General features: G+C 44.9%; 1 protein-coding gene across 1 annotated transcript; it reads left to right on the top strand.

Moving 5' to 3' along the window:
* Positions 1–12,231: 12,231 nt before the first annotated feature.
* LOC141089658 (uncharacterized) lies at positions 12,232–68,877 on the top strand. The gene is made up of 4 exons (XM_073576142.1): positions 12,232–13,947; positions 53,677–53,757; positions 67,291–67,447; positions 67,560–68,877. The coding sequence occupies exons 1-4, from the start codon at positions 12,270–12,272 to the stop codon at positions 68,875–68,877; spliced, it is 3,234 nt and encodes a 1,077-aa protein (XP_073432243.1). The 5' UTR covers positions 12,232–12,269.
* The last annotated feature ends 3,212 nt before the right edge of the window (positions 68,878–72,089 follow it).

Below are 72,089 nucleotides of genomic sequence, written 5' to 3'. Positions count from 1 at the left end.
TCTGAGGCTGAAGAGGCCTTCCAGTCGTTGAAACAAGCCTTCGCCGCTGCTCCGGCGCTTCACCGACCTGAGGTTAGTAGACCTTTCACTCTCGAGGTAGACGCATCCTCTACTGGGGCTGGCGCAGTCCTTCTGCAGAAATCCTCTTCTGGACGTTTTGTCACCTGTGGCTTCTTTTCTAAAGTATTTTCCTCCACTGAGCAGAACTACTCCATTGGCGACAAAGAGCTATTGGCCATTAAGTTGGCCTTGGAGGAGTGGAGGTACTTACTGGAGGGTGCCATACATCCATTCAAGATCTTCACAGACCATAAGAACCTGGCGTACATCCAGTCCGCACAGAGGCTCAATCCTCGGCAAGCCAGGTGGTCCCTATTCTTCGCCTGCTTTGACTTTGAGCTACATTTTCGGCCCGGCGATAAGAACGTTAGAGCGGATGCGTTGTCAAGATCATTCCTGTCGTCTGATGCAGAGGAAGAACCCTCTCATATCATTGATTTATCCAAAGTAATTACTGTGGCTCCTGTCAAGTTAACCACGTTACCTCCGGGAAGAACCTTTGTGGCTGAGAATAACCGAAAACGAGTGCTAAATTGGGGACATTCGTCCAAGATTGCCGGCCACGTTGGTGTCAAAAAGACTTTGGACTTAATCTCTCGCCATTATTGGTGGCCTTCACTCTCCCAGGATGTTAAAGACTTTGTAGCATCTTGCCCGTCCTGTGCCCAGAACAAGATACCCAGACAACCACCCTCCGGTCTTCTGTTCCCGCTTCCCATTCCGTCGGCTCCATGGCAGCACATAGCCATGGATTTCATTACTGATCTGCCTTGTTCTTCCGGTTGTACTGTGGTCTTGGTGGTTGTAGACCGATTTTCAAAGATGGCTCACTTCATTCCTCTTCCCGGACTACCCTCTGCTCCTGACTTGGCGAAGATCTTCATTTCCCATATCTTCAGGATTCACGGCTTCCCCCAGCACATCGTGTCGGATAGAGGGGTCCAATTCACCTCCCGGTTCTGGAGAGCTCTATGCGGACTCATGAAAGTGTCATTGGATTTCTCTTCCGCCTATCACCCCCAAACCAATGGGCAGGTGGAACGTACCAACCAGATCCTTACATCCTATCTCCGGCATTTTTCTAATGCTCATCAGAATGACTGGGTCGGTCTACTTCCTTGGGCTGAGTTCGCCTACAATAATCACTCCAGTGAATCGTCTACCAAGTCTCCTTTCTTCATCGTCTTTGGACAGCATCTCAATGTGCCTCTACCGGTACTTCCTGTCTCGGGGGTACCTGCTGCCGATTCTCAGTCTGTGGAGTTCTCCAGGGTATGGCAGGAGACCAAAACCGCTCTCGAGAAAGCACGGGACAGAATGAAATTACACGCTGACAAGAGGCGCCTGGACGTTCCTCCATTTCTCCCTGGTGACAAGGTGTGGCTCTCCACCAAATACGTCCGCCTTAAGGTACCATCTTACAAACTGGGTCCCCGTTACATTGGTCCTTTTGAGGTCCTCAGGTGGATTAATGATGTTGCTTACAAATTGAAGCTGCCTCCTTCACTCCGTATTCCCAATTCCTTCCATGTGTCTCTCCTAAAACCTGTGGTTCTTAACCGATTTCATCCTTCTCCAGGCCACACACCCCAGCCTGTTGGCTTGGGGGATGAGTTTGAGGTGAATGACATTTTGGCCATGAAGAAGGTAAGAGGGAGAACCATGTTCCTGGTCGATTGGAAGGGTTTTGGCCCCGAGGAGAGGTCATGGGAACCCAGGGAGAATATCCACGCACCCCAGATTTTGTCTAAGTTCCTCTCCAGTTTTAGAAAGAGGGGGCGTAAAGGGGGGGGTACTGTCACGCCGTGCTCACCTGGGGGCGGGACCTCAGTCCCGACGTCATCTCTTCCGGAGCTGCGGTCACTCCGGGGGTCCCGTAGGGTGCGCACGCGCAGCTCTCGTTCCCGGGCCTCCTCCTACATGTCACGTTTGCGATTGCGCGCGCCTGTCAGTGCTGTATAGGGCTCGGTCCTCTCTATGGTAATGGAGGACCTGACCCGGAACCTGTAGTGGTCATGTGCCTTCTGGCTAGGTCCTGACCCGGAACCAGTAGTAGTCATGTGCTATATCAGACGACCTCCCCCTAGGGGAGGTGCCTGATTATTGTTGTGCTTCCTGGCTTGGTCTGCCGTGTCCCTGCCTGGCTGTGCGCTGTACTCAGGTCCTCTGCCTTGCACTCTGTTGTGCCTCTTGGCACATGCTCTGAATCTGCACTCTGCTTTGTACTTGGTTGTGCCTCCTGGCACACGCTCTGACCCTGTGTTCTGTCTCATACTCGGTTGTGCCTCCTGGCACATGCTCTGACACTGTACTCTGTCTCATACTCGGTCGTGCCTCCTGGCACACACTCTGATTCCGTGCTCTGTCTTATACTCAGTTGTGCCTCCGGGCACACACTCTGATCCTGTACTCAGTCTCTTACTCTGTTACACCTCCTGGCACACCTGCTGCCTGACTCAGTGCTCTGACGTGCTCCTTGCACGTTTCCTGCTTCACTCACACCCGGACGAACGAAGTCTCTGTATACCACGTGTTCCCGTGTCCACACTTTACACGTTCCTGCAGACACTCTCACCCACTCGTGTCTCCTGTGAGCCGGCCGCCTGGTGCCAGCAGTCGTGGCGCCTCACCCCCTGGGGCTTGCCCCTGACACTCCCTGTATAGGGGGTGGTCTTCACTAGGTCAGCTCGCCCTGGGAGGGTTGGTGTCACGACCCAGAGGGTCCACTCCAGGAGTCGTCACAGGAGTCCAAGTGGATGTAATAGAAAATAGACTTTATTTCTACGCGTTTCATGGTGATCACACCACTTCCTCAGGACAGTCTATACACATACAGGGTCTGCTATTTTTAGCAAAGGAGGCAGATGGAGATGCCTTCTTTAAAAGGCCACACCCAATGGGCGGGGAATCAGACTTAAGCACATATATACATCTTAGACACAACAAACAATCATAAAACATAATGGAGTATATCACTTAAAACCATTGTTCATAAATTTCATACAACCGAGTCCAGACTCTTAATAGGAAAGAGATCTTCTGGATTCACAAGCTGAACACTATAAATCCCCATGGACTCAATGAAACAACTGATTTGTTCAACTAATTTATCTATGGAGTGTGCTCTGTTCCCCTCTACAACCCATCTCAATTTTCATTTGTATTTTGTGATACAGATTTGACAAACATCTGCTCCTTGTTATGAAGGGGTCCATCCCTTCATTGTTATTTTTTTTCCCTTCTTAGGCCGGTTTCACATTAGCGCTTTTTAAGCGCACGCACGGCCGGGGGTAGCTCCGCCCCCGAGCCGGCTCTCTGCCCGGCGTGCCCGCCCCTTGCTTGTAGCGCCGCCTACTAGCGGACAGCGGCGCCTGCGATCCGAAAAGTTTGATTTTGGCGCGCACGGCGCACCGTCAAAAGTACGCAGCGCAGGTCAAAGCGCAACTAGCGCACGGCCTGCGCACGATCTGCGCACCCTATGCTAAAGATAGGGTGCGCCGATCGCAGGCGCCGCTGTCCGCTAGTAGGCGGCGCTACAAGCAAGGGGCGGGCACGCCGGGCAGAGAGCCGGCTCGGGGGCGGAGCTACCCCCGGCCGTGCGTGCGCTTAAAAAGCGCTAATGTGAAACCGGCCTTACAGAGTTTTTTAATCCACTTTCATCTATTTTCCACCACCACCAAATAAAGAGATTCAATCAATTCCTTCCGTGGCTCAATGGTTTAAAGCACACTTAGCAGGGTCCTGCTAGAGAATGAATGGGCTAACACCATAGGTTCAAGCACTCCCCCAACTTGCAAAGTTTTATTTATTGAACTACTGTTTTATTGTGTTTCTCTGCATGTAGATTTTTAAATGTATGAACAATGGTTTTAAATGATATACTCCATTATATTTTATGATTGTTTGTTGTGTTTACGATGTATATATATGCTTAAGTCTGATTCCCCGCAAATTGGATGTGGCCTTTTTAAAAGAGGCGTCTCCATCTGCCTCCTTTGCTATAAATAGCAGACCCTATATGTGTATTGACTGTCCTGAGGAAGTGGTGTGATCACCACGAAATGCGTAGAAATAAAGTCTATTTTCTATTACATCCACTTGGACTCCTCTGGTCCATCATCCTGACCGGTGAGCAGCACAGTCTGATGCCCCATTCTCTCCACCTAGCAAAGGGTGATGGCAGACCGGGAGAAGTAGTGGTGGGTGGGGACCGAGTACCTTGTTGCGGTCACCGCCATCAGGTTGTGGAAAGCTTCTATCTCCCACGAGCCTAAAATGCAACATTTTGAGTGCAAGCAGATGAGAAATGTGGGAATTTAGTACTGTGGCATTGGCTGTGTATTTCCACTTGCATTCCAAGGACTGGGTATGTACAACTGAACGCTGCATTGGGACAAGGACGTGGACGTGCTTGTTAATGGTGCTAGTTGAGTTTGTGTGCAATGACAGATGCAGGGCAGGAGGCATCTTTGCATACACCATGGACAGGGGATTGGCTTGCATGCACAACAGTGGAAGCAGTGGTATCAACCGAAGACACTGTTCATGGAGCCTGGTGTTCAACCAACAAAGTCAAGTGCTTTGCTTCCATGTGTCTGATCATACTGGTGGTGGTAAGGCTGGTAGTTTTGCTACCCCTGCTGATGTGGGCATGGCCGGTGGGGCAAATGGCCTTCTTTTGGGGTTATCAGCAGAGTCTTTAAAAAACAACAAGACTGTTAGGGGGACATTCATTGTCTCCCTCTTCCACGCCACCTCCTCACCTCAACACCTGTCTTTCTGTGTTCCCCAAGGCTCAGTTCTAGGACCCCTACTCTTCTCCATCTACACCTTTGGCCTGGGACAGCTGATGCAATGTCACAGTTTGCAATATCATCACTACGCAGATGACATGCAGATGTGCCTATCTGTAACTGATATCACCTCCTTACTGACCAAAATCACACGTCTTCCTGCTATATCATCCTTCTTTTCTGCACGCTTTCAAAAAGTGGACATGAACAAATCCGAATACATTATCTTTCAATCATCTCATGCTCAGTAAACATGAGAGCTGTGTATGCATCATTCGGTACCACTTTAGTAAGAGGGAAACTTTACCCAAGAGAAAATGAATTTCCAGACATTCACGGGCTTTTCTGCACATTTTTTGCAGCTGTGATCTTCATCTTCTTGGTGTGGATGTGGTAAATTTCAAAGTCGTCATCAATACCATCATCATCCATATCTTGTAAAGAGGAAATCTGTTGTTTCCAAGGGTGGTGGTTATGTACGCTTAGTGGCATTCTTTTAACAGTGTTAGTTAAACTAGGACAAATAATTTTCAACTGGGACATTTGGATATTATTGGTAAAATGTATGGGTGAAGATGAAGAAGCTTCTGCCACGGGTGTGTTTACAGTTACGGACAGTGTACTCCTCTTACAACTTATAGTTGTGGCCAAAAGTATTGACACCCCTGCAATTTTGTCAGATAATACTCAGTTTCTTCCTGAAAATTATTGCAAACACAAATTCTTTGTTATTATTATCTTCATTTAATTTGTCTTACATGAAAAAAACACAAAAAGAATTGTCCTAAAGCCAAATTGGATATAATTCCACACCAAACATAAAAAAGAGGGTGGACAAAAGTATTGGCACTGTTTGAAAAATCATGTGATGCTTCTCTAATTTGTGTAATTAACAGCACCTGTAACTTACCTGTGGCACCTAACAGGTGTTGGCAACAACTAAATCACACTTGCAGCCAGTTGACATGAAATAAAGTTGACTCAACCTCTGTCCTGTGTCCTTGTGTGTACCACATTGAGCATGGAGAAAAGAAAGAAGACCAAAGGACTGTCTGAGGACTTGAGAAACCAAATTGTGAGGAAGCATGAGCAATCTCAAGGCTACAAGTCCATCTCCAAAGACCTGAATGTTCCTGTGTCTACCGTGCGCAGTGTCATCAAGAAGTTTAAAGCCCATGGCACTGTGGCTAACCTCCCTAGATGTGGACAGAAAAGAAAAATTGACAAGAGATTTCAACGCAAGATTGTGAGAATGTTGGATAAAGAACCTCGACTAACATCCAAACAAGTTCAAGCTGCCCTGCAGTCTGAGGGTGCAACAGTGTCAACCCGTACTATCCGTCGGTGTTTGAATGAAAAGGGACTGTATGGTAGGAGACCCAGGAAGATCCCACTTCTTACCCCGAGACATATAAAAAAAACAGTATGGGAGTAAGAAATGAAAAAACTGTGAAGTGGATTTTCATGTGCCCATCCAGTATCTGGGTTCAAAGGCTTATTGGGGTGCATAGGATTTGATAGCAGGCCAGGCCTTGCAGTCAATGCATAAGAGTATGGGAGTACAAAATAAATAATGTGAAGTGGATTTTCCTGTGCCAATCCAATACCTGGGTTCAAAGGCTTATTGGGGTGCATATGACTTGACAGCAGGCCAGGCCTTGCTGTCAATGTATAATAAAACAGTATGGGAGTACAAAATGAATAATGTGAAGTGGATTTTCCTGTGCCCCTACAGTACGTGGCTTCAAAAGCTTATTGGGGTGCATGTAACTTTGGGGCAGGCCAGACCTTGTATTCAATGCAACATTTTTCAGGAAGCCCACCTGTACCTCTCGTGAAAGGGGTATTGGGGTGTGTCGCAATTCTTAGCATCCCATCCACTCACTGCATAGGCAATAACAGTATAGGAGACCCACTGTTTAATAATGGCCCTTTAAGAATATTAATGCCGCTTGATGACCCTTTAAAAATAGGCTCTGTTACTTTAAGAGTCCCTCCTTCATAAACGAAGCAAGATGTGTCTGCTTATATGTCACACATCACATGGCCAGCTAGGGTTGTTAAATGTTACAATGAGATTTCCCAGTGAATGTATTTGTATTGGTTGAAAGCAATGCTAAAGTTGAAAAACGCATCAAAAACGCTGTGTATGAACATAGCCCAAGTGGTGGAGGAACATTGTTTTTATGTTTTTTGGTGTGCCTGTAAAAATGGCGTGAAACTCTGACAACATTGTTTACAGCTGTGACCTAGTAGTCAGAAATGCTTCTAGTGACATTTGCCATGATGTTCCCGTGTCATTTGAGCAGTGTTTCCATCATTTTCAGATGCTTTTAGACCTTAAAAGGACCTCCAGGGGGGATCGTGGTAAAAATCATCGGGTCTTCCATAGACTTACATTGGGCTCATTGTTCTGTCCGAGTACCCGAGTATTCCAATTTGCTGGACTCGAGCAATAAGCACCTGAGCATTTTAGTGCTCGCTCATCACTACTGTCCAATCAAACACAGTGATTCTGTTATTTGTAAACCAGGTAGTCGTACTTTTGGCAGTGTGGACAGGTGCCAAGTCATGCTGGAGAATGAAATTTCCATCTCCAAAAAGCTTGTCGGCAGAGGGAAGCATGAAGTGCTCTAAAATTTCTTGGTAGACGTCTGCGCTGACTTTGGTCTTGATAAAACACAGTGGACCTACATCAGCAGATGACATAGGTCCCCAAACCATCACTGTGGAAACTTCACACTAGTCCTCAAGAAGCTTGGATTGTCTGTCTCTCCATTCTTCCTCCAGACTTTGGGACCTTGATTTCCAAGGTCTAGTGTGAAGTTTCCACAATCAATCATGGTTTTGTGAGCCATGTCATCTGCTGGTGTAGGTCCACTGTGTTTTATCAAGACCAAAGTCAGCGCAGCCATCTACCAGGAAAGTTTAGAGCTCTGTATGCTTTCCTCTGTCGACAAGCTTTTTAGAGATTGAAATTTCATTCTCCAGCTGGACTTGGCACCTGTCCACACTGCCAAAAGTACCAATTCCTGGTTTAAAAACAATAGTATCATTGTGTTTGCTTGTCCAGCAAACTCATCTGACCTTAACCCCATAGAGACTCCATGGGGTTTTGTCAAGAGGAAGATGAGATATACCAGACCCAACAATGCAGATGAGCTGAAGCCTGCTATAAAAGCAAACTGGGCTTCTATAACACCTCAGCAGTGCCACAGGCAGATCACCTCCATGCCACACCGCATTGATGCAGTAATTGATGAAAAAAAATTGTGTAATCTGCTCCCATGTCTGTGATATTACCGTGCATACCAAAATGTTTTTCTAATCTGCAATCGTGTCTGTGGAAGTCAATTGCGTCAGAACAAAATTTTCTACTCTTACGCACCCATGTCTGTAATAGTACTGTGCGTAAAAACACATTTTTCTAATCTGCAACTGTATTTCTGTATTTTGCCTGAAAACCAATTAAAAAAATGAGAAGATCATCAAATAATTGACATGGATGTGGCCGCTGAGTTCTTGTTTATTGTCATCTTGTGTCTCTTGTATTTGGTACTCATTTATCAAGTTTCCTCTCCAGATTCCAACCCTGATTCACTGTACTCCAAAGAAACCAGTATGTAACAGAGACTGTACAGCAAAGGGGGGTGGTGTCGGAAGGAAGAGCTGCTCACTGTGTGGGCAGATACAGAAGCGGCATACATAGAGAAAACACCTCTTGCACAACAATGGTGAGGTGAATGTCATCTTGTGGACTCCACGCCGCCGTGCCTCATCAACCAACGCACCCAAGGCAATGAACATGCAAGGCAACGTACCCAAGGCAATGAACAGGGTCGCTCGGGAGAGGGGAGAGGGTGTAGGGGCCTATGTGGTTCCTTCATCAGGCTTTCCATGCATTATTTTAATAGCTAATAATTTTATGGCGATGTGTTGCCAGAAGTTCAAACAATATTTTTCAAATCGACTGATTTAATGACCATTCGCAGTTTCACTGTACCATGTGTGTTCGCAGAAGTCGTTGTGCAGTGCCTCATCTTCCAAAAATTTTAAAATCAAATCCACTTCACAATTTTTTCAAATTCAGCCACTAAATTTTCATAGGCCAAGTCAAAGTTTTTCTTGTTGTGTCATATCAGTATCATGTGCTGGAAATAAGTGTTCATTATGGTCACATACATCTCTTCCACAGTCCATATCTGGATAGCTTTCTTTGACAGATTCATGTTTTTTATGGTGATCCGTAGGGAGAAATTAATTGGAGCAGGGAATATTAACTCATGCAATTATCATTCACAGTTTTACTGTTTAAAATTTTTGTAAGATAAGGCCCTGTACGACAAGTACCAGATACACATGGCATCTTTCAAAATTTTTTAAATCAAATCCATTTCACAATTAGAGTATAGTAAATACGTCAGTGTTCGGTTTGAATTACAATTTGCTGAATTTGCAATATTCGCCTATTAATTTGACAAATATTCGCCAAACATAACCAAGCGCCAGTCATGTCAATGGGAGGCAAAAACAAACGCATGCAAAATACCTTATAACTGCCCCAAATGCTGCCAAAACACATCAAATGAGAGACAGACACCAGGAAAGTGGCCTTAATTCACCCACAGTACAAATTTTAGGTATCGGGGTCTGGAACAGTATTTATAGTACAGCTTTCAATTGAACGTCATGGTAAGACGAGGTGGGTGAGGGATCGGTGTAGGCCTCCTTTGCTGGGAGCCCTGATTCCACATGCAACACCTCTACCTTCTTTTATGCTGAGCCACACTCAGGTCACACAAATAACAGTTTTGTAGACTATGATTGTCAGAAAAATTTAAGGATAGTAACATGGGTAGTTGAGCCCAAGGAGGTGGAGGCCTGGTGGTCTCAGAGGCCTACTGCTACAGGCAACACGCATGAAGTAAACCCAACCAGGAGTGTTCATATTTCCAAAAATCATTTGCAGCCAATTCCAAAGTGGCATCAATTTTACCACAGTATAGATAGTATAATAGGGACCGACAGGTCTTCCACTACACCCAATCAAGCAGATGGACACTCAACCAGGTGTGTTCACATTTCCAAAAATTACTGGCAGACACTACAAAAATTGCATCAATTTTATTATAGTAGTAACAGTATATTAGGGACCAACAGGTCTTCCACTGCACCCATTCCAGCAGATGGACACCCAAACTGGAGTTTTCACATTTTAAAGAATGAGGGCCTGACACCTCTGAAGTGGATTAACTGTCACGAGAATAGAAATAGTATAATTGGGACCGACATGTCTGCCTCTAAAGCTAACCCAGCCGATGTAGACCAACCATGACTGTTCACATTTCCACAAATTTGTGCTAACACCAGCAGCAGCAGCTACAGCAGGCACAGAAGCCACACTAAAGATATCACAGAGTGCAGTTAAATGACATTAATGCATCACACTAAAAAATGCAATATCTCCTAGTCTGTACAGGCTGCAATTGGGGTGCAAAAGTTCTTGGAGATCCATGACTTGTTCATCTTGATGAAAGTTAGGCATTCTACACTTTCAGGGGGCAGCTGGCTGCGGTTATCCATCAGGACACCACCAGCATCGCTGAAGTCACATTCTGAGAGAACGCAGGTTGCTGGGTATCTTCAAGGCATGTGAGGCGAGCTCAGGCCACACATCCCTTTTGGAAGACCAAATTGTGAAAGGGTCCAAACCTCCCTGATGGTATTGATATTTTCTTCTAGATACTCCTGGACCATTCTATTCATGTGTAAGACTTGGAGTCTGTTGTGCTGGTGCACTAGCTGGTCTAAAAAAAAGTGTCAACTGACTCACAGAAAGTGTTTCTTCCACTTACACTGCTGCTGCTAATGTTTTGGTGTTGACTAATTGATGTGCCGGAGGTTGGAAGTCTAGAGCTGTGATACGAACTGTCTGTTTCATTGCTGTCTTGGGTAAAAGCTCTAAGGTTGCGTAAAAGCGTGCTTTGATTCTCCAGCATTTGTGGATCCCTTTCTAGGGTGGGAATCATCTAGCAAAATTTGGTGTTATGATGTGTATCTGTCACGTCGCAGCCAGACTCAGGGCCTGCTGTTCCGGCGTCGGCCACTAGGAGGCGCCGGACGTCACTGCCAGACTCAGGGCCTGCAGTTCCGGTCTCGGCCACTCGGGGGCGCCGGACCATCACGTCGCCGTCGGACTCAGGGACGGCTATTCCTGCCTCAGCCACTGGGAGGCGCCGTGGTTCGCTCCAGGGTGAGGGTGGTGGCAGAGAGGGGGCTCCTGCACAGGCATCTGGTGGGCGCAGGCTCCGCCCCTCTGTCAGTCATGTAGGGCTTACTGCATGTCCATCTGGCCTGGTCCGGGGGCGGTCCTGGTTACATCATCGGGCCGGGAACCTGTGAGGGAGGACCTGACCCCTCAAATACCTGGGGACTGTTCTTGCAAGCCGCCGGATATATTCTTGGTTCCCCTGCGTGTTACTGTGTGAATTGCTATAGTGTATACTCTGACCTCAGCCTGGATTCTTGACCATTCTATTGCCTGCCATTTTTGTACCTCCGCCTCTCTTCCGACTTTTTGACGCTGACCTTTGCTTGGATTCCTGACTCTCCTTCTGTCTGCTGATTCTGTACCTCGCTGCCCTCCTGGTTTTACTGACCCTGGCCTGGACTTTTGACTCTCCTTCTGTCTGCTGATTTCGTGCCCCTGCGGCGCCCTGGTCTCAGACTCCTGCATCCTGACCTTGATTACGGGTTTTAGTTTTGACCCCTTGGTGGCCATCCTGCTCTGGTCCACTGCTAATCTAGACAGCTACCTCCTGGGCCTTGCTACAATTCCAGATCCCTGTATAGAGGTTAAGGGTCTCGGGGTTACTCGGGGTGCTGTCCCCACTGCAGCCCAGATTCGCAGACGGCCGTCACATTATATCCGGCCCAAAAAAGAACTGCTTTTTGTGTATATTTCCATCATATATAAAAGCAGTCTCCTGATTTTTTTTTTTCCCTGAGCTGATTACCTGGCCTACACCTGCTCCAGTGCACAGTCTGAAGGAATACTCCCATCTTCCTATACCATCATGCTGCAGCCTGGAGGCTTCAAGGGAAATGCTGAGCGTCAGAAATCCACATTCCTGGGACGTCTGCCTCTGGGCAGCTCTGGTCGTGCTGTCCCAGAGGCTCAGGTATTGCCCGCAAATGCGGCTAAACTTTTGTTACCCGTTTCTCTCTTATTTTCAAAGAAATCTTTGTGTGAAGGCCTATGTGGATTGTGGTTCCGCAGGCAACTTCATAGATTTTTTGCATGCAAGGAAACTTGGTGTACCTCTTTTAAGGCTTAATTCCCCTATTCAAACCACGGCGATTAATGGTACATCCATTATCCAGGGTGGAGTGGAATTTGTTACTACAGAGATTGTTATGTCAGTGGGGGCATTACACACAGAACATATGTCATTTTTTGTTATTTCCAATTTATCACATGCAGTTGTGTTAGGTATGCCATGGTTGCGCCAGCATAATCCTATTATTGACTGGCACCAAGGGGATATCGTGCGCTGGAGTCCACAATGTCAGAATCACTGTATGTCGCTGTCAGTGAACCAAATTAAAATTAAAACACCCTTTATACCATACGCATTAAGGGACTATGAGGACGTCTTTTCCATAGTGGAGTCTGAGAAATTACCGCCTCATAGAGAGTATGACTGTCCTATAGACTTGGTTCCAAGTGCTCGTCTCCCTAAGGGGAGAATATTTAACCTCTCTGGTCCTGAGCGTGTAGCCATGAAGGACTACATAGCGGACAGCTTGCAAAAAGGTTTTATTAGACCCTCCACTTCACCTGTAGGGGCTGGGTTTTTCTTTGTAGAAAAAAAAGATGGTGGACTCAGACCGTGTATTGATTATCGGGAGCTGAACGCGATTACTGTGAAAAATCAGTATCCGCTTCCACTCATCCCTGATCTGCTTAATCAGCTACTAGGAGCCCGTTGGTTCACTAAGCTTGATCTCCGGGGGGCTTACAATCTGGTTCGCATAAGAAATGGGGATGAGTGGAAAACAGCCTTTAACACACCTCTTGGTCATTTTGAGTACCTTGTGATGCCGTTTGGGTTGAGTAACGCACCCGCCGTGTTCCAACACTTTGTGAATGATATATTCAGGGATATTTGTGGGGTATATGTAGTGGTTTATTTGGATGACATCCTGATTTACTCCGCTGATGTTCTTACACACGTGCAACATGTCCGTTCTGTACTCCAGAGACTTAGAGAACATTCTCTATACGCCAAGTTGGAGAAATGTGTTTTTATGGCTGAGGAGGTACAATTTTTGGGGTACATGATTTCTGCTAAGGGGTTTCGCATGGATCCTGCCAAGATCCGACCCATTAGAGAATGGGTACAACCTAAAACTCTAAAAGCACTGCAGCGATTCTTGGGATTTACTAATTACTACCGTAAATTCATCAAAGGCTTCTCTGAGATCGCCAAACCGCTCACGGATCTGACCCGGAAGGGGGCTGATGTGGTTAATTGGAAGCCAGAGGCACTTCAGGCATTTTCTGTTTTAAAGGAGTGTTTTTCAGCCAACCCAATATTAATTCAGCCTGATCTAGATCGCCCCTTTGTGGTAGAGGTTGATGCCTCTGAGGTTGGGGTAGGGGCAGTGCTTTCCCAAGGCACTGCCTCTCTCACTCAACTCCGCCCATGTGCCTTCTTTTCCCGAAAATTCTCCCCTACTGAGAAAAACTATGATATAGGGAATCGGGAATTGTTGGCCATAAAGTGGGCTTTCGAAGAATGGCGCCACTTTCTCGAAGGTGCTAAACACAAGGTTACCGTGATCACAGATCACAAGAACCTGACCTACTTGGAGTCAGCTAAAAGACTGAATCCTAGGCAGGCCAGGTGGGCCTTATTTTTCTCAAGGTTTAACTTTGTGATCACGTTTCGTCCAGGGACGAAAAATGTAAGGGCTGATGCCCTCTCTCGAAGTTTCTGCCCCTCACAGGCTGAGGACTCGGAACCAGTCCCAATACTGGCCAATGGGATCGTCGTGTCGGCCGTCTCTCTGGACCTTCTGGAGGAGATCCGTAGATCCTCAGAACAAGTCCCGGACACGACGCCCCCCCAGAAATTGTTCGTTCTGGCCCCGTTGCGTCTACAAGTTATGAAAGAGTCGCATGACTCTGTCCTGGCAGGCCATCCTGGTGTTAATAATACAGCCAGACTAGTGACCAGGAATTTTTGGTGGCCGACGGTGGTTAAGGACTGCAAGGATTACGTACTGGCTTGCGAAACTTGTGCTCGTGCTAAGTCCCCCCATAATCGGCCTGCCAGCTGGCTCCAGTCCTTGCCTGCCCCAGAGAGTCCATGGACCCACATCTCCATGGACTTCATTACTGACCTGCCACCCTCAGAAGGGAAGACATGTATCTGGGTGGTGGTAGACAGGTTCAGTAAGCAGTGCCATTTTGTTCCCCTGTCTGGACTACCTAATACAGAAACGCTGAGTAAATTGTTCGTTATTCATGTAATACGACTGCATGGCGCCCCGGTGAATATCGTGTCCGACCGAGGAACCCAGTTCGTTTCTAAATTCTGGAGGGCGTTCTGCAAACGGATTGGCGTTGAATTATCCTTCTCCTCCGCTTACCACCCTGAGACCAATGGTCAAACTGAGCGCACTAACCAGGGCCTAGAGCAGTATCTCCGCTGTTATGTTTCGGAACATCAATCTGATTGGGTGGAACATCTCCCGTTAGCCGAATTTACCCTAAATAACCAATACCAAGAATCCATCAAAACCACCCCGTTCTTCTGTAATCTTGGTTTACACCCACGTTTTGGTTCATTTTCGGCTAAGATGTCGGACCTCCCGGGGGTAGAGAAATCCATACATCACTTAAGGACCATCTGGTCAGAGGTGAACTCAAACTTGAAAGGCTCCCAAGTCAGACAGGCTTCGGCGGCAAATAAACGGCGGTCCAAGGGGCCGCACCTGGGAGTTGGGGACAAAGTTTGGCTGTCTACCAAGAACATTAAACTTAAGGTACCGTCTGCCAAACTGGGCCCCAGATTTATTGGTCCCTATGAGATTTTGGAGGTAATTAACCCGGTAGCCTTTCGCTTAAAGCTCCCTCAGTCCTTCAAAATACCCAACATTTTCCACAAATCCCTCCTAAAAACGTACCGCTCCCCAATTCAACCTGTCCAGTCCCCTCCTCCTCCAGTTTTGGTCAAGGGTACCTTGGAGTACGAAGTCCAAGGTATCCTTGATTCCCGTTTAGTGAGAGGGTCCGTGCAATACTTAGTGCATTGGAAGGGCTACGGCCCAGAGGAGAGGTCCTGGGTCTCCGCTGGTGACATCCATGCCAAGGGGTTAATTAGAAGATTTCACCTCCTTCACCCTGACAAACCGGGTTTTGAGGGTCCGGAGGCCCCTCTTAGAAGGGGGGGTACTGTCACGTCGCAGCCAGACTCAGGGCCTGCTGTTCCGGCGTCGGCCACTAGGAGGCGCCGGACGTCACTGCCAGACTCAGGGCCTGCAGTTCCGGTCTGGGCCACTCGGGGGCACCGGACCGTCACGTCGCCGTCGGACTCAGGGCCTGCTGTTCCGGCGTCGGCCACTAGGAGGCGCCGGACGTCACTGCCAGACTCAGGGCCTGCAGTTCCGGTCTCGGCCACTCGGGGGCGCCGGACCATCACGTCGCCGTCGGACTCAGGGACGGCTATTCCTGCCTCAGCCACTGGGAGGCGCCGTGGTTCGCTCCAGGGTGAGGGTGGTGGCAGAGAGGGGGCTCCTGCACAGGCATCTGGTGGGCACAGGCTCCGCCCCTCTGTCAGTCATGTAGGGCTTACTGCATGTCCATCTGGCCTGGTCCGGGGGCGGTCCTGGTTACATCATCGGGCCGGGAACCTGTGAGGGAGGACCTGACCCCTCAAATACCTGGGGACTGTTCTTGCAAGCCGCCGGATATATTCTTGGTTCCCCTGCGTGTTATTGTGTGAATTGCTATAGTGTATACTCTGACCTCAGCCTGGATTCTTGACCATTCTATTGCCTGCCGTTTTTGTACCTCCGCCTCTCTTCTGACTTTTTGACGCTGACCTTTGCTTGGATTCCTGACTCTCCTTCTGTCTGCTGATTCTGTACCTCGCTGCCCTCCTGGTTTTACTGACCCTGGCCTGGACTTTTGACTCTCCTTCTGTCTGCTGATTTCGTGCCTCTGCGGCACCCTGGTCTCAGACTCCTGCATCCTGACCTTGATTACGGGTTTTAGTTTTGACCCCTTGGTGGCCGTCCTGCTCTGGTCCACTGCTAATCTAGACAGCTACCTCCTGGGCCTTGCTACAATTCCAGATCCCTGTATAGGGGTTAAGGGTCTCGGGGTTACTCGGGGTGCTGTCCCCACTGCAGCCCAGATTCGCAGACGGCCGTCACAGTATCTAACAGAATGGCAACCCAGAAGTCAGCAGTAGAGTTGAGCGAAACGGGTCGAAAAATTTCAAAAGTCACCGACCCGACTTTTGGCAAAGTCGGGTATAATGAAACGAAACCCGACCCTAGGATGAGGTCGGCCACGAGGTCGGCGACTTATGTGCCAAAGTCGCGCTTCAAAAGTTTGTTTTGCGCTCTTTTTCAGCCAATCAGGATCCACGGACACTGTGGGCAACGTGATGACATAGACAGGGGTCACCACCATCTTTCAGAAGGGCATGCAAGTGATTGGCTTGCTTTGGTGGGCGTCACAGGGGTTATAAAAGGGCGTGCACACCGACCGCCATCTTACTTCTGCCGATCTTAGCATAGGGAGAGGTTGCTGATTCTGTAGGGAGAGCGTTAGGCAGGGAAGAAGAAAAAAAAACTGCTTCTGCTGCTAGCGATTTTGCCTGTACAACACACCAGTCACTGTGTGTGCAGTGCAAGGGGAGGCTATATTGTGGTGGATCAGCGGTGTTGGTTGTTAGGCTGCCTTCTAAGGCTTCCTGACAGCTGCATTGCTGTTTCCCCACTGCTCTGCAAACTGCTTTTTTAAAAGCAATCCCAATTTTTTTTTTTTGTCCTGCTGAGGTACTGAGCGTGCATTTTTTCACACCATACAGCGTCAGTGGGCCTCACACAATCCAAAAGTGTCCAGTGTCCACTAGTGTCTGCAGAAATTCAAAATCTCCCTTATCCTGTAGTCACTTTTTTCACACCTGTGCCATCGAGCCTTTGACATAGCGCTCTGATATTCAGTGGGCCTCACACAATCCAAAAGTGTTCAGTGTCCACTAGTGTGTGCAGAAATTCAAAATCTCCCTTATCCTGTAGTCACTTTTTTCACACCTGTGCCATCGAGCCTGTGACATAGCGCTCTGATATTCAGTGGGTCTCACACAATCCAAAAGTGTCCAGTGTCCACTAGTGTGTGCAGAAATTCAAAATCTCCCTTATCCTGTAGTCACTTTTTTCACACCTGTGCCATCGAGCCTGTGACATAGCGCTCTGATATTCAGTGGGCCTCACACAATCCAAAAGTGTCCAGTGTCCACAAGTGTGTGCAGAAATTCAAAATCTCCCCTGTCCTATAGACACCTTGTACCTTGTTTTACATTACTATATAGTTTGTTGGATTTTGTCTACATTTCTACAAAAAATGAGGAAGGCTGGTGGAAGAGGCCGTGGAATTGGGCGGGGGTTGGCAGCTGGTAATGATGGTGTTGGTGGTGGATCTGATGGTAGTGGCAAGAGCAAAATAGGACCGAATGCAGGAGGTGTTGAGCCTGCGTCATTGTCTGGCTCCATAAGGCTTCGAAGGCTTAGTTTTCTAGGAGTTGGCAAACCGTTTTTAAAGCCAGAGCATCAGGAAAAAGTTTTGTCTTGCATTGCTGACTCAGCCTCCAGCTCTATCGCCTCCTCTTCTGAAGTTGTAAAAAGTAAAAGCACTGAGTCGTCATTGGAGGCTCATGTTCATGAACCACACCTTTCCTTGTGTCCTTCACCCCAACCAAGATTGAAGGATGACGCAGGCCATACTACTGATTACTCCATGGAGCTGTTTTCACATGCCATGCCTGGATTATCAAGTGAAATGGTGAATTACCCAGGCCAAGATGAATCTGACATGGAGTGCACTGATGCACAGCCGCTGATAGATGATTCTGCTGGTACATTCACTCAGAGCACTACATTGTCCTCGCAGTGTACAGAGCCAGATTCTGACCCTGATGAGACTCAGGTGCCCCTTACCGCACACTATACCACCATACACGGTGACACAGAGGAAGGTGCACATGACATTGAAGAGGAGGTGATGGATGACCCAGTTGTTGACCCAGATTGGCATCCATTGGGGGAAGAGGGTGCTGCTTCCAATAGCTCAGATGAGGAGCTTCCACAGCAGACATCGACATCGCAACAGCTGTTATCTGGCAGGCCCGGAGCACTCCAAAGACAGGTTCCAAAAATCAAAAGAGTTGCTGGACAGCTTGTCCAGAGGGTCAAAAGATCACAGCGTGCTAGGCCGCAAAATGTCTGCCAAAGTAGGAAGAGTGCAGCGTGGCACTTTTTTGAACAAAATCCTCATGATCAGGCCAAGGTTATCTGTAAGAAGTGCACAAAGACCTTTAGCCGAGGGAAAAATCTGAAAAATTTGAATACCTGTTGCATGCTTAGACATTTAACCAGCATGCACTTGCAAGCGTGGACACAACACCAAACCTCAAGTGCCACATGTGCAACTGATCACAAAGAAGGTAGTCAGCAACGCTACATTGTTTCCCCCACTGTAAGCCCACCGGACAGCACAGCAGCAAATGTTGAGGTGTCGTTGCAAGGCCACAGCAGTCAGGGAATCCCACTGTTATATCAACGAAATACTGAATCTAGGCCATCAGAAAGAACACCAACTCCATCACCATCATCAACCCTCTCTCAGTCCGCCCTGTCCACCGCTACTTCCACCATATGCAGCTCTCAAGTCCAGCTCACCCTCCCAGACACTATGAGTAGGTCAAGAAAGTACTCAGTCTCTCATCCGCGTACACTGGGTTTGAACACCCACATTGCCAAACTAATCTTGTTTGAGATGATGCCCTATCGGTTGGTGGAAAGCGCAGCTTTCCGCGAACTCATGGCCTATGCAGTACCACGCTATGACCTACCCAGTCGCCACTTCTTCTCTCGCAAAGCCATCCCAGCCCTCCACCATCATGTGAAAGACCGCATTGTCCATGCACTCAAGCAGTCAGTGTGTGGAAAGGTGCACCTCACAACTGATGCATGGTCCAGTCGGCATGGCCAGGGCCGTTACGTGTCCATCACTGCGCACTGGGTTAATGTGGTGGATGCAGGGTCCACAGGGGACAGCGGTGGTGGGACAGTGCTGCCTAGCCCACGGTATAGGAAACAGTTGGCTGTAGGCGTTCGACCCTCCTCCTCCTCCTCCTTCAGAAGCGAAAGCTCGTCCACAGAGCGCAGTCGTACGAGCACTCCATCTGCAGCTGCCACTGTTGCACATGAGGTGTCCCCCTATCGAGCAGCTTGTGGAAAGCGTCAGCAGGCTGTGTTGCAGATGATGTGTTTGGGCGACAGACACACCGCCGAGGTGCTGGCCGAGTACTTGAAGCGACAAACTGAGTCATGGCTGGGCAGTGTACATCTTGAGGCAGGCAAGGTAGTTAGTGATAACGGCCGTAATTTTGTGGCAGCCATAGCCCTTTCAAAACTCAGCCACATACCTTGCTTGGCTCACACCTTGAACCTGGTGGTGCAGTGCTTCCTCAAAAATTATCCGGAGTTAACAGCCCTGCTCCAGAAGGTGCGAAGACTGTGCGCGCACATCCGCCGGTCGCCTGTACACTCCGTTCGTATGCAGATGCTGCAGCGATTGCTCCACCTTCCCAACCACCGCCTCATTATCGACATTGCAACAAGGTGGAACTCCACCCTGCACATGGTGGAGCGGCTGTGCGAGCAGAGGCAGGCCATAATGCATTTGTGGGAGGATACACGGCCAGGCACTTTGAGAGCAGACATGGAGTTGATAGGTGTGCAGTGGTCGAAGCTGAAAGACCTCTGTAAAGTCCTTCAGTGTTTTGAGGAATGCACACGGCTGGTAAGCGCAGACGACGCCATCCTAAGCATGAGCATCCCACTTATGCGTCTGCTCATGCAAACTTTGACGCACCTTAAGGAGCAGGAGTCTGCAGCCAATGTTGATGAGGAAGAAGAGGAGGAGGGAATCCTTGATGACATTCAGCCATTGTCTGCTCAGGGACCTCTCCTGGACGAGGTGGAGGAAGAAGAGGAGGAGGAGGAGGATGATGATGGGGATGATTACTTAGGGGAGGAGGATGCATCTCGTGGGGCAAGTGAAAATGTTGGCGTGGCAAGGTCTGGTACAGGGTTTGTGCGTGACTGGAGGGATGTGGATTTGCCAGAAAGTGCTCCTCCAACCAGCACTCGCAGTGCATCATTGACACCGGGAACATTGGCCCACATGTCAGATTATGCCTTGCATATCCTAAAAAGGGACCCCCGCATTGCCAAAATGATGAATGATGACGACTACTGGTTGGCCAGCATCCTGAATCCACGCTATAAAGGCAAATTACAAAACATCATGCCACAGGAGAACCTTGACCTAATATTGGCTAATAAACAAGCAACTCTGGTAAATCGGTTGCTTGAGGTATTCCCAGCACACAGCAGCGGTGATGGTTCTCACACGAGCCGTACGGGCTGGGGGCAGCTTGGCAGAGGTGTTCATGGTGCACACAGCAGAAGTGGCGTTGGAGACAGGGGTTTCATGACAATGTTGTGGACTGATTTTTCAAGTACTGCTCACACAACTGGTAATACTGCATCGACTGAAAGTGACAGGAGACAGCAGTTGTCAACTATGGTTACAAACTACTTTTCCTCCCATATCGATGTTCTCCCACACAGGTCATTCCCCTTTTACTATTGGGCCGCTAAACTGGACACTTGGCCTGAATTGGCACAATATGCCTTACAGGAGCTCGCTTGCCCAGCTGCAAGTGTGCTATCGGAAAGAGTCTTCAGTGCAGCTGGATCAATCCTGACAGAAAAAAGGACCCGTCTGTCATCCCAAAATGTGGATGATCTAACCTTCATTAAAATGAACCATGCATGGGTTTCCAAGGATTTTGTCCCACCTTCCCCTGATGACACATAGGGTGACAGAAAAATGGCTTGCTTTGGTCCACCTCTTACTGGGACTTGACCTATTTCGCCTTTTGCATCAGCTGAATGTCCAACATCAACATATGCCACTTTCTAAAACTCCCTAACTGTGCTGCCCCCCCCCATGGCCGGGGTCACCACCTAGCGCACGACACCGTGCGAGTGCCGTTGCCCTGGACAGGTGGGTAGGCCGACTCTTGGGCGCGGGCACTGGCACAGGGTCCCTCATAGTGCAATCAAGTGTCTCTGACGGTGGTGGTGCACACCCGCCGTCAGACACACCGCCATACTATGAGGGGCCCAGTGCCAGTACCGACGCCCACGAGTGGGCCCCCCTTGCTTGGGCAGGGCCCCAGCATTTGCAATCTTTACCTCTCCCTGCTCCTCCGCTGTGTAGTCTGGGCCGTCAAATCCATGCTGTGCCTGACACTGTCTGAGCCTGCCTCCTGATGTATAGACATATATTTTGAATGTGTACGCTATCCATACATGTTATCCGGGGATACGGTACCCTTTCTCACCTTTGTGCAAGCCATACTGGGCCTAACACCGTCTGAGCCTGCCTCCTGATGTATAGACATATATTTTGAATGTGTATGCTATCCATACATGTTATCCGGGGATACGGTACCCTTTCTCACCTTTGTGCAATCACGTGTAATCCATACTGGGCGTGAGAACGGCTGGCGAGCTGTTAAGCAAGCTACAGCACCTGTGGTTTGCACACGTAAGTTTTTCATTTTTTCAGGAATGACGGTTAGGCCTAATTCCGGAACTGCGGTTGACCTGCACTTACTGGGAAATCATCGTTCGCGGGTAATAATTGTAATCAGTGATCCCCATCACTAACGTTGTTCAGCGGGTTATCTGCACCTGTAAGCGACAAACGCTGGCCTTTTCAGTGTAGCGCACATGCAGCCACGGACATGTAAGGGCATGACACACCAGTTATTGGCCAATCTCATGTGCCAGAGCCTCACGTGTCCCTCTAGTAAGCCGGACTCGGACCGCGGGGCATGACGGAGTCTCGTTCGTTAACGGAATTAAGCTTGCAATGTGTGCATCTGTTCTGTAGCTGGCATGGTTGAGGTTTCCCAGGTGGAGTCGAATTTAACCGTAGGCTCCACTCCTGGTGTTGCCCTTCTGGACATTCCTTTAAGGTTCAGCTTTGCAACCATACTGCCCACGTAAAACAAACACTTTGCCTTCATGAACGCTGTTTGGAGGGTCATGACTCGTGGGAATAACGCCGCCCAATCAGTTAACCTGCTAGAGAGATCCTTCGTTGCGCCCAAGCATGACATCACACTCCCTAGGAGGAAGGTAATGCCACTGTGGCGACCGTACTCCTGGGGGCGACACAAGTGCACTGATGCCCAGCCACTGCTCGATGAATCTGCTGGTACATTGACCCAGACCACTACATTCCCCTCGCATGCTACATGGCCTGAATCTGACCCTGATGAAACTCAGGTTACCCTTCCCATATACAGTTCCATCTTACACGGTGACAAAGAGGAAGCTGCAGCTGAAAGTGCAGGTTCGGCCCACCCGCCATCAGACACACCACCGTACTATCAGGGGCCCTGTGCCAGTGCCGTCACCAATGAGTGGGCCCCCCCTGCTTGCTCAGGATCACAGCACTTGCAAGGTTGAAATACTGTGCAGTGAGATGGAAGTTGGGGACGACGAGGAGTCCAGACTAGTACAGGGATTCCCTAGCGAGGAGACTTATTTGATTGTTTTCAATGTTGGGACAGCAATTTTTGGGGAGCACTATACTCTGGAGAATGATAGATGGGGCCCACCATACACTGGAACATTCCAAAGGTGGACATCAGACACTGGAGCAGCATTTACAGGGCCCATTATACACTAGAGCATTAGAAATGGGGCCCATTATGTTTGGAGCATTATTAGGGCCCATAAGACAGTGGAGCTTCATCCATGGGGACCAACATATACTGTAGCATTATGTGGAGCTCATCATATACTGTTTCAAACATTATATGGGACCAATGATTCTGTATGGAGAAATAGATGGGCCTCGTCATGAGATGTAAAAAGTGAAGTATTTTTCATTGTACTATACCGCTATTTCTCTGCCGTATCGGAGCATGATGAGTTGTGGTATGTGTTAAAGGGGCGCTCTTTCGCCCACGGCACATGAAAACCTGGAGCCAGCCCTACCCCCCCACAACTTTAGCCAAATAACCCCCATTTTTCAGTGCGTAACTTGTATTATGAAGTTAATTAAGGTTGACAAGCTTAAGTAAGAAGAATTGATGCTTTTGGCATTCAAATGGGCACTGTAGGTGTGTTTCCTGTCCTCCTCTCACTGCCGACTTTTATTCCCCATTGACTTACATTGGGTTTCGTGTTTCGGGACGACCCCAACTTTTCCCTATAATCGGCCGATCTTGCTCAACCCGACTTTTGGAAAAGTCGGGTTTCACGAAACGAAACTCGACCCTAAAAAACCAAAAGTCGCTCAACTCTAGTCAGCAGTAAATGTAATCATAACTATATGGGGATCATGTTGCACATAGTGCAGCAAGAAGGCACTCATATGTCGGGCTCTACATGAGGTCCAAGCCCATGCTGTGTTGGTGATTGGGTAACAATGAGGCATGTTTACTCTGTCCCTTCCAGCCAACCATGAACAACAGAGAGGGGAGGATTATCCTCCTTATCCGACAGTTGCTCGCCCATCACCTCTTCCTCTTCCATTTGTTCTTCGGATCTTGCACCTTCGATATCAGTTTGTCTGTTAACACCAGCCTCCCTCGTTTGCAGTAATCCACCCTCCCTTGGCACCCGCCTGTGTGACGACAGTCTGGAACTTAGAGACAATGTTATCCCTTCTGCATCCTCCTCTGCTTCCTCTTCTTCTTCTGGGACCACCATCTACTCCTGCCGGTTATTCAAAGTCTGCCCCAGCATATGGATGACTGGAATAGTGATGCTGATGATAGTGTCGTCAGCGCTGAAAATCTTAGTAGGCATTTAGAAACTGTGCAGAAGGGTGCAGAGGTCCTTAATATGTGCCCACTCAGTAAACATGAAATGCGCCATGGACAAAGACCTCTGTATTGATGCAAGTCGATGACCAGAGGGGTGCGAACGGCGGAAATGAGCACACAGCTTACATGCTTTCTGGAGCAACTTACCCAGGCCAGGATAGTGGTGGAGAAATTGCTGTACCACCAGGTTTAGAACGTGAGCAATGCAAGGCACGTGTTTGAGCTTGCCCCGCTGTAGGGACGCCACCAGTTTCGCATCATTGTCGGACATAGCCTTCCCTGGATGCATATTCAGCAGAGACAGCCATTAATCAAACAGCCTGGAGAGCTGTCCACAACTCTTCAGCTGTATGACTGCAATCTCTAAGGCATATCAATTTTTATACTGCCTGATGGTGATGAGAGGTGGTGGGGATTGGCTCTGCACTGTTGGAACATGTGTCTCATTAAGGCAGAGGTTGAGGATGCATGTGGAGTACCTAGAGGAGATAGAGGAGGAGGCACAATCAGTGGAAGAAGTGTTAAATGTAGAGGTTTTTCCTGTAAGCCTTGATGAATCTAAGACTTGTGGAGCAGCGCTTGCCCCCACAGCCACCAGAGTCTCCCAGTGCCCAGTCAGCGAGATGTAATGCCCATGGCCATGCTTACTCATCCAAGTGTCTGTGGTGAAATGCACCCTGGAAGACAGAGGTTTAGTCAAGGAATGGGGCATATTGTCTGCAATATGCTTGTGTGTGTAGGCACAGCTTTCTTAGAAAAGTAATGGCGACTGAACAATTGATACTGGGGGACTGCGATGGCCATCAGCTTTCGGAAACCGTCTGTATCTACTAGGCAGAAAGGCAGCATTTCCATGGCCAACAGATTAGAGATGGTGGAGGTTAACCTCTCAGCTTTGTCATGCATAGGGGGAAATCTTTTGCGGAACCGTGGGCTGGCTGCAGTGCTGAGAGAGGGCAGAGTACGGTGAATTGGGCAAACTGCTGGACCATGAGAGAGGTGCAGGAAGAGATGATATGGTGGATTGAGAAAGTTGCGGTGTGCTCGTTCTCTGAGATCGGTCAAAAACAGCAGGCATGTCTGCTTCTGTTACAGCTGACGGCGGGCTCTCAGTTAGCGTGACTGGAGCGTGTAATCAACCTGAGGTTCTGCAGTCAAAGACCTGGGTCTCAATAGTTGACACGGTAAACAGAGGAGGAGGAAGAAGCAGCAGATACAATTGATTGGGTGGCTGATGGATGTTGAGGTCCGTTGGTCCGCAAGCAGATTACGTGAGTTGGCTTATAACAAGAATTTTTGGGTGGCCTCTGGATCAGGCCTCTATAACACACTAGGTGCTGCAAACTATTTTAAAGTCAGGTCTTCTACTGTATGACACCCCCTGTAGAAGCGTGGACGAAACTCGCGCCAGGGTGTAGGGACACAGCAGTGACTCCACACACCCTGTAAGTACACGTTGAGAGGTTCATTGCCTGCATCTATTGTGTTATATTCCTAATTGCAGATTTACCTATTTAAACAAATGGGGCTTGCTGACCCATAGCTCTAATACTTAGGGCATTTTAGGTGCTATACCATTTGCCATTCATACTCTAAATGGGATTTGGGCATACAGCTTTTCCTTCCCTCAGCACAAGCAATTTTTTTACTGCATTGTTTTGCTTGTACCATAATTAATTACTAATAGGCTGCTCCCCTCCTCTATACATTTTTTATAGTATTTTATATAAATTCACTGTGATGTAGTATACCAGTAGGGTGTGTTTAAAGATGTCCATAGTCAACAGTGTCTCTCACATCTGAGGTCAGTATGTTTTTTTGTTTTTAGATTATGTTTTCATTATATATTTAACAAATTGTTACTCATTTGGAAAAAAATCTCTCATATTTGTGTTTTTTCTGTTCACTCCTCACTATCTGTGGGATTATAGTGTAATGGACGGGATATATACGGTACTCCTACTGTATGACACTAAGAACAGAAGAATTTTTTGTGGCCTCTGGATCAGGAATCTATAACACACTTGATGCTACAAACTATTTTAAAGTCAGGTCCACTACTATATGACACTAGGAACAGAAGATTTTTTGTGGCCTCTGGACCTGGCCTCTATAAAATACTAGATGCTGCAAACTATTTTAAAGTCAGGTCTCCAACTGTATGACACTAGGAGCAGAAGATTTTTTTGTTACCTCTGGATCAATCCTCTATAACACAGTAGATTCTACAAACTATTTTAAAGTCATGTCCCCTATTCTATGATACTTGGAACATAAGAATTTTTTGTGACCTCTGTATCTGGCCTCTACAGCTTAATTTCAACCCAACAAAATGACAAAGTGCGATACGGCGGGCTGTCTAACTTTTTTCAACTGAAAAATTACCACAGCACTAAATGAGAAGGTGAGATACAGCAGGCTGTTTCACATCTAGCTAGTGAAAAATATTACTTAAAATGCTATGCTCATGTATGGAGCACAATAGAAGCAGTGCACAGCACACTTGTATGACATGTGCCTTGCTGGCTTTGTCTGTGCACCTCAGTAATGGACAAAAAGTGCTGGAAGGTAAATGTATCCCTGATCGTGAAATCTAGACAAGGGCATAATCCCCCGTATTTTTCTTAACAAAGAAAAAAAACAGCTGCAATGGGAGAGGAGGAAGGTCTGATATGACCCTTAGCCAGACTTTTTGCTATATAGTCCTTCATGGCCTTCTTCTCCAGACGTGAAATATTATATAACCTGCTCTTAGTCAATTTGACCTCAGAAATTAGATTGATAGCGCAATCATAAGGATGGTGTTGAGGGAATTCTTGACAACCCTGTTCCAAAAACACATCCCCAAAATCAGTCAGGTATCTGGCAGAGACCTAGTATCAACCCTGGCTAACTGTGTGCCCAAGCAGTATCCTTGACAGTCCTCCCTTCACCTTACTACCTCCTGAGTCTGCCAGTCCACTACTGGATTGTGAAATATAAGCCAAGGTAGTCTAAGAACCATGATTCTTGGGCAAGCCATCTAGCACATAACAAGCTATTGATGTCAAAGCCATGGCACCTACCTGCAGATGTATCTCTTGAACGACCAGACTAAAATAATTCAGGTGCAAGGGTGCAGAGTCTAAAGCGATTATGGGTATTGGTCTAGACAGTTTATGTGGATTGATGCCCTGGACGAATTGGACTTCAGATTAAACCTTGTCCCACTGTTCAAAAATGCAGAAATAAACACCTTACTTTTGCCAAATTGGATTTTGAACAGTAAAAAGAATTGTGACCTACTCACAGAGTAAATATGTACATCCGGGATGCTAACCTCCCTGCATCCCAGTCTCCTTAATTTTCCGGCAGCTGTTTGTGGTTAAGTATGGATGGACAAGTACCTGCAAAATGACCCTTCACACCAGAGAAAGTACACTCCCTCTTTGTACCAACCTGCAGGAGGAACAATAAAATGAGTCGTCCCCTCAAATGCATGGGTTCTTTGGTTGACTCAGCCCTAGGTTCCCTTGACCCTAGACCTCTTTGAAAATTGGGGCATCTCTTTATGTCACTGACAAAGACAAGAAGTCCACAAGGAGAGCTAGATACAGAGCTGCCTCAAGGGAAACCGGGGTCTCATATAGGGCAAAGGCATCCTTTACTCCCCCCAGAAAGCCTGTGATAGAACTGACTATGGAGCTTGGGCGAATTCCACTTAGTATCCACTTAGTATCAATAGACTACCTACGGAACTTCCCCAGTGGCCAATCTCACTGTTGAAGCCGACAGCAGTCCAAAGCGACTTAAGAGTCAAATGGATAAGAAAATGCCCAGGTTTTGGGGTCACCCTGGTAAAGAGAAATTACTATCCCCACCCATTGCTTCTTGGAACCAGGGGAGTTTGTATGTAAGTTAAAATAGTTATTAGCTGACTTAGTTTGTGCTAGAAATTTGCACCAACACTTTGGTACATTCTTTGGCGCACGGAGTTGCACAGAAGATCACAACCCTTTTCTTGGGGTGTAAAGCATATAAATATAGTGTCATTCATGAAAGACATTTTTATAGTACAAAAAGACAACAAAATTCTGATGAACTTATGTTAATAAATTTGCCCTATTAGTTTATTTTTTTGCAATGTGTGATATATTAGGCTCAATAAATCTACTGTATTTAATATGTGAAATATTAAGTGGTGGATAGCCACTGCAAACCTAAACTCTTAAACATCAAGCCTTGCCGATCCTGCCCTGTTATTCTTGTATGCATATGCAGTATAGACATAATAATTATTACAAATTATATGCAGAAAAATAAAGCTTTTAACAGATAGGAAAATATGATTGGATACAGTGTGTTTGTGCACTGCTTCTGTGTGTTCTTAGGCTTGTCCCACGAGGAGGTGCTAAAGGCGCACTCTTATCACGCTTTCTGACAAAGCTCAATGAAGTTCTTGAAGCTCAGAAGGAACCATTAATATTCTACAGCTTTTTCTTCTAACAATTTATCTTCAAAGGCTTCACGCTGAGTTAAGTTTGCATAAAGATTAACAAGCTCTAAGTATTAAATTAACAAACAGACCAGAAAATTTGATTTACATAAATATTAATCTGTATTTATCCGTACCAATGCAAGAGAATCGCAAGGAGAAGAAAACATGCCTTTCATATTTCAACAGTTGATATTAGTATCTGTGTAAACCATAAGTTGGTTCAAGGACAATATTATAAGTCAGGTTAAAGTCTGGAATTATATTAATGCAAGAAATTCATCTTTGAGAAAGTCTCATGTCAGTTAGTGAAGTGCAAAACCCCTTTAATATAAGACAGTGAGTTCATAGAAGCTATTTTCCATTTAATTTCTGTATGTTTGAGTTTGGTATGGACTTGCTGAAATTCTGCCTCAACACTAATCAATTCTTAAACAGGAAATGTTATTACAGATGATTTTTTTCTAATACAATATTAATTATAGTAATCACATTTACGAAGAATTTCTCCATGGCAGAGTGCAAATAGTTTTACTTGTGCATATTAAAAGGGTAATAAGAACAAGGTTCTATATAAAACTGCTTGAATTATATTTTTTATTTGTATATGTTTTATTCTTTGAACAAGAAGGTATGACTACTTCCTGAGATCTATGGATTAGTAAAATCTTTCTATTATATTAATTTGCGGGAATCTTGAACAATTAAATTATATCAGCACTATGCATGATTATAGTGGGTACAGAAAGTATTCAGACCCCTTTATATTTTACACTCTTTGTTTCATTGCAGCCATTTGGTAAATTCAAAAAGTTCATTTTTTTTCCCATTAATGTACACTCTGCACCCCAGCTTGACTTAAAAAAAAAAAACAGAAATGTAGAAGTTTCCAGGTCTCTCCAGAGATGCTCAATTTGGTAAGGTCAGGGTTCTCACTGTACCAGTCAAGAATGGTCACAGAGTTGTTCTGAAGCCACTCCTTTGATATTTTAGCTGTGTGCTTAGGGTCATTGTCTTGTTGGAAGGTGAATCTTCGGCCAAGTCTGAGGTTCAGAGGTTTTCATCCAGGATATCTCTGTACTTGGCTGCATTCATGTTTCCTTCAATTGCAACCAGTCATCCCGTCCCTGCAGCTGAAAAACACCCCCATAGCATGATGCTGCCACTGCCATGTTTCACTGTTGGGATTGTATTGGGCAGGTGATGAGCAGTGTCTGGTTTTCTCCACACATACCGCTTAGAATAATCACCAAAAAGTTTTATCTTCATCTCATCAGACCTGAGAATCTTATTTCTCATAGTCTGAGAGTCCTTCATGCATCAATAGGACAGTCATAGGGGCAGTGAGGCGGAAGAGTCTCCGCAGCCTTCTTGGAGAACAGGTCTGCATAGGGCCAATAGTGCTTGGGGACAGAGGAAAGATCTGCGGGTACCTCGGTAGTAGCAACCTGAACGCACTCCCTCCGACATCTGCCCTCACAAGATTCACTCCATCCCAAAATTCTCCCTGTGGACCACTCTATATGAGGAGAGTGGTAACGTAACCAGGGTATACCTAACAGGACCTTGTCAATTCCCTCGGGAATGACAAGCAGAGAGATTATCTCCTGATGGGATGGTTTGATGTGTTATCTGTGAGGGCAGTGTCGACCCATTTACCACTCGTACGGTCACAGTTTTGGTGAGCATCCCTAGGGGTATTGCGTGCCGTTGGACGAAGACAGAAGACATAAAGTTGGCTTCTGCCCCGGAGTCCATGCAGAGCTCTACTGTGTGAGTGGATGGGCATATGATAATTGTCCCCTTGAAGGAAAATTTGGAGGAAAATGCCGCTGTATCTAGTTAACCTCCTCCTATGGTCACTAGAAGCGGTCATTTTTCCGACCGCTGGGGACATTTCCTGGCATAATGTCCCGACTTCTGGCAGACAGGACAGACCATGGGTACTCGAGCAATCCGGGACTTAGATCCCGCTAGAGAAACCTCCATGGCCTCATGTGGCTCGGACACGTGGACTGAATATTCCAGAGGTTTGGCGAAGGTGGGAGCCAGCTGAAACCTCTGCCTACACTGGGCTCCCTCCAACCTTCACTCATTAAAACGAAGGTCGATGTAAGTTGATACTGCTATTAGCTCTTCCAGTGTGGTGGGAATCTCCCTAGTGGTCAAGGCGTCTTTCACATGGTCAGCCAGCCCCCTCCAAAATACTGGGATGAGGACTTTATCCGGCCACCCCAGCTCAGAAGCTAAAGTCCGGAAGTGACCGGCAAAATGGCTGACCATGACCGAGCCCTGTGTCAATGCCAGCAGTTGGAACGCCATATCATGGGTGACTCGAGGTCCCAAAAAAACCTGTTTCAGAGTGCTTAAAAACCATGGAGCACTCTGCACCACATGATCGTCATGCTCCCACAGCGGCGTAACCCTCTTCAACACCCTGTCCGACACCAGGGAAATTATAAGCCATTCCTTAGCTCGCTCTGAGGGGAAATGTGCAGCCAGTAGCTCCAGGTGTATCTCACACTGGTTCACGAATGCCCTACATGACTTGCTGTCACCTGAAAACCTCTCAGGCAGCAGGAAGCAGGATAAGGTCAGAACAGGGGTGGCAGCGAACATATGGGCTGCAGCCTCACTAGCTGCCTGAACAGCTACTGCAGTCACATCCACAGCTGAGGTTGTACGCTCGAGAGCTGACAACCTGCACTCCAGCTGCTGGATGTACCGCTTCAGTCGCTGTTCATCTTTACTAGCCAGAACCTGGCACTAGTATAATATTAGGGGCTGGTGGAACGCACTAAATAAGATGGCAGTAAGGTGCGTTCGCAGCCCGAGGTCCACCATGCAGAGATGTTAACTGCTGTTCGGTAACGGCGGACACGAAATGGCGGTATCGCACTGGACACATTTGGGTTAAATGCCTCCCAGTGTGTAGTAGCAACAGGCTCTGTTGCTTCACTGAGCCACGGAACCACAGAACACAGATGTTGCATCCTGCTGACTGTCACAGGACACAGGTGATTCAGCGCTAGTGTGTGGTCACAAGACTCTGCCCCAAAGACGCTGGGTAAGAGTCTCTCTAGGCCTACAAAACGCACGGCATCACACCTGCGAATGCCACAAATAGATGCTAGCTACTGTGGAGTGCATACAAAGTGCACAGTGGCATACAGACAAAGCCACTACTAGGCGCTGAAGCTAGGCCCTGATTCTGCCTCCTACCTGCACTATCAGCCTAGGCACTAACTGGCAAGGCTGAACAACACATGTGTACCAAGGGTAGGGGTTTCATAATGAGTCATTCAGCAGAGATGTTCATAGGTGCATACAACACTCACTCCACATGGAGTATACTAGTGCACGGCCGTGCTATCCTTTTATAGCTGCATCCTTCCAGGACTTTGCTGATGGCCCAATCTGAGCTGCTTGAGGACCTGAGCATGTGACCTCTGACCACCAATGAGCGGTCATCTCACAGGCATGCTCAGATGAGAAAAAGCAGGACTAAGTCCTAGGAGTGTCTGCTCGCCGCTGACTAATGCTCAATGCTATAGCTGAACCAGGGGAAGAAGCAGCAACCAGATGCATAGCATTAACCTGAGCAAGGCGCTGGGACCGACGTCTCTGCTGAGCAGGAACCTCTGCGGCTGAAGAAAAATGGGAGACCACTGAGGGCATGGCTTGAGATTCATCCCTGTACAGTGGCAGGAACTTTACATCTAACAGGGTCTGAATACTTTCAGTACCCTCTGCATATCATATGCTCTCAGTCTAGAGAACCTATGTTAATAACAGACATTTGGAAACATAATAAATGATTACAATAAAAAAACTTCAGTGACATATAGTTTAAGCACTGCAGCTCATCTTATTAATAAAGCTACATCATTATCTAACTTCTGTATAAGTTTATAAAGAACAGGATTTGTATAGTATTTGACTTGGTTAATTTTTTTTTATTGGTGGAACTAAATGTTTTTTCTTATTTAGACTATATTTCTGCTGCAGAGAAAATCTAACATTTTCGGTTGTTTTTTTTTTCAGATTTAATGGTGGATCATGGGATACATGGATTGGCAGGTCTGCCAAAATGAGAACTTCTCTTTGTTAGCTGTTCTCCACACTTGTACATAGGGTCCCAAATGAAAACCTCTTTAGCCAAATTACTGTACTCTAATTAGCGTCAAGCGGGTTCTTACAAAGCCTCCAAGTAGTATACCATCAGCAAGCATTTTTAAGCCATATGCAGGATTGACATACGATATGTCTACACATAGATTTTTTTTTTTATGAAGTATTTGACATGTTTTCGTGTGTTTTTGGTGCTAAGCCATTTTGAACTCAGTAATGAAATGCTGCACTAGAAATGCTGAAAGAATTGATATGCTGTTGCTTTTTTTAAATAGCTCATCACAGATCAAAACCTGCAAGGGAAAAAAGGCAACGTGTGTATGAGATTTTAGAAATTATAGTGCAAGTTGCAAACATTATTTTTTTGCACATTTATTTTAATAGTTAAGTTTTAAGTCCCTGAACGATACATTAATAAAGCACCCTGTTGTCATTTTTGGATGTGTACCTAACTGGCATTTCTTATTAGGCCTTTTTTGTGATGGGGTTGATTTTAGCGAAACAAAAATCAAAGAAAAAAGTAAGACATTTAATTGGTAATATCATTTTTGCAGACCTGTCTTGTTAGCAGAAATCAAAAACTATTCACACCACACCTACTCTGTAAAAATTTTAGGTAAGTGTGGAAAAAAGAGCTGCAAAGTAAATAATATTTAAAAAATATATGGGTTAATAATGTATTTCTTAGTAGTTAGCAAAGGGGGGGGCATATAATCACTTCTAGCACTTCTTGATCTTCTTCACGCTGAAAATAGTTCTTAATAATATACACTCCCTGACAGAAGTTATGTCACTTATCCATGTTATGTAAATAAAAGCTTATAACTTGACGTTACATTCATCCATTGGTTGTATAAAGTATTCTTTTGAAAGCTGAAACCCTCCAAAATGTGGTTTAGGTTAAGAAAATAAATTGCCATCAATGCAGAAATATTGATCATTTAATGGACACAGAATGGTCAGATTTTGGCAAGACAAAAGTTTTGTCTGCCACAGAAAGTAATGTGATATTCAAACAAATATTTGACTTAAAATACAAATATATGTTGCATATCATTAGTGAATGAAGTTGTGGTGCTATTAGAGTCATATGTAATATTTTGTGTGACTTCCATGAGCTTGAAGGACTGCATTCATGCGGTTCAACAATGATTCATACAATTTATTAATGAAGTCATCAGGAATAGCAAAGAATGCAGTCTTACATGCCTCCCAAAGTTCATCTAGATTCTTTGGTTTTGTCTTCCAAGCTTCCTCTTTCATCCTACCCCAAACATGCTCAATGATGTTCATGTCTGGTGACTGGGATGGCCAGTCCTTGAGCACCTTGATCTTTTTTGCCTGGAGGAACTATGTTGTAGAGATGGATGTATGAGATGGAGCACCATCCTGCTGCAGAATTTGACCCCTTTTATGATTTGGAATATAAGAGGTAGCTAATACTTTATGATATTTTAGGCTATTGATATTGCCTTCCACCTTGCAAATGTTTCGCACACCCCCATACTGAATGTAATCCCAGACCATGATTTTTCCACCACCAAATTTAACTGTTTTCTGGGTGTATTTTGGATCCATACGGGCTCCAGTAGGTTTCCTGCAGTATTTGCGGCAGCTGTGGTGTAATTCTACTGAAGATTCATCAGAGAAATCCATCTTCTGCCACTTTTCCAGCGTCCATCTGTTTAGCAGGCTGTGGGACTTTGCAAATGCCTCACGGTTTTTTATTCGCCTTTTGTTTAGTGCTGGCTTCTGGCCCCTGATTTGACCATGGAGGCCATTTTGAGACAGAATCCTACAAACTGTTCTAGTTGACACAGGGACTTGAAGTGACCAGGCCAGTTGGAGCTCTGCTGCAGTGGAAGAGGGGCTTGCTTTGGATTTTCTAACCAACAAACTTTCCTCTTGAGCAGTTGTCTTGCGGGATCTGCCAGACCTGGGCTTGCCAAACACATCTCCAGTCTCTTCGAATCTTTTTATAATTCTTTGTACTTGACGATGAGACACATTAAAGGTGCCAGTCACATCTGCAGTGGATCTGGTCTTCAGCCTCTTGATAATCCAGGCTTTGGTCGTGGGGTGGATTTTTGGTATGTTGTCAGAGCTCAAGTTGCAGCTCAAGTGAAGGTCTGGGGTGCTGGGTTTCTTTTTATACACACCCACTAATTAACCAATCATTTACTGAGCACAGGTGAGGACGTAAACTAGGATTGGGAGCATTATATGACCAGGTGACAAAACTTTTGTCTTGCCAAAATCTGACTATTCTGTGTCCATTAAATGATCAATATTTCTGCATTGATGTCAATTTATTTTCATAATCTAAACCACATTTGGAGGGTTTCAGCTTTCAAAAAAATAATTTCTACAACAAATGGATGAATTTAACATCAGGTTATAAGCTTTTATTTACATAACATGGATAAGCGACATAACTTCTGTCAGTGAGTGTAGAAATATCATTCAATATTCTGATATTGGAAAATGCTTTGTTTTTTTCCACAAGAAAAAAAATGCATCAAAAACATGTGAGCAAGCCTTTAAAGTATTTTCATGAAATTGTGAGCTTTAAAAATTTGTAAAATTTTGAAACAGTTCATTGTTAGTTTTTCCAAATGGATTCTTCCAATCTGAATAAATCCTGTTGAAAACTGATTCAAAGCTTGGGTGCTTTCAGAATTTGGAAATTATCCGACAGGGAAGAAAAGAATACAACAATATGAACACATGAGGCATACAGTACATGCAGAAGATTTCCCTTTCCATTGATTCATATTCTCATTCGCACAGTGTGAAGAAAAGCCGTAGCGGAAACTGACCAGCAGTTTGGGGTTAAAATTTGCAGCTTGTAAATTTATACCAGAGATTTGATTTTCATTCCACATTTCACCCTTTCACGAATAAATTGTGATATTATTACCTTTAATTATTTTTTATGTATTACTCCATTTTTTTTTTTCTACAAAGCTGTTCATTAATTCCAATGTAACAGTTGTATTACATCGGGAAAAAGGCAACCACAATGCATCACTCTTGAAAAGTCAAGGGTCCAGTTCAATATATTATAACCCATTAAACAAAAGAAAAGAAAGTGTAATATTGTGTGCTTCTGCATGACAGATGGCATGAATGAATTATAGAACGAATGTTACTATTCTCCGCACGCCATTATTAACAAGATAAATGACCAATCCAAAATCCATCAAGAAATTTTCACTTTTGTTAGCCTCAATTATTATGTCATGAAAATTAAATTTAAGAAAGCTTGCAATGGAGTACAGCATTGCTGTAATCTTACAGGACATTGCAGTGTTACACACAAGGACAATGAAAGATTTACTTTACATTGGGATGAAGGCAGTTTGTCATGAGACATGATTCTCTGAAAGCAGCCAGGCAGTCTTGTGATTACTTACTAGAAGTGCGGTCTTCTCTACAAATTGAAAAAAGCACTAAAGCCTTAGATAATATTTTCAGGGTTCATATATTGGTCTAAGATGCCACAAAGGAACTGCACATTAACCTTGTAAGGATGCATCACTTCACATTATGAAAATCAAACACTGGGATGAAATATTCATACAGGCCAAATGTTTCATTAATCTTTTGTAGTCGAGCTAACAAGAAGACATTGCCAGGCAGTTACACAGCTTGGATGTGTACACGGCTCTCACTATCTGACATCTGATCCACAAAAAAGAAGAGCAAAAAAGAGACATTGTAAATACGGCATATATAACCTTCTTGAAAAATAATTGTGATTTGTTTCATTCACATAGTCTTGTAATATACAGTATGTTAGTAGTAACTAACAGGGTAACAGGAATGATGAATAAATCTAGTTACCGTATTTTTCGGACTATAAGACGCACCGGACCATTAGACGCACCCCAAATTTTGTGGTGGAAAATAGGGTAAAAAAATAATGTGTCAAATGGGGGTCCGTCTTACAGTCCAAATTCCGTGAGGTGGCTGTGCTCTGTGGGGTGGCTGTGCTCTGTGGGGTGGCTATGCTCTGTGGGGTGGCTGTTCTCTGTGGGGTGTCTGTGTCCGTGGGGTGGCTGTGCTCTGTGGGGTGACTGTGTTCTGTGGGGTGGCTGTGCTCTGGTCACAATATACTTACAAATCTTGTTGCGGCGGTCTCGTGTTGGTGGTCCCAATGCAGCCTCCCTGTGCTTTGTGGTGCGGTGGTGTCGGGGCTCTGTAGTGAGGCTGCAGTGGGGCTCTGTGCTGCGTGGGGGGCTCCACCTGCATTTCGTTAAAGCCGAAAGCCCCCCGCAGCTCCGTTGCTGCGACGCGGAGGCCTCCGGACAGATGGCCGCCAGGGGCCTCCGGAAAAATGGCCGCGGCTCAGTTTCAGATCTCTGCAACGAGATCTTGTCCCGAGATCTTGTCCCGAGATCTCGGGACGAGGTCTCGTTGCCGTGATTTGAATTTGAGTATGCGCCGCTCCCGGCAGCCATCTTTCTGCAGCAATGGAGCTATGGGGGTCTTTCGGGCTTTAACGAAATGCCGGCGGAGCCCCCCACACAGCACAAAACCTCACTGCAGCCACACTACAGAGCCCCGACCCCACCGCACCACAGAGCACAGGGAGGCTGCATTGGAACCGCCGCCAAGGGACCGCCGTAACAGGATTTGTAAGTATATTGCGACCATAAGATGCACTCCCATTTTCCCCAAAAATTTTTTGGGAAAAAAATGCGTCTTATGGTCCGAAAAATACGGTATATGGAACAAAGGGCACTATAGGGTGATACCCAATGGAGGGAGAGTACATAAGTGTGTGATTAAAGTTCCCCTTGTCGAGTTGTCAGGCACAAATCCTACTTAGTGTACAACCAAAAAAGAACCCTAAAAAATTACCTTTATTATTATGATTAAAAATAAACAAAAAGTAGTATGTCTAATCCATGCATAAAATGGCATGTAAAAGTTTGTACAACCTTGGCCAAAATTGTTCAGAGTGCAAGGCAGCTGATTATAGTAACCCATGGCTGCTGCTTTTCGGCACAAGGTTACAGGAGTCTGGGTTTTTAGAAAGCTGTGAAATTTGCAGCACCTGGCCTTTCCTAACGATGATAGTGAACAAGGCACAACCCTAACAGGCTAATTTGGGTCTGAAACCTTGGTCAAAGTTACTTGAGCAAACAAATCTAAAAGGGTAATGGGCATCTGCCCATTTTTTCTTTTTGCATTTTTTTTAAATGAAGATGGGGGGACCCTACATCATTTTTTTGGTTTCCCCCTTTTTAATAACCATTAAAGACTAAAAAGACAGCTGTGAGCTGATATTAATAGGCTGGTAACCTTTATGGATATTGGCCCATTCCCAGAATAATAACACCAGCTTACAGCTGTGTGCTTTCCCTCAGCTTGTTACTAAAAATATGGGGAATCCCACATCATATTTTTCATCTATTTATGATCAAGTACAGTAAAATACACACTCAAAGAGACAATAGTTCACAGCCTCCATAACTCCAATAACCTTAGCGTGTCCCTCAAAGGTTCCCATGAGGTTTCGGGGCCTTACAGCTGCTGCGAGACCCAGTGGCTGTCAACTCTAGTAATAAGGTTACCTGCGTTCACAGCCATCAGGTCTCATGGTAGCTTGAGTGCAAGACTGTTGAGTGCTAGAGTGCTGAGTGCCAGACTCACAGTCGTTCATCGGTCTGGCACAGGCGATGTGCAGTGTGAGAACCATCTGCTATGAACTTAGGTGAACTTACAGTAAAGTTACAGTGGTTCACAGGTCAGCTCACACAGAGCTGTCTGTGCGATCCGCCGCCTTTGACCTGCAGTAATCTTAATTACGTCACTCAAAATACTTTCAGTGTGATCAGGCTGTCATGCTGAACAGTCACATCACTGATTTCACAGCTTAGCATTACATCTGGAAGTAGCAGAGTCTGGCATCATTGTGGGACCTCATCAATATGGATTAAAAGAGAATAATTGCTGGAAAGTGATTTATACAATTAAAGGACTTTTCTCTGTTTGTGTCTTTACTTTTGACTGCTGGGTTAGTAATGGGGGTGTATTATAGATGACTCTCCAATACTAACATCTGGGCTTGATGTCAGTAGAGATTACACAGGTGACATGTGTCATGATCCAAGGTGGATCTGACAAGTAAATGGACAAAGTGAACTTTTTTCCCTTTGGCTTGGTGCCAAAGTGGGTTGATTGCCCCCGGTGGCCGTTAGATTTATTAGACGTGGTGTCATTTGTTCTAAGTTACCCCGGTGGTGGTGAGTGGTATTACACTTTAGTTTTAATGTGCACGTATTACAAATCAGGTGTGAGGCTCTATAAAAGAGTTTCAGGTGTGTTTGATGATCGTGGGTGATATTGATAGTTCGTCATTTGGGAAGCGAGCCTGGGTGATGAAGGAGCTGAATGAAAGTCCTGGGCAGCCCAGCAGAGGGGTTGAGTCAGCTATGGAGTCTGCAAGGAGTGCTGGCATGGATTGGTGGAGTTCAACGATGTGGTCTACAAGAAGGGCTGGCATGGCGTGGTGGAGTCGTAGTTTATGGTGTCAGCAGGAAGTGCTTGCATGGCTTGGTGGAGTGGAGACTATGGTGAGAGTTGCACTCAGCATGCTTGACTTGGTTGCTGAAAGCTGGACTCAAGCGTGCTTGACTTCTTGGCAGAAAAGTTGGACTAGAGCATGCTGGACTTTTTGGCAGAAGCTGGACTCATCTTTGGGACTCTGTTTACTGGGCAGCTGCAACTGGTGGTGGACTCTTCTCCAAGGCTGCACTAGGGTGATGGATCCGGTTATGGTGATGGATCCAGTTGGAGGAGAAGATGCACGCAGATGGTGGGCTCTGTTGCTAGGAGCATATGCAACAGAGCAAAGCTAAGTAGTGTTCCCCCTGTATTGTCATTTTCCCTTATGTGCTTTTAGTGCAGTGTTGGGATTAGTTTCCGCACCGACCAATTCCCTAGTGAGGGTTTAGGTGCAGGGTGAGTCAGGGTTTGAGGTACGCGTGCGTCGCCCGGTGCGGAACCGGCATAGGGAACGTTAGGAGTGCAGGGACACTGGCTCAGGGGAGTACAGGAGGTCTCCACGTCCCTATTCCCTATCACAGGGCCCACCATTGTTATTGTTACCCAGGTTTCCCCTTTATTTAAATTCGCCTTACTGGAGGCGGGGTTTCCAGACTACTGTATAATAACGTGTATTACCTAAATTCGCCAGTTGGAGGCGGTGTATCGAGCTGCACGTTTTATTTAAACTCGCCCTACTGGAGGCAATATATCCAGGGTCACGCGTGTCATGGGTTCGCCTTGCGGTAATCGCTGCATCCAGACACACGTGACCGTGACAACATGAATCCCATAAACTATTACATTGCCTGCCAAGGGCAGAGGGGAAGAGCTGAGGCTAAGTGCCAGAATTGGTGCATCTAATGGATGTGCTATCTCTGTTATTGGGCCATCTGTTTTTCCTCGGCTTACTTTTAAAAGGAAGGAGACCACACATCCTTTTTATTATTATTATTTTTACAGTGCCTTGCGAAAGTTCAGCCCCCTGGAACTTTTCAACCTTTTACCACATATCATGCTTCAAACATAAAGATACCAAATGTAAATTTTTGGTGAAGAATCAACAACAAGTGGCACACAATTGTGAAGTTGAATGAAATTTATTGGTTATTTGAAATTTGTGTGGAAATTCAAAAACTGAAAAGTGGGGCGTGCAATATTATTCGGCCACATTAACTTAATTCTTTGCTGCGCCACCTTTTGCTGCGATTACAGCTGCAAGTCGTTTGGGGCCGAATACTTTTGCAAGACACTGCATTTAGTTATTTTAACTATCCGGCCAATCGCAGTCATGCCATTACTTGACATGACTGTGATGGAGCCGAAAGTGGCCATAGTCTTAAAGCTTCTTGATTTGCTGTGCTGCAGCTCTTCATCAAGCTTTATTACACTTATGGACCCGAAGAGTAAGAAGTCCGTATTCGAGGTCCGGTATGGAAAATGCAGTGTTCATGGGCGCTTCTCGGTCTAGAGAAACAGAGTAACCAGGAGGGTGGAAAGAGGGGAATTTTATTGACAATGCATTTTGGAGTTGTTTTAACTCCATCATCAGGTGCAAATAGAGAGTTATATAGACACATAATATGATAAGCAGGAATTACATATTGCTGGTATACATTCCCACAATGAGCTGACAGCATACCACAGCTACTGGGCAGGGGAGGAAGCAAAAGAGTATACAGACAGGACAGCACAGGATCACAGCTGCTGCTTTCTGTGAGGCAAAACATATTTAAAAACAGAGAAATGTTTTAACACAGAAAGAATCCACTGCGATCCCCTGCTGTCATGACCGTGTACTCTCTTTTGTTTCCTCCACTGCCCAGGTTCTATGGTTTGAACAGACCATGTTGCTGCATGGTCAGATGCATAACAGGGACACATTTATAAGATTATCTCAGCACAGGAACATTTTTTTTATCAAATCAAATTGTGGAACTTATTATTATAACAAAATCCATTGATTAAAATGTACATTGTTCATGGGACAACCTCTTTAAGTACATATCTTTACCTCTGATCTGATGTTTTTGCAGTCATGGGTTTCCCTGGAGCTATCGAAGAAGGAACTGCTCATGAGAAAAGTTTTCATGACCTATCCATAGGGTAAGTTATCAATATGAGATTGGGGGAGTCCGACATGTGATGCCACCATGATCATATTATATTTGGCAGAGTAGAACAATGCATCTCCATAAATAAGGCTATCGTTGATGTGATTTTTCAGGGTTGTCCCTATATACAGTGGGGCAAAAAAGTATTTAGTCAGTCAGCAATAGTGCAAGTTCCACCACTTAAAAAGATGAGAGGCATCTGTAATTTACATCATAGGTAGACCTCAACTATGGGAGACAAACTGAGAAAAAAAAATCCAGAAAATCACATTGTCTGTTTTTTTTTCATTTTATTTGCATATTATGGTGGAAAATAAGTATTTGGTCAGAAACAAAATTTCATCTCAATACTTTGTGATATATCCTTTGTTGGCAATGACAGAGGTCAAACATTTTCTGTAAGTCTTCACAAGGTTGCCACACACTGTTGTTGGTATGTTGGCCCATTCCTCCATGCAGATCTCCTCTAGAGCAGTGATGTTTTTGGCTTTTCGCTTGGCAACACGGACGTTCAACTCCCTCCAAAGGTTTTCTATAGGGTTGAGATCTGGAGACTGGCTAGGCCACTCCAGGACCTTGAAATGCTTCTTACGAAGCCACTCCTTCGTTGCCCTGGCGGTGTGCTTTGGATCATTGTCATGTTGAAAGACCCAGCCACGTTTCATCTTCAATGCCCTTGCTGATGGAAGGAGGTTTGCACTCAAAATCTCACGATACATGGCCCCATTCATTCTTTCATGTACCTGGATCAGTCGTCCTGGCCCCTTTGCAGAGAAACAGCCCCAAAGCATGATGTTTCCACCACCATGCTTTACAGTAGGTATGGTGTTTGATGGATGCAACTCAGTATTCTTTTTCCACCAAACACGACAAGTTGTGTTTCTACCAAACAGTTCCAGTTTGGTTTCATCAGACCATAGGACATTCTCCCAAAACTCCTCTGGATCATCCAAATGCTCGCTAGCAAACTTCAGACAGGCCCGGACATGTACAGGCTTAAGCAGTGGGACACGTCTGGCACTGCAGGATCTGAGTCCATGGTGGCGTAGTGTGTTATTTATGGTAGGCCTTGTTACATTGGTCCCAGCTCTCTGCAGTTCATTCACTAGGTCCCCCCGCGTGGTTCTGGGATTTTTGCTCACCGTTCTTGTGATCATTCTGACCCCACGGGGTGGGATTTTGCGTGGAGCACCAGATCGAGGGAGATTATCAGTGGTCTTGTATGTCTTCCATTTTCTAATTATTGCTCCCACAGTTGATTTCTTCACTCCAAGCTGGTTGGCTATTGCAGATTCAGTCTTCCCAGCCTGGTGCAGGGCTACAATTTTATTTTGTTTCTGGTGTCCTTTGACAGCTCTTTGGTCTTCACCATAGTGGAGTTTGGAGTCAGACTGTTTGAGGGTGTGCACAGGTGTCTTTTTATACTGATAACAAGTTTAAACAGGTGCAATTACTACAGGTAATGAGTGGAGGAAAGAGGAGACTCTTAAAGAAGAAGTTACAGGTCTGTGAGAGCCAGAAATCTTGATTGCTTGTTTCTGACCAAATACTTATTTTCCACCATAATATGCAAATAAAATGAAAAAATAACAGACAATGTGATTTTCTGGATTTTTTTTTCTCAGTTTGTCTCCCATAGTTGAGGTCTACCTATGATGTAAATTACAGACGCCTCTCATCTTTTTAAGTGGTGGAACTTGCACTATTGCTGACTGACTAAATACTTTTTTGCCCCACTGTAACATCCAACAGTGATCTGCCATCATTGAGTCATTCCAAAAACCCTGGTGTTCCATTACTTTAAAGTCCTGGTGAAACCACTCACCTTGTTCATCGCTTACATCCCCAAGATTTTGAGGGAAGAAATCTAAATGTGAATGCAAAAAATTTATTTTCAGAGACATGCGACATCCAAGACACTGGTATGCATTTAGCAGTTCCTCAACACCTTCAACATATTCTGGAGATTTTTGTTTTCCTAAGAAGTTTTCACATATCCACTTGAAGCTTTCCCTAGATCTCATTCGTTATCATTTAGAGGTCCTTCAAACACATCATCTCTCATAAGTTCTCTGATCTGAGAACCAACAAATACCCCTTCCATCAGTTTTGCTGGTGAAATACTGGAGAATTTCTGTGAAATGTACTGGAACGCTTGTGAATTTGTCTTTGCCAAGGCTTTCACAAAGTTTTTAATCAATCCCAACTTTATATGTAGTGGAGGAAGAAAGACTTGGAGCGACTAAAGTATTATGCTGATCATTGTCTCTACCTGGAGCATAGATGTTTGACTTCCCCCAATCATGACAAACATAATGCTATTATATGTCTTACTGCAAGGTATTTTTGCACATTTTTCATTCTGTGCTTTGCTTGTGTTTCAATCAGTGGGTGGTGTGAACATTGTCCTACAGACTTGTTCACATTTGTGCATTTCACATGTGTTTTTAATCCAGTTTTTTTCGTGCTTATGCATGATTTGAGAGACCCCACCCCTCTCTTGTGTGACATGCACAAAAGGAGCTGTCTCACGCCACGAGCCCATACAGGTAAGCGCCTGTCTTAATCCTGCTCATTTAGACACTGTTCACATGTTCAGGTTTTAAATATATTAGATAGGGACTGCTTCAATAGGGGTTACCTTGATGTCGTGGAGCAGCTTGGCATACATTTTTTTGCAAAAAAAGTATCGACTAAATACCCTGTATTTGTTGTCATCTTTTTATTAGCACTTGCTGACTACTATTATAGGTCTTACTGCAAGGTATTCTTGCACATTTTTCATTCTGTGCTTTGTTTGTGTTTCAATCAGTGGGTGGTGTGAACATTGTCCTACAGACTTGTTCACATTTGTGCATTTTACATGTGTTTTTAATCCAGTTTTTTTCGTGCTTATGCATGATTTGAGAGACCCCACCCCTCTCTTGTGTGACATGCACAAAAGGAGCTGTCTCACGCCACGAGCCAACACAGGTAAGCGCCTGTCTTAATCCTGCTCATTAAGACACTGTTCACATGTTCAGGTATTAAATATATTAGATAGGGACTACTTCAATAGGGGTTACCTTGACGTGGTGGAGCAGCTTGGCATACAATTTTTTGCAAAAAAAGTATCGACTAAATACCCTGTATTTGTTGTCATCTTTTTATCAGCACTTGCTGACTACTATTATATGTCTTACTGCAAGGTATTTTTGCACATTTTTCATTCTGTGCTATGTTTGTGTTTCAATCAGTGGGTGGTGTGAACATTGTCCTACAGACTTGTTCACATTTGTGCTTTTCACATGTGTTTTTAATCCAGTGATATCAGGAGAAGAAGAGTATAATTGGGTGTCATCAGCATAGAGATGGTACTGGAAACCAAATGTACTGATTGTTTGACCAATAGGGGCAGTGTAAATGCTTGCTGACATTGAATGGAGTGGAGACACACAGGTGTTGATTCAGAGCAGAGATTGAAAAAGCTGGTTACCAGATATAAGCTTGCATAATTGAAAAGTCAAATGTAGCATTCAGGATTAACTGCTTGCTGACATTGACTGGAGTGGAGACACACAGGAGTTGATTCAGAGCAGAGATTAAAAAAGCTGGTTACCAGATATAAGCTTGCATAGTTGAAAAGTCAAATGTAGCATTCAGGATTAACTGCTTGCTGACATTAAATGGAGTGGAGACACACAGGAGTTGATTCAGAGCAGAGATTGAAAAAGCTGGTTACCAGATATAAGCTTGCATATTTGAAAAGTCAAATGTAACATTCAGGATTAACTACTTGCTGACATGGAATGGAGTGGAGAAACACCGGAGTTGATTCAGAGCAGAGATTGAAAAAGCTGGTTACCAGATATTAGCTTGCATAGTTGAAAAGTCAAATGTAGCATTCAGGATTAACTGCTTGCTGACAATGAATGGAGTGGAGACACAAAGGAGTTGATTCAGAGCAGAGATTGAAAAAGCTGGTTACCTGTATGAAGAGAATACAGATGCGTGTCACATTCATCCATGTTATAACTACATCATACTTTGATCAAATGTACTTCGATTACATGTACATAAATGCCCCCCTGAAAGTGGAGGACTTCCAGGAGGCCTGGCCTAATTGGTCTGCAGGGAAATCGTATTCCAAAAACTGATAACACAGCACACCTCTGCATATTATAGGATGACGGAGCTGTCACCCACAATACTGACAGCCAGGAATGCCCCTACAATCCATAGAATGGCTGAGATGTACAAGTGCTTTTCACAAAAATAGAATATCATCAAAAAGTTAATTTATTTCAGTTCTTCAATACAAAATGTGAAACTCATATAGAGTCGTTGCAAACAGAGTGATCTATTTCAAGTGTTTGTTTATGTTCATATTGATGATTATGCCTTACAGCCAATGAAAATCCAAAAGTCATTATCTCAGTAAATTAGAATAATTAACAAAAAACACCTGCAAAGTCATCCTAAGTGTTTAAAAAGGTCCCTTACTCTGTTTCAGTAGGCTCCACAATCATGGGAGAAGACTGCTGAATTGACATGTCCAGAAGGCAGACATTGACACACTCCAAGGAGGGTAAGCCACAAAAGGTCATTGCTAAAGAAGCTGGCTGTTCACAGAGTGCTGTATCCAAGCATATTAATGGAAAGTTGAGTGGAAGGAAAAAGTGTGATAGAAAAAGGTGCACAAGCAACTGGGACAATTGCAGCCTTCAAAGGATTGTTCAGAAAAGGCGGAGCTGATTCACAAGGAGTGGGCTTCAGTGGAATTAGGCATTAGGTGAGTATAACTGTGTTTGTTATTTTTAAATAAAAATGGGAAAGTGTGTTTTGCTTTATTTCTAATAAAGAACTTTATTCTGGCTGTGTCTTTACTTACCATACAACTATAGGATTAGCAATGGATAGGTGTCTCCTCTCCATTACTAAGCCATGGGCTTGATGTCAACTGACAATACAAAGGGCATGTGGGAAGAGCTGGGCAAAGCTCCAGAATTGGCACATCTAATAGATGTGCCTTTTCTGGGCAGTTGTGGGCTGCTATTATTAGGCTGGAGGCCCAATATCCATTGCCCCTTACCAGCCTAAGAATACCAGCCCCATGCTGTGAGCTTTAGCAAGGCTGGTTGCCAAAAATGGAAGGACCCTTTGCCGGTTTTTTAAATTATTTATATAAATTATTAAAAAAACAGCGTGTGAACCCCTCTATTCTTGATAACCAGCCTTGTTGAAGCTGACGGCTGAGGGTTGCCGCCTCCAGCTGTGAGTTTTGCCTGGCTGGTTAGCAGAAATACAGGGAACCCATGCTGTTTTTTTTTAATTATTTATTTACAGCACAGGAGCCAGCTAATGCTAGCTATTTTTTTGTATACAAGAACTGAAATAAATTAACTTTTTGATGTTATCCTAATTTTATGAGACGCACCTGTTACTCACTGCATCCCAAGGACACAGTGTTCGGCGGGATTTTGAAAGCCTCATGCTTAATTTATGAACCACTTTAGCTATAACTCCTAAAAAGATCACTTGCTTTATAAAAAAATGAAAAATCCATTTTGTAGTGATGAAGCAGACTTTCAGCTCAATAAGGAAACAGGTTACATAATGCTAGAGAAAAAGTGAAGAAATGAGGTGTACACAGATGGAGCTGTGTTTTATCTAATCCCAGTGCTGGATTTCCAGCTACACTGCTCAGTACTGCTGTAATATTTCCTACATGCTGCTGCTTCTCCTTCAAATAGTGTACTATAGAGAAATACAAGAGTAGGATCTCCCTGCGTCTAGTCTCTAGACATTGTAGGATCTAGTTTCCACCTGCTAGTTTTTTTTTTTAAAAAAAAGGTAATTAGATATAGTGTGCACAGGGGGAAACTAAAGAAAAATGCAGGAAACAAGTCATATAATGGGCAGAAATAGGCGTATCTATCATGTACACACAAGTGACAACATGGGATTCACTAATTGAGCACCCATTAGCTTAGGATTGCTGATAGGCCTAAATGGAGCAGTAATAACTACATGCAGGTTAAGCAATAAAGTCAATCAGCAATCATATTAAAGTTAACCTGGAAAGGAAACATATAATCTCCAATAGCTCTAAAAATTGGCATGAAATTAATACCTGTGTTATTCAGAATATCTAATTTTGAAATTCCACAGTGGGTTAAATTCACTACCAAGCAGCAATTTCTAAAAGAAAAAAAATGTGACAAGCACTCTCGTGCATGATAACGATATGTAATTCCCTTATTCAAAGGTCTAACTATAGAATTTACTGGTTTCACAAAAGGAAAAACTACCAAAACTACTGTGACTATAGAATTATAGATTATCATAATGTTAAAATGTTCTTTCTGACTAAATACATAACAGGTGTGGTAAAAATAGATCTTTCACTGAAAAACGAAAGATTAAATCATAATCTTTCAGGCAGCAGCTTAAGTAAAGAGTCTCAGGTGTAAGTGTGTATAGTTTGTTACCTAAGGACATACAGGTTTATATACACAAGTTTCTATTCTGCTCACCCATATCATACATCTTAAAGCGGTTTCATCTAAATGTAGATTTCTGTACTCCAAATTTATCATTTCACCTGGTTTTCCATAAAAATATCAGCAGGAATGTAGTTTTCAGAACCATATTTGCATATTAAAGACATTTCTTTTTTTTATTTGTTTTATCAAGTAAAGCAATAAGCAAGAAAATTAGGGCTTTAGCCTTAATGGAAATGCCATTTATGATTTGATTAGGCCTGTTTTCTTTTCCCCTGCCTATACAATTTAACATACTAACTATTAAAAGCAATCTACTCTGCTGTAGTCTAGTGGAAAATGAACTTAACCTAGAATATAGAGTACTATAAAATCAAAGGTTGCCTGTTTTCCATATGTTATGTGTACACTGTAGCTTTAAAATACATTGCATCTTCAATACAAATGTTCTGCACTGTTATTATCACAAATGTCATTTTCTCAGAGCAATATATTGCAAAAGCAAATGTATTAGCTCATATAAAGTGGCACAGATTTGCAGTATGTTTATGCCATCAAATGCATATCAAAGTTTAAATATTAGCTGTTTCCATTGAATATAGTGTTAGGGCTGGCGGAACGCACCAGATTATAAAATACTAGTAGGTGCGTTCGCAGTCCGGGGTCCACCGTGCAGAGGTGGTACACTGCTGCTAGATAATGGCAGACGCTCAATATGGCAGTATAATGGCAGAACCCATGCGGGTTAAACATCACCCGGTGTGCACAGGGCGAACTCTGTTGCTTCACAGAGCCGCCGAACCGCTAAACACAAATACCGAGCCTGTTCAAACTCACAGAGCTCGGGGAGGTGAACGCTCAGAATATGGTCACAGGACTCGGGCCCAAGGACACAGGACCAGTGTCCATCTAGACCTGCTGAGTGTGTGACGTCGCAGCCGCAAACGCCGCTAACTGAGGCTGACTGCAGCGGAGCGACAGCCGCGGTATGATAGTGCCCTATAGTAGGCGACACCATTGGATGCTAGTGCTGTGGACTGATGTGCACTTTGCCCTATATCTTAGCCACTGACTGGCGCTGACTCTAATACTGATACCCTAACCACATGCATAATATCCAAGGGAGGGGAATCTTAATAAGTCATTAACCAGGTACATGCATCCCTCATCATTCACTCATATAGCAACTAGAGTCTATACTAGTGCATGGCCGAGCGGCCATGCGAGTCTTTTATAGCCGAGACCTTCCAGAACCTTCCAGATTCCCCTGATGGACCAATCAGAACTGAAGAAGGACCTGAGCATGTGACTCCCGATCCCCAATGGGGAATCGTCCCATGAGCATGCTCAGTGGAGCAACGGAAGGACTTAAATTCTGGAGTTGTTTGCTGCTGGCCAGGGTGCATTGTCATACCTGTACCAGAGGTGGCAGCAGCAACCGATCCCACGCTTATGGTCTGGGCAGAGCGCCGGGACCGACGAGACTGCTGAGCAGGCTCCACTGTGGCCGAAGGAGAATGGGAGACTGCTGAGTGCAAGTCTCTGGATTCCTGCTGTGCAGTGGCAGGAACCTGATGCCTAACGTGGGCCCCCTCCCCTCTGAGCCTCGCTTTGCTTAAATGCCACGATAAGGAGCGGAGCGTGGATGTTCTCCAATGGCTCTCAGGTCCGAGCCTCTGGACCATGACCCTTCCAGTCCACCAAATAAAACTTTTTACCACGCACCACCCTGCGTCCCACAATGGCATTGACCTCAAACTCATCTGAAGACAGGTCTGATGTCCCAGCACATGACTCGGAGAACCGGGACATGTGAACATGTTTAAGGAGGGACACGTGGAAGGCGTCAGAGATCATAAAGTGTGGAGGAAGAGCCAAATGATAGACCACAAAGCTGATCCGCTTGAGGACTTTGAAGGGACAAATGTAGCGAGGAGCAAACTTAGTGGACTCGACTCACAGCCTGATGTTACGGGCGGAGAGCCACACTATGTCGCCAGGGGAGAAGGCTGGAGCAGGGCACTGATGTGAGTCCGCAGAGGACCTCATTCTCTCCTTAGAGGCCCGAATGGCATCCTGGGTGCAATCCCAAATATCACGTGCCTCCACCGCCCAGTCTGCCACCCTAGAGTCGGTGGATGACGCGGGCATGGGCACAGGGACACGAGGATGTTGGCCGTAGTTAAGGCGGAATGGCGTCTGGACGGTGGAATTGGCCACCGTGTTGTTCAAGGTGAACTCTGCCCATGGCAACAAAGATGCCCAGTCATCCAGCCTGGCCAAGACAAAATGTCGGAGATATGTGACCAGGGTCTGGTTGGCCCTCTCTACCAACCCGTTTGTCTCGGGATGATAGGCCGAGGAGAGATTCAGTTCAATACTGAGCAAGTGACAGAGCTCTCTCCAGAAGCGAGAAGCAAATTGGGGACCCTGGTCACTGACAATCTTGTCAGGCATTCTGTGTAAGCGGAAAACATGTTTGATGAACAGCACTGCTAAACCCTGTGTGGAAGGTAGCCGAGAGAGGCACCAAGTGCACCATTTTAGAAAAATGGTGGGTGACGACGCAAATAACTGTGCTGCCACTGGACTTGGGTAGACCCACCACAAAGTCCATGCCAACCATCTCCCAGGGCCTGTCCGCCACCGGTAAGGGGTAGAGTAACCCAGCAGGCCGTTGCCGGGATGGCTTATTCTGGGCGCAGGAGACGCACGCCTGTATGTAGTCTTTGACATCACGAGCCATATGCGGCCACCAGTACGTCCTTGCCAGAAGCTCAACTGTCCGCTTGGTACCAAAGTGTCCACCCACCCTCGACACGTGAGCCCAAGAGAGGACCTCCGGACACAAAGGGGCAGGGACAAAAGTCTTGCCCGGGGGTGCAGACTCAAGGGCAACCGGAGCCACTGTCCTCACAGACTCTCCGATGGTACGATTAACCAAGGCTCCTCCTCTGCTGATACTAAGGAGCGAGAGAGCGCATCGGCTAGGACATTCTTCTCACCGGAAAGGAAATGTAGGGTGAAGTGGAACCAAGAGAAGAAGAGAGATCATCGAGCTTGGCGAGAATTTAACCGCTGAGCGGTTTGGAGATAGACCAAATTTTTGTGGTCAGTGTAAACTTGGAAGTGATAGCGAGCCCCCTCCAGGAGGTGTCTCCATTCAGAAAAGGCCAATTTCATGGCTAGCAACTCCCTGTCTTCAATGGAATAGTTCCTCTCCGCCGGTGAGAAGGTCTTGGAAAAGAAGAAGCAAGGATGGTTCCGACCTTGAGCATCCTTTTGGAGCAGAACTGCTCCAGCACCGATAGACGAGGCATCCACCTCTAAAATAAACGGCTTATCCACATTGGGGCGATGTAAAATGGAAGCACTAGCGAAGTGAGACTTGATGGAGAGGAAGGCCTTAGATACCTACTCAGACCACAATTTAGGATTCGCTCCCTTCTTGGTAAGGGCAACCAAGGGAGATACCAAAGTCGAGAAGTGCGGGATGAATTGACGGTAATAATTAATAAATCCCATAAAAGTCTGCACCGCTTTAAGGGAGTGAGGCTCCTGCCAATCCAATAACCGCCTGCAGTTTTGGCAGGATCCATGGCCAACCCTTGGGCCGAGATGATATAGCCCAGGAAAGGCAACGACTCCTGCTCAAACACTCACTTCTCCAACTTGGCATAGAGGGCGTTTGCCCATAGGAGATCAAAGACTTTGCAAACCTTTCTCCGGTGGGACTCCAAATCTGGAGAAAAGATGAGAATATCATCCAGATAGACCACCACCGAAGAGCAAAGCGTATCTCAAAAGATATCATTTACGAAGTCTTGAAAGACGGCCGGGGCATTACATAGGCCAAAGGGCATGACCAGATACTCATAATGGCCATCCCTGGTATTAAAAGCCATCTTCCACTCATCTCCCTCACGTATGCGTGTCAGGTTGTAGGCACCCCGCAGATCGAGTTTGGTAAATACTTTTGCTTCCCGCAACCTATCGAACAGCTCCGATATCAGGGGCAGAGGGTACTTATTCTTAATGGTGATGGCGTTAAGACCCCTGTAATCGATGCAAGGCTGCAATTCACTGCTCTTCTTCTGCACAAAAAAGAATCCCGCCCCTACTGGTGACACTGACTTCCTAATAAATCCCCTGGCCAGATTCTCCTTGATGTATTGTGACATGGCCTCACTTATACTGCACGAGGAATGGTGTTAAAAATAAAACCATTTCTTCACCTGCTGTGGATTTGTTCATTCTGCCTCCCAAAGATCGCAGAAAGGCTCGGCGCACATTTATCCTGCACTCTACCCTGAGCATTTACATCGGGGTTTCCATGTAAATCTCTGAAATACGTGATTCAGACAGAACCACCAGCGGAAGATTCCCTATAATGAGGCAGATGGAGGCACTGTGAACGCCATAGGACCTATGATCCAATGGTGTACATCTTTTGCATAAAAACACAGTCCACCATAGTTTTGTGCACCTCTGAAAGGAAGGACAACTCTGAACAGAGGCCAAATGGAGTCCAGAGTAACTCTGCTGCCTCATTATAGTAAAGGGGCAAAAGAACAGTCAAAATGTCTATCATAATATTAAAAAAATGAAATAATCTTTATTAATGTCATAATTACAGACAGATGGAAAAAAATTAGGCTAAAAATGTATAGTGTACAAGTAATACATTGTTTGATTTTATAGGATTTTGTACCATTAGAGTTAGAAAAAGAATCACACCTGACCACATTGGGACAGGCTATGCAACGACCACACGGAACACAACCACCCTCATGCATAAAATCATCCAAAAAAGTAATTACATGCTGTCCCGTATAATGACTACAGGTCATATGCAAATTGCCTCTTCAGAGAAAAAGAAGACTTGAACTCTATAGCGCCACCTGTTGGTAGTAGCGATCCTACAAGTCACAATCAACCCGTTAACGAGTCTTGTAATATGACTTAGGATAAAAGCCAAATCAGAATCTCAATTTGCAGACACGGTGTTTTGAGCTATTGGCTCTCGTCAGTGCAAAGTATGAGAACTGATTTGGCTAGGTGAGAGGCTCTGGACTGAGGTCTAAGGGGTAAGGTTTCTCCTTGTGGAGAGTGACATGCCAGCTCTGGCTTGTCAAGGTAAGGAGGCTTATTCGCCATGCAATGCTCCTCTGGGAAAATAATATGCCAATTGCCTCTTCAGAGAAAAAGAGGAGTTGAACTCTATAGCGCCACCTGTTGGTAGTAGCGATCCTACAAGTCACAATCAACCCTTTATCGAGTCTTGTAATATGACTTAGGATAAAAGCCAAATCAGAATCTCAATTTGCAGACACGGTGTTTCGAGCTATTGGCTCTCGTCAGTGCAAAGTATGCTCTCCACAAGGAGAAACCTTGCCCCTTAGACTACAGGTCATATGGTCACGCAGATTCCTTGCACATCTAAATGTGATTGTCTATCGGGAAAAAAATTTATTAATGATCGAATCCACTTTAAGAGTAGGCTACAGCTTCTCAAGTGCTGACCGTACTCTACTAGAATGCGGATGGTACGTTGTAATGAATCCTAATTGTTTATCTGTATTGGGTTTGACGCAGGGCTGAGTTTTATACAGTAGTTCATTCCGGGATCCATATTTTGCACTATGATAGGCCCTTTTAATTATCTGTCTACTGTACCCACGTGCCAAAAATTGTATTTTTAGCTCCTCCGCTCGCCTCTCAAAATCAATGTCAGTAGAACAAATACAGCACAAGCAGAGGAACTGTCCAATAGGGATAGATTTCATCATATGCCTGGGGTAGCAGGAAAAGGCATGCATAAGTGTGTTCATTGATGTAATTTTCTGAAAGATGTCAGTCTGGATGGTCCCTACAGCATCTCTTTTAATGGAGACATCCAGGAAATCAGTTTCTTCTACATTCCAGACAAAGGTAAGGTGAATATTCAGGTCATTGTTGTTCAGAGTAGAAATATATTGTTGAAGGTCAGCAGATGTGCCCTGCCAGACAACAAAGATATCGTCGATGTACCGCGTCCAGAAAGGGATGTGGTCCATCGGCCTCTGATGGTCTGACAGGAAGAGGTCCCTCTCCCACAGCCTCAATAAACAGATTGCCATAGGATGGTGCAAAGGCTGCTCCCATGGCTGTACTCTGGAGCTGAAGGAAGAATGACCCCTTAAAGAAAAAAAATTGTCGGTGAGGGTGAAATCCAGTAGCTCCAACAGTAGTTCCTTCAAACCCACAGAAAATGAAGATGTCTCAAGAAAGTATCGTACTACTGCAATTCCATCTGGGTGTCTGATATTAATATAGAGGGATTCTACATCTGCTGAAACCAAAAGAGTGTCACCCTCCAAACACAAACTGCCAACCTTATGTAACAAAAGGTTTGCAACTAAGGGTTGGAGGTGAAAATCAATCCACTGATTTACATGCTCCAAAAAATTCCCTCTTCCTGAAATAATTGGTCGCCCAGGTGGTGTTGTGATACCCTTATGAATCTTTGGAAGAAGGTATAGAGTTGCTATAGTAGGATCATTTACCAGGAGTGCCGAAGCCAAATTTTGATGATAATGTCATGCTGTGTGGCTCGTTTTAAGATGGTATCAAGTTGAATCGAGTATGCTGATAAAGGGTTATAAGTACTATTTTTATAACAGGTGGTGTCATTTAACTGATGATACACCTCCCTTTCATACATCTTTTTGGGCCACAGCACGACATTACCACCTTTATCAGCAGGCTTCAGCACCACATCAGGTAGATTTTGAAGATATTTCAACCTAATTCTTTCCTCCTTGGTAAGATTATCACGTTGGATAAATCTAGGAATCTTAAGAAGATCTTCAGTAACCACCTGGATGAACAGTTCAATATTAGAACAAGATGACAGGGGAGGGAATTTAATGGAGCGCGGGCGAATAGAGGACGGAATCTTACCTCCATCATGTATGTTCAACTGTCAACTCCTCCAACATCCTTAGTGCATCCTGCTCTTCTGTGGGGAATAATTGATATAACTTGCTTTTGTAAAAATAACTTTAATATATCCGATACTATGGGTGATCATCAATTTCCATAGTCCCCAAAGGGGATGGGCCACTCTAAGCATAATACAGAATTCACACATGGGAAGAGCATACTGCCCAATATAAATGAACATGAAAAAGAATAAGATTAAAAAATCCTTTTATTAGACATAACATAAAACCACAAAATCATAGTAATAGTAGATGAAGTAGTCAGTGTTTGAGAGACAAAAAACAGATTCCCCAGAACTAATTCATAGCCAAGGCACAAGCGAAGTGCACCATAGGAAATGTTCCTAAAAAGAAGGAAGGCAAAAAAATGCCCTTGTCATGACCTCTCCCCATGTATATAAAAAGCACGTCTCTTTGAATCACATAAAAGTTCAATATATATACATGTCTAAGTGCAAAATACAGAGACTGCAAATAAGACTACACAATAGCCAACATGCATGGAGACGCCTGCCAGTGGGGCTGTGCCTTCCCTTCTAAATAAAGTGACGGTGCAGATCAAAGTGCCATATCGTGCTTACCCATATGGGTGAATATCTAAGTTCCAGGAACGTGCCCCGACGCACGTTTCGCCTGCCTGGCTTCCTCGGGGGGCAGTGTGGATAGGTATGCTAGCCACATCTAAATACCCTGCCTACAGGTGCGCGATATCAGCCACGAGGACGCGGCGCATGAGGGGCGAAGCTCACACAGGCACCGCGTCACCGCCGGCCCTCCAATGGCGGCGCTGGTCAGGAGAAATCTCCAGTGATGTCAGTGCCCAGCGCAGTCACATGAGGAGGCCTTGGGCAACGCGAGACTGTGGAGTCGCCCGTGCATGCGCACACCCGCGGCGGACATCTTGGTTTCTGGCAAACAGATGGGCACCAGTAACCGGTGTATAGCCAAATGTGATCTTACTAGTAAATCACATAGACGAATAATAAGATAAAAAATGTAAGGGGCGATGCAAGGAAACAGAAATAAGGGAAAAAACAAAAGAAATAGGAAAAACGGGGAAAGGAAACAAAACGGGAGAATATAAGGAAAAAAGGGGAGGAGGGAAAAGACAAGAAAAGGGAAGAGGGAGGGGAGGAGGGAGGGACCCAAAAAGGGAGGTGATCATCTGGTTACTGGTGCCCATCTGTTTGCCAGAAACCAAGATGTCCGCCGCGGGTGTGCGCATGCGCGGGCGACTCCTCAGTCTCGCGTTGCCCAAGGCCTCCTCATGTGACTGCGCTGGGCACTGACGTCACTGGAGATTTCTCCTGACCAGCGCCGCCATTGGAGGGCCGGCGGTGACGCGGTGCCTGTGTGAGCTCCGCCCCTCATGCGCCGCGTCCTCGCGGCTGATATCGTGCACCTGTAGGCAGGGTATTTAGATGTGGCTAGCATACCTATCCACACTGCCTCCCGAGGAAGCCAGACAGGCGAAACGTGCGTCGGGGCACGTTCCTGGAAGTTAGATATTCACCCATATGGGTAAGCACGATATGGCACTTTGATCTGCACCGTCACTTTATTTAGAAGGGAAGGCACAGCCCCACTGGCAGGCGTCTCCATGCATGTTGGCTATTGTGTAGTCTTATTTGCAGTCTCTGTATTTTGCACTTAGACATGTATATATATTGAACATTTATGTGATTCAAAGAGACGTGCTTTCTGTATACATGGGGAGAGGTCATGACAGGGGCATTTTTTTGCCTTCCTTCTTTTTAGGAACATTTCCTATGGTGCACTTCGCTTGTGCCTTGGCTATGAATTAGTTCTGGGGAATCTGTTTTTTGTCTCCCAAACACTGACTACTTCATCTACTATTACTATGATTTTGTGGTTTTATGTTATGTCTAATAAAAGGATTTTTTAATCTTATTCTTTTTCATGTTCATTTATATTGGGCAGTATGCTCTTCCCATGTGTGAATTTTGTAAAAATAACTTCTGAACAACAACGACCTTGCAAAGATGTGTAGATCTTTAACCGCCGTGAAAGCATCATAACCAGGTGTGGGTGAAAAAGACAAACCCCTACCGAAAAGAGAAAAATCAGAAACAGACAGCACATGTTGGCTATGATTTATCACCTTATTATCCTTCCTTTTAAATTCTGGTGAATTGGCAGCACGTCTCCTATATGGATGGTATGAGTGGTCATTTAATCTATTGGTGTCAGCTATAGCCCATGTAGTTCACGTCACAGAGGAGGCATTCAACGGCTCACTAAGTGATGAAACAGATATACTGGAAGGTGCCCTGTATAGCCTCGAATTACTCTTGGTTCTCCAATGATATTCTTTTTTCGGGATTCCCGAATTTTCTTAGCTAGTAAATCCATAGATTTATCCAATTCTATATAAAAAAGCTGATTTTTTTTCAGCAGGGCAACCAATCCTTAAGTCTGCTTGAGCTGTATCGATCAATTTGTCCAATTCAGCAATATTTGTGGTAGTGAGGTTAATCAAAATTTGCATAAGAGTCAACAAACAGACACTGAACGCCTCTTCCCATTTGATAATAAATTGTTTGTTGTCAACTGGAAAGGCAGGGGTGACCCGGACCCTCAACCCTCTAGGAATCATTTTATTATTTACATATTTTTCCAAAACCATTTTGTTCCATCAAAGCTTGGAACATTTAGTCAGCATTGTCTTAATGGAGGACAACCTCTCATCCCATCCATGATCACTTGACTGCTGTACATCAGCCCCACCGGTACCAATGACCTGCTCCATCTGGCTCAGCCAGGATTTCCCCTTCGCTTGTTAGTCCATCTTGAAAACAAACAAATCTGTGCAAAACACAGCAAACGTAAAATAACAATAAAGGATATTGACAAGCATAGTATACTGCAATTTAATAGAAAAGGGGGAAAAAGAACAGTCAAAACGTCCATCATAATATAAAAAGTGAAATAATCTTTATTAATCTCATAATTACAGACAGATGGAAAAAATGAGGCTAAAATAGTGTAGTGTACAAAACAGCATCCATAAACTACCACAGGGCAGGTTAGACCACGCTTATTAATGGAAACATCAGTACACAAATAGTACAATAGATCAGATCTGTCACCATTCCCATTTTATTTAGGTGTATCTATATAAATGGCCCACCCAAAAAAAGTTTGCCTCATCACTGAAAATAATGTTCTGTGTAAACTGAAGATCCTGTTCCAATTTTTGTTTTGCCCATCCTGCAAATTCAGCGCACCGATCTGGGTCATCAACCACTCCAATGTTATTTAATGTATCCATATAAATGGCCCATGCTGTAGATTCCTCAAAAGCAGACATGTAGCAGTTAGCATATGGTAACTGGTAGGTTTGCCAATTACGTCTCAATGGCTTGCACTCCTCTACTCTGGTGATTCTCACTCCTTGTACTGCATTTTTCTCCACAGAGATTGTACCACCCGGACCATGTGTCCTAGAAATAGTACCCATAACAGTGTGGTATGAAACCAACTTTTTATGTTTTCTGTTTTCTCTTTGTACTTTAGTATATAATATTGGAATTTGGATCCATAATGTTTGTCTAGTTTATATAAAAAATCTTTATTGTCACTAATGACTATATTACATGTTCTTAGTCTATATTTTTGCATTGTTATTTTCTTTCATAGTACTCAGGTAAAGGTCCTTGCTGACCGAAACGTCAATTGTACTGTGACACTGTAAATAAAATTTGTTATTTTTCACTTATCACCTGAGTGCCAAGTTTTTCTATATTGGGACATGGTTTAGGACTCTAGTTGTGCACCTTACTTTTGAGTGCCGCTATCTTCTAACTATATCCTTTAACCCTGACATAATGGGAGACTCTTACTATATTTAGGCACACTTTGGAATGTATTGCGCAGGGTATGACTCTCTTCCCACTATTGAGGCTTGTAAAGAGATATGTACAAGAATTATTGATTATGATGGATGGATGTCACTTTTGTCTGTCTTTTCTGTACCTATTTTAACATGTTTAGAGTTGCTTGTTAAATTAACAAAGATTTTCTAACCTGTCTGTAATATATACACTCCGTTTTCTCCTTTTTTGCAATGTTATTCTGGAGTTGTTTCTATTTTGTGTTTAAACTCTTAAGGACCAACCACTTTGTGGGTTAATGACCAGGCCTTAATTTTGAAATCTGACCACTGTCACTTTATGTGGTTGTAACACTGGAACGCTTCAACGTATCCCAATGATTCTGAGAATATTTTTTCGTGACATATTGTACTTTATGATAGTGGTAAAAATTTCTTCCAAATTTCATGCGCTTATTTGAGAAAAAAAATGTAAATTTGGCAAAAATTCAGAAAATTTCACAATTTTCAAACTTTTAATTTTTATGCCACTAAATCAGAGCGTTATGTCACACAAAATAGTTAATAAATAACATTTCCCACGTCTACTTTACATCAGCACAATTTTTGAAACATAATTTTTTTTTGTTAGGAGGTTATAATGGTTAAAAGTTGACCAGCGATTTCTCATTTTTTCAACAGAATTTACAAAACCATTTTTTTAGGGACCACCTCACATTTGAAGTCACTTTGAGGGACTATATGAAAGAAAATACCCAAAAGTGACACCATTCTAAAAACTGCACCCCTCAAGGTGCTCAAAACTGCATTCAAAAAGTTTATTAACCTTCAGGTTCTTCACAAGAATTCAAGCAATGTGTAAGAAAAAAAGAAAAAAATGAACTTTTAACTTTTTTTCACAAAAATTTTGCTTCGGACAACATTTTTTTAATTTTATCAAGGGTGTCAGGAGAAAATGAACGACAATATTTGATGTGCAATTTCTCCTGAGTACACCGATACCCGATATGTGGAGGAAGCCCACTCTTTTGGCGCATGGTAGGACTCGGAAAAGAAGGAGCACCATTTGAGGGTTTGAATGTAAAATTGGCTTGATTCGAGAGCGAACGCCATGTTGTGTTTGGAAAGCCCCTGATGTACCTAAATAGTGGAAAAACCCCCATAAGTGACCCCATTTTGGAAACTAGACCCCCAAAGGAACTTATGTAGTTGTATGGTAAGCACTTTGAACCCCCAAGTGCTTCACAGAAGTTAATAATGTAAAGCTGTGAAAATAAAAAATTATATTTTTTCCATAAAAATTAAATTTTTGCCCCAAATTTTTTATTTTACAAAGGGTAACAGGAGAAATTGGACCTCAAAAGTTGTTGTACAATATGTCCTGAGTATGCTGATGCCCCAAATGTAGGGTAAACCACTGTTTTGGGTGGATGGCAGAGCTAGGAAATGAAGGAGCACCACTTGACTATTTCAACGCAAAATTGGCTGGAATTAAGAATGGACACCATGTCGCATTTGGAGAGTCCCTGATGTACCTAAACAGTGGAAACCCCACATAAGTGACCCCATTTTGGAAACTAGAACTGCAGAAGTTTATAACGTAGAGCCATGAAATTAAAAAATCATATTTTTTCCACAAAAATTATCTTTTTGCCCCCAATTTTTATTTTCCCAAGGGTAACAGGAGAAATTGGACCCTAAAGGCTGTTGTGCAATTTGTTCTGAGTATGCTGATACCTCATATGTGGGGGTAAAACACTGTTTGGGCGCATGGCAGAGCTCGGAAGGGAAGGAGTGCTGTTTGACTATTTCAACACAAAATTGGCTGGAAATGAGATCAGCCGCAATGTTACATTTGAATATCCCCTGATGTGCCTAAACAGTGGAAACCCCCAACAAGTCACCCCATTTTGGAAACTAGACCCCACAAAGAATGCATTTAGATGCATGGTGAGCACCTTGAACCACCAGGTGCTTCACAGAAGTTTACAACGTAGAGCCGTGAAAATTAAAAATCACATTTTTTCCTCAAAAATCATTTTTTAGCACTAAATTTTTTATTTTAACAAATGTAGCAAGAAAAAATGGACCCCAAAAATTCACAAGACAAATGGTGGATACCACGTACCATGAGCTTCACAATACGATACCGACTGAACAAAATGGCATATTTTAAGTGCCAACTATTGTATACCTTCCATTATAGGAACCCCAGGATGCTGATGGGCCTATCTATGTATCCTACACATAGGATATAAGCAGTCGGTACGCTGATGAAGTTCAGACAAGGTAAGACAGTCACAGGGGGGCGCCAGCCAAGTGCAGCTTTGGGTGATGAAATGCAGCTCCAGCAGGGTGCCTCAGACGAGGAAAGGAGGTGCAAAATTGGATGAAACCCAGTCAGCAGGAGCGCAAAAACAGGGGATAAATTAGTAATCAATCCTCCTTTATTAAATCCAAAACACGTTTCAACAGGTAATTCTGTCTTCCTCAGGTGGCAATGTAAATGTGCACTGTGGGCAGGATATTTAAAGGGGCAGTGGCCAATGAGACATGACAAACAATTAGTTACATCATAGACAATTAAACACTTAAGCAAAATACTGTAAGTAAAAATATATAAGTATAAGATAATAAAAAATACTACTGTATATAAAAACAATCATGATAAGAAATACAGAAATAAAAAACTGTTCATGATAAAAATTGCAAAATAAAAATACTAAAATAATTAAAAACATCATAAAAGCAGTAGATGGATGTGGATTTAATAAAAGAAGATTTATTACTAATTTAGCCCCTGTTTTTGCGCTCCTGCTGACCTGGTTTCATCAAACGGTACACTGATGAAGGTCACAGTTGTATGACCGAAATGTTTAAGTCACTGTACTGAATCCGAAAAATATTCAGGATTGAGAGTCCTCAGTAGTTGATACCTTTTAATGGCTAACTGAAAAGATGGTAACACATTGCAAGCTTTCGAGACTACTCAGGTCTCTTCATCAGGCTATACTAATACAAAATCTGAAGTCACATATTTATGCACAATACAGCCTAGAAAAAATGCAATAGATAAGACAAGTGACGTGAAGCAGAACTATCAATATGGGAGAGGGAGAAACATAAATATAAACATTGGACCAGTTCATAGATAAGGAGTCCGGATGTTTTATGGTCCTCTGATTGGGGTCTAGTTCTGATTCTGAAAGAATCAGGGGCTGAATTACAGCGTGTGGGGATTGTTATGTCCTTATTGCGAGGGGAGCCGCAAGTTTGGGCATTTTCATTGCGTCCAGATGACCCTTGTTTGGTGTCAATAAAAGCGTTTTTTTTGTACTATGGGGTTAACATATGATGAGCCGGATCGGACCGCTACAGCCGAGGCTAACCTCAGACGGCTGACACAGGATTCTGGTGACGCTGAGGGATATTGTACCCAGTTCAGACGATGGTCTGCAGAAGTCAGCTGGAATGATCCTGCACTCAAAAGTCAGTTTTTAGCAGGTTTGAATGACAGGGTTAAAGATTTACTCATTGCATACCTTGCACCTACTACACTTGAGGCTTCCATGTAATTAGCTTTCAGGGTGGATAGAAGATTGAGAGACAGAAAGAATGAGGAGAAGGCTTCAATTTTGCTGGATCCTGTCTCTCAAGAGAGCCCCGTGGACTATGGGGAACTGATGCAACTTGGGGCGATGTCCTCTCGTTCCCAGGAAAGGGAGAGAAGGTTCTCTGAGGGGCTATGCCTTTATTGTGGTAAGATTGGTCCTTTTATTAAGCAATGTGAAGGTCGTATAAATCAGGAAAAGAAAAAAAAGGGTCAGAGTAGCCCTCCCGTTTGTACTGCATTTTTACGGTCCGCAGAAGTTTCTTTTTCTGGTAGTTCTATCTGTCATGGTCATACTATGGATTTTCAAGTGATGGTGGACTGTGGGTCTGCACTGAATTTGATCGATCAACAATTGCTAGACAAGTATAAGATTGAGTCTGTACCTTTATCATCCGCTTTTCCTGTAGCGGCGATTGATAACACTCCTCTAGAGCATGGGTGCATTTCTCGAAAGGTCACTGGGTTTCCACTTACTGTGAATATGGAGCACCAGGAATCTTTAGATTTGTTTGTACTTGATAAATTGCCTTTTCCAGTTGTCCTGGAGTTAAGGGCATGTCACACTAAGTGCTATCGCTAGCAATATCGCTATAACTTGTGACGTTATAGCGATATTGCTAGCGATATCGCTGTGTGTGATACTTACCTACAACCCGCTCCCCCGCTGGTTATCGCTGATTGCGCGAGAACAGGCTGGACTGTTTCTCGTCATCAGCTTCCTGCGGCGCTTCCTGCTGTGACGACGAGCGACGCGTGGAGCCGGGCGGGAGGACGCAGGATCGCCTGGTGTGACAGGTAAGTAGTGACCCCCGTCCCCAGCGATGTCGCTGGTGAGATCTGCCTGTGTGGCAGCTCACTAGCGACCACTTAGCGATGTACCAGTGATCCTGACCGGGTCATATCGCTGGTCGGGATCGCTGGTACATCGCTAAGTGTGACAGTACCCTTACCCTGGTTTAAAATGCACAATCCTGTACTGGACTAGTCATCAAATACTATAAGATCCTGGGGTCAGGAGTGTTATGGGAAATTTTATAATGTACATATCGCTGCTGTTGTGAAAAATGAGCTTCCTGAAGCCATTCAGGAATTCTGGAAAGCATTTTCTGAAGTTGAGTCATAAGCTCTACCACTGCATAGAGATTAAGATTGCACTATTGAGTTCGTCCCAGGTGCTACTCTCCCTAAGAGTCGTTTATTTAATCTGACGATTCCCGAGAGGGAGGCCTTAAAGGAATACCTGCAGACTAGTCTTGCTGCAGGTCATATAAGACCCTCCAAGTCCCCTGTGGCGGTGGGATTCTTTTTTGTAAAAAAAAAAAGATGAGGGTTTTAGGCCGTGTCTGGATTTAAGGGAGATTAATAAGATCACTGTACGCAATCCTTACCCCTTGCCGCTAATTCCGGATTTGATTAACCAATTAGTTGGATCCAAGTGGTTCTCTAAGATTGATCTCCGTGGGGCATATAATTTGCTGTGGATTAAAGAAGGCAATGAATGGAAGGCAGCCTTTAATACCCCAGAAGGTCATTTTGAGTGTCTAGTAATGCCTTTCGGCCTTACAAATGCTCCGGTGTTCTTTCAAAATTTCATCTTCGACATTCTGAGGCTGTTGATCGGTAGGAGTGCTATAGTTTATTCGGATGATATTTTGATCTACTCTCCTGATCTGGAGTCGCATTGGCAGAGAGTTTGCGAGGTTCTGCAGATTCTGAGAGAAAACGCACTCTTTGCTAAACTGGAGAAATGTGAGTTTGCGGTACAGAAAATTAGCTTTTTGGGGTACATTGTTTCCAGTGACGGGTTTAAGATGGACCCGGTGCAGGTTCAGACGGTATTGGAGTGGCCTAGACCTGAGTGCTTGAAGTCAATTCAGAGATTCTTGGGGTTTGCTAATTATTACAGAAAATTCATAAATAATTTTTCTGTTATCGCTAAACCCTTTACTGATCTGACTAAGAAGGTTTCCAATACTGTCCAATGGTCGCCTGAGGCTGTTAAGGCCTTTGAGCATCTCAAGGAGAAGTTTAGCTCTGCTCCTGTTTTGATCCAGACAAATAAGACTAAGCCCTTTCTGGTAGAGGTGGATGCCTCATCAGTAGGAGTGGGGGCTGTTCTGTCACAGGAGGGAGAGGATGGGGTACATCCCTGTGCGTTCTTTTCTAAGAAATTTTCGGAGACGGAGCTCAACTACGATGCTGGGAACTGAGAATTACTGGCTATTAAGATTGCGTTTGAGCATTGGTGACATTTTTTTGGAGGGTGCTAGACATCCTTTACAAGTCTTTACTGATCATAAGAATCTGATCTATCTGGATGCTGCTAAACGTTTGAATGCTCGTCAAGCTAGGTGGGCATTGTTTTTTGCCCGTTTCCATTTCTCTGTGACATATATCCCTGGGACAAAGAATGATAAAGCTGATGCTTTGTTTCGAAGTTTCTCCCCAGCGGTTAATGCTGAAAAGGTGGAATCTATTCTGCAGAAGCGGGTTGTGGTGGTGGCATTAGGTTCTAAGTTGGAAAATAGCATTCTTAAAGCCCAGCATGCGGTACCAACTAACACTCCGTATGGGAAATTATTTGTGCCTAAAGCCCTGAGGAGAGTTTTGTTTACTGACTGTCATGAGTCTCATTTGGCGGGTCATCCATGGATTGCCGAGACTAGAAAATCGATCTGTTAGAGTTTCTGGTGGCCGGGGTGGCTAAAAGAAATCGTCAAGTGGGTGCGTCAGTGTACCATGTACGCTAGGTCTAAGGTTTCTCATGCTCCAGCAGCAGTGTTCCTAGTTCCACATGGACACATCTTGCAATGGATTTTATCACCGACCTGCCAGTCTCTGAGGATTTCTCTGTCATCTGTGTTGTAGTGGACTGATTTAGTAAGATGTGTCACCTGGTCCCATTCAATAAATTACCCTGCGCTAAGACACTTGCCAGGGCATTTGTGAAAGAGATTGTCAGACTCCATGGTGTTCTCACAGACATTGCCTCCGATAGGGGACCACAGTTTGTGGCTCAATTTTGGCGTGCCTTTTGTGACAGACTTAAGGTTCATTTGTCATTTTCGTCGGGTTATCATCCGGAGTCCAATGGACAGACCGAGAAGAAGAACCAGGATGTTGAGCAGTTTTTGAGATGTTTTGTAGCAGACAATCAGGAGATGTGGTTGGAATATCTGCCATTAGCTGAGTGTGCTCTCAATAATCATACGTCTTCTTCAGCTGGGTGTCCTCCTTTTTTTTGTTGTTCTGGGAAGCATCCATCTTTCAATCCTTTTTCTAGGATTGGGGCGGCGGTGCCAGAGGAGGAGAGTTTTTCTGGAAATTTGGAAAGGGTTCGGACCAGTTTGTGCTGAATCAGGCTAAGGCCTCTTTCACACATCAGGTTTTCGCCGTCAGGCGCGATCCGGCGCTTTTGACAGAAACCGGATCCGGCAAAATGCAATGCCGGATCCGGTTCCCCCCCATTGACTTGCATTTGCGCCGGATCGCGCCGGATGGCCATGCGTTTCATCCGGTTTTCGCCGGATCCGGCAATGTGTCGCGATCCGGCGTCTGGAAAAAACGGCTACTGTAACGTTTTTTGTCTCCGGCGTAAAAGCCGGACACGCCGGATCCGGCACGTCCGGCTTTTTCACACAATGAAAGCCTATGAGCGCCGCAATGCGCCGGATCCGGCGAAAGCCGGATCCGGTGGCCGGATCCGGTTTTTTGGTCTGAGCATGCTCAGTAGCTCTGCCCACAAGACATATATAAAAGCAAGACAGTGGGACCCACAGCCACACCCAACATGCCACCCAAGAAAGCAACCAAGCGCAGCAGGAGAAGGCAGGAGACCACTGCAGCACCATCAGCACCACCACCACCCCAAATGGAGCAGCAAATGGAACATGCTGAGGAGGGGAGGCCAGCAGCAGATGAGAGATGGTAATTATCAAATCCCCCATTCCTCCAAACTAGGGCTATTGAATATCAAGATATTCATTGGCCCTTTGTTTCTCTTTATTCAACAGCCGCCCAATAGATGCAGCAGCAGCAGCAGCAATGGCAGCAGCTGGAACACCACCCACAGGCATGGAGTGTGGCCACCAGGAAGACAGCACATCATCTTCTGGGAGCCCTCCCTCGCATCGTCAGCGTTTGACGGTAAGTTTTTATTTCCAAAATCCATCATCTCTGTAATATATGTCTATTCATTGCCTTTTATTTCAAAACAGGATTCACAAGATGAAGAGGAGCTCCCAGAAGAAGAAGGAAGGGGTGGACAGACACCTGGAGTGGGCTCACAATTGGTAAGTTTTTTGCATCAAACGCAGAAACACAACATCACACTACACACAACACATAGAAAACAATGTTCTGCAGACCACACACAGCAAACAAATGCCTACATCCAAAGACATAACATTTTTTGTTTTCTTCTCTAGTCTTCCCAATCTGGTGCTCGGCCAAGAGATCCTCGCAGTGTCTCCCAGGGTCGTCGGCGACAGCAACGCGGCGGTCACCAGCGTGTAAGTATAAATATTTTTGCTTTGTTTTTTTGCACTTTTTATTTCATTTCTTTTGTGGAGGCTAATTATGTTATTTTTGTCTTTTTCTTTAACAGCCTTCACAGCATGCTCCCGACTCTGACGGTGAGGATGGAGGACTCGATGTGGACCACCTCATCGATCTCGTCAGAGAAAGGGAGTCGCTCTGGAATATGGCTGACCGCCGCCACGCTGACCTTATCGTTACCCGACGACTCTGGGAGGAAATCTGTTCGCTCCTTGTGGGCCGCTGGGAGGACCTCGATGTTCGGGCCCAGATTAAAGAGCGTAAGTATATACAGTACCGGTTGCTTGATGTAAACCAGTGTTTCCCGAACTCCAGTCCTCGTGGTCCCCACGGATCATGTGTTCAGGATTTCTATTTACTATGGAAATCCTAAAAACATGACCCCTGGGGACCATGAGGACTGGAGTTTGGGAAACACTGATGTTGTATACTAACCACTTTGTCCTTTCTCGTTTCAGGGAACAGAATTGTGAATCGGTGGCGGTCTGTGAGGGATCGTTTCAAGAAGGAGTTCAATAAAGAGATGCGGGCCCCGAGTGGATCTGGAGGACGCAGGAGCAAGTACAAGTACGCAGAAGCCCTGTCGTTCCTCCGGGAAACAATGGTCACTAGAAGGTAAATATTACACACCACATGTGAAAAAAAATGTTAGATGTAAATTTTTTTTTTCAGCCAGGGCCATACCATGTCAGTATTTTAATTGTTTTTTTTTCTCTTTATTCCACAGCACGGTGAGCATCACTCGGGAGCCTGCACGATTGGACCCTTCTGAGGCGATCCCTGAGGAGACCGGCACCGAGGGACACTTCGACCACCCCGGTACATCTGCACCTTCCCAGCCTTCCCACACATTCGACCCATCTGTCCCATCCACCAGCACAGGAGCATCGTGGCCGCCTACATTACATGAAGCTGCTGGTGAGGAGATCGCTTTCCCTTTACCCCACCCTTCTGCCCCTGCCACCTCTAGTACACCTGCGGGTACTGGGCGGCAGTGGCAGAGGGGTCAGGAAAAGACTTATGCGCCAGAGTTCTTGCATCTGAATGCATCTTTCCAGAACTGTCTAAAAGTCTTGTCAGAGCAAATCTCCGCAGGCTATCAGCAGATCAACTCCAGCATTCTGGAGGTGAAGACACTTCTGCAAACCATGCATTCAGAAGCAAGATCTTCGCCAAACCACACCTTTTTCAGGTCTGTTGTGGAGCGCATGGAAACGCTCTCTCCTGCCCAGCAGATGCATGTAATGCATTCATGCCACGCTGCTCTCCAGCAAGTTACCTCCCAACCTCCTCCTCCCACCACAGTAGTTCCTCCACCTGCACCCCCTCCAGCCACTTTCCATCCTCCCCCTCCTATTACATCTACACCCCCTCCAGCCACTTTCCATCCTCCCCCTCCTATTACATCTACACCCCCTCCAGCCACTTTCCATCCTCCCCCTCCTATTACATACCGTCCACCTCCCCAGCACCATCCACCTCCCCAGCACCATCCACCTCCCCAGCACCATCCACCTCCCCAGCACCAGCAACCTCCCCAGCACCAGCAACCTCCCCAGCACCAGCAACCTCCCCAGCACCAGCAACCTCCCCAGCACCAGCAACCTCCCCAGCACCAGCAACCTCCCCAGCACCAGCAACCTCCCCAGTACCTGCAAACTCCCCAGTACCAGCAACCTCCCCAGTACCAGACATCTCCCCACTTCCAGCAACCTGCCCCGTACCAGACATCTCCCCACTTCCAGCAACCTGCCCCGTACCAGACATCTCCCCACTTCCAGCAACCTGCCCCGTACCAAACTCCTTCCCCATACAACTTGCCATCAACATCATCTGCTCCTACAGTCCCTGCCCAACCCTCCACTCCACCACCCACCACCTCTTCTGCTTCCCACATGTCCACCCATTCTGTAGTTTTTTCCACACCTTCACCTCTAACTGTTCCTTCCCCACCACGATCCCAGTCCTCTCTCCACACTCCCAGTGTCGAAGTGTCCCGCAACCCCTCCAGCAGTATTTCCACCACACAATACACAGATTTATAATGTGTGTATTTAAATAAAAATGACCAGTTTTATGGTTTCAAAGCTTTATTAAACAAGTTTATTAAAATTTTAAAAAAGTTTACTAAAAAAAACATTTTTCAATAAAAGTTAAATTATTTTACACTGGTTGTCTGTCATTTCTTTCTGCGGCGAAAAAGGTTAAATACAGGGTATTTAAAAGGTGAAATGGTATTCAAAACTAGGTATATAACTGTGGGTAAATTTTAGCTTTTTGCCACAGTTGTGTTCCTGGTTGTGTTTGAAGCAAAGTATTTCACCTAAAAAGTTGTGTTTATTGTTGGTGATTTCCTAACAATGTACACAACTTTTGTTAAAAGGTGAAATACTTTGCATAAAACACAACCAGGTACACACCTGTGGCCTAAAGCTAAAAATACTAAGACCATAACAAGATAGCCAACTTTGGTTGGCAAAGGTATATACTGTTGGTCCAGAAGGTACACAAGTTTGGTTAGGGCACAAATCTTTCACACTCTGTCATCCTGCCAGTGTACTCTGCCTTGAGGTGACATAAAGTATATTGCAAAATTGTCCCTCATTACTGAAACGTCACAGAACTTCTAGTGGTAATGTCATGGTAATCTTGCAAGGTGGTTTCTTCAGAGGTGTCCTCAATGGAAATGGGTTCCTTGCAGATAACAAAATTGAGGAGTACCACGCACGCTTTGATCACCTCGTCCACAGTTTCTGTCTTGAGGTTGATCGCAGTCAATAGGACCCGCCATTTGGCTGTCAGAATACCAAAGGTACATTCAACCATTCTTCTTGCTCTTGTGAGGCGGTAATTAAAAATGCGTTTTGGTCTTGTCAATCCTCTGCTAGAGTACGGTTTCAAAAGGTGTTCTGACAGCTGGAAGGCTTCATCCCCTACACAGACAAATGGCATAGGTGGACCAGATGTTTGCGGCAGCGGTCTAGGTGGTGGGAACTGGAAGGTGTTTCCATACAGTTTACGCCCCATGGCAGACAGTTTGAAAACTTGAGAGTCATTGGAGCGGCCATAGGCCCCAATATCAACCGCAATAAATTTGTATTCCGCGTCAGCGATGGCCATGAGGACAATTTAAAAATATTTCTTGTAATTGAAATATTCCGATCCCGATCCAGCTGACTTTACAATGCGGATATGTTTCCCGTCCACAGCGCCCAAGCAGTTGGGAAACTGACATATCTGTTGAAACTTGTCAGCAATTTCAATCCACCTCTCTGTTGTGGGCTCTGGTAAAAACTCTTCAGCTAAGGAGTCCCACAGTGCACGGCATGTGTACTTCACAATTCCAGATATGGTGGAAATCCCGAGTCTGTACTGGAAATGCAGTGACGAAAGGGATTCTCCAGTTGCAAGAAATCTGTGGGGAATTAAAAAACAATAAATTAGTTTTAAATCACAGCATTACATACCAAAACTGACCTATAACACTTGGAGATACAAACTACCACCAACAAGATTGCAGTGAAAGTGTGCTCTGATGCGAGCATATCCAATAAATGTGGCTTACCTTAAAGTCACCATCAGACGCTCTGCGGGTGAAACAGAGAAGCGGCAATAGGTGTCCGCTTTTCTTATGAGGTGTGCAATGCGCTCCACCAAGTAATCAAAATTCTCCATTTTCATCCTAACATATCCAAAAAATTTATCCGGGTTTCGTCGAAGGTCCATGCAGAGTGTAGAATAGACCCCACGCGTCATTCTCTTGGCTGTGATGGGGTGGATCCACAAACGTCGTCTACGATGCCTGATGCGCTGCTGTCTCGCTCTCTCCTTCTCCAGAACAATCACCCTCAAACGATTCGCCTCCACTATGAAATCCGCCAAATTCTTCAAAATATTTCCAATGACAACATCCATCTTCGCCAGTAACTTGCTCTTCTCTCCAACCTGCACTTTCTCCTCTACAACCTGTCAAAGAAGGGCTGTAGGAACATGCTATATATAGTTTTCCAGTAGCCAATCCCGTTCGGAAGGCCACAAGGGTCAATTTTAAAAACCGGATCCGGCGTAATCCGTCGAAAAACGGATAGAAAAACGGATGAACCGGATGAGACGGATCCGGTTTTGTCTGTCAAGAAAAAGACGGATCCGGCAGAAAACCGGATCCGTCACATCCGGTTTTACGAAACATTTGCCGGATCCGGCGTTCCGGCACGATGCCGGATCGCGCCTGACGCCGAAAACCTGATGTGTGAAAGTAGCCTAATAAGAGGTCTAAGAAATATTTTGACAAGAGAAGAAGGGAGGCGAGGTTTGTTGTTGGGGACATGGTTTGGTTGTCCTCTAGGAATCTGCGTCTAAAGATGCCTTCTAAAAGTTGGGGCCTAAGTTTGTAGGACCCTTCAAAGTGGCTCAGATTGTCAAATCGGCAGCGGTCAGATTGGATATTCCTTCGTCCTGGAAAATTAATTCAGTTTTCCATTTATCTTTGCTGAAGAAAGTTGACACGCCAGATAAGGTGGCTATGCCGTCTGCTCCTCAATTGATGAGGACTGCAAGTTTGTGATTTCATGCATTCTTGATTCCAGGTGGCAGAGAGGAGGCTTATAGTATCTTGTATCCTGGAAGGGTTTCGGTCCAGAGGACAATTCCTGGGTGAAAGCTGTGGACGTCTCAGCCTCAACATTAATTAAGGCTTTTCACAGGAGATTTCCGAATAAGGCCCAGCCTAGAGGATCCGGGGTATCCTCATTAAAGAGGAGGTACTGTTAGAATCCATTCAGCTTGTGACTATCCGCCATTTTCTTGTAGTGCTAAGGCTGCTGGTCTTTTTCCTCTGGTGCTGGGTTTGTCTTGGGTCAGGTGATTGTATCACCCTTTATTAACCTGCACCTGTCTCCCATTCCTTGCTGGACAACAGTGTTAATCCGCTTGAGTTCTGTCTTGGAGCTTTGCTTTGCCTTCTGTGTGTTTAATTAGTGCAGCGCTGGGACCTCTGGTTCTGCAAGTCTTAGTTTCTGTTTTCAGTTTGTTTCTGCAGCCTTTGCTTTGTTTTCTATTAGGAGGTGACCCAGTCCTTAGATCTTTCAGGGACCCCCTTCCCCCTATTTATAGGTCTTCTCTTGAGATTAACCTAGGATCGTCGGTGGGTCTATTTGCAAGGAATGGGTCACCCACTCTATCATAGGGTATCAGCCTAGTCACAGTGCAGGGTCAGTTTTCCCTCTCCTACCCTAGTCCTGTGCTGCAGTAAAGTAAC

The sequence above is a fragment of the Dendrobates tinctorius genome, unplaced genomic scaffold (assembly GCF_039654945.1).
Source record: "Dendrobates tinctorius isolate UK_male_01 unplaced genomic scaffold, ASM3965494v1 ptg000046l, whole genome shotgun sequence".
NCBI classification, from domain to species: domain Eukaryota; kingdom Metazoa; phylum Chordata; class Amphibia; order Anura; family Dendrobatidae; genus Dendrobates; species Dendrobates tinctorius.
Note: the sequence above shows the minus strand (reverse complement) of the source record. Positions and strands in the feature narration are given on the sequence as shown.

What these genes read in the sequence shown, in the direction of transcription:
- LOC141089658 (XM_073576142.1), top strand. Translation starts at nt 12,270, where the DNA reads ATGTCAGTGGGGGCATTACACACAGAACATATGTCATTTTTTGTTATT. An exon ending in GGACCTTCTGGAGGAGATCC is followed by an intron (nt 13,948 to 53,676) that starts GTAGATCCTCAG and finishes ATTTTCTGAAAG; the next exon opens with ATGTCAGTCTGGATGGTCCC. An exon ending in GAAACAATGGTCACTAGAAG is followed by an intron (nt 67,448 to 67,559) that starts GTAAATATTACA and finishes TTTATTCCACAG; the next exon opens with CACGGTGAGCATCACTCGGG.